This window comes from Babylonia areolata, chromosome 12 (assembly GCF_041734735.1).
Source record: "Babylonia areolata isolate BAREFJ2019XMU chromosome 12, ASM4173473v1, whole genome shotgun sequence".
Taxonomy (NCBI): Eukaryota; Metazoa; Mollusca; class Gastropoda; order Neogastropoda; family Buccinidae; genus Babylonia; species Babylonia areolata.
In genome coordinates this window covers 5,328,899-5,400,987 of record NC_134887.1, presented here as the reverse complement: position 1 = coordinate 5,400,987, position 72,089 = coordinate 5,328,899, and the positions used below count along the sequence as shown (strand labels likewise).

At 41.2% G+C, this 72,089-nt stretch overlaps 1 protein-coding gene across 1 annotated transcript; it reads right to left on the bottom strand.

Moving 5' to 3' along the window:
* Nucleotides 1–31,424: 31,424 nt before the first annotated feature.
* Nucleotides 31,425–55,999, bottom strand: LOC143288257 (potassium voltage-gated channel protein Shaw-like). Its single transcript, XM_076596605.1, has 8 exons — nucleotides 55,809–55,999; nucleotides 54,335–54,563; nucleotides 53,569–53,787; nucleotides 51,757–51,963; nucleotides 45,778–45,812; nucleotides 42,843–43,047; nucleotides 37,807–37,959; nucleotides 31,425–31,952 (listed from the first exon to the last, which is right to left on the bottom strand). The coding sequence occupies exons 1-8, from the start codon at nucleotides 55,997–55,999 to the stop codon at nucleotides 31,425–31,427; spliced, it is 1,767 nt and encodes a 588-aa protein (XP_076452720.1).
* Nucleotides 56,000–72,089: the final 16,090 nt, after the last annotated feature.

Below are 72,089 nucleotides of genomic sequence, written 5' to 3'. Positions count from 1 at the left end.
ACCTGCTGAGGCCGTCCTACACGTGGCAGTATCTGCACATGTGGGACTGTGAGCTTCGGTAGGCGAGAGAGTGGGTAAGGGACTGCACAACTCCTCCTCACAAAAAAATGTCACCTGTGCTGGTCAGGCAACCAGGCTAATGTCGGTACGACGAGCTAGCCCTTCAACGCCCAGCTTTCCTAAGCCCTGAGGCGATGAAGTGGTAACGGGGACAGGCAAAGGATGCTGCTGGCAGTTCCTAGTCACGACTCTGCATGCAGGCGGCTGTGGGGTGATGGTCGTCCACCGTAGACTGGGGCAGATGCAGCGCCCGTGCCCCCCCACAGTGTCAGAGCAGCCCTTTTTAGGGACAGCACTGCTCTCCCCACATAGGAAAGAGGAGATAAAAGGATCCCTAAACAAAGCCTGCCTCGCCTTGTACCTAGTAGGGAATCACACCTACTTGGACATCCAACACTAGCAGTCGAAAACAACAGAAGGAAAGAACCAGGAGTCATGCCCTGACTCTGGGTGCCTGGAATGTTTGCACCCTTTTAGACAGAGATGACAGACCAGAAAGATCACCTTTTAATGGAATGGCTTCTGGGTAACGAGTAGCATAATCTACAATTACCAGAATGTTCCTGTTTCCACGATCAGTGACGGGTATGAGCGGACCAATCAGATCAATATCAAGTCTCTGAAATGGCTCTTCCATCAAAGGCATCTTTCCCAGTGGTACTTTGTGAACCCTACCCTTGAGAAAAACTCTCTGGCAACAATCGCATGATGCATAGTACCGTCTGGCACCTGAAGAGAGTCTTGGCCAATAAAATCCTTGCCACTGTCTTTCCTGGGTGCGTTTTACACCAAGATGTCCTGTTGTAGCCACATCGTGAGCAAGTTTCAATACTTCCCGTCTTTGCTGTTCTGGAACAACAATCTGATTGTACCTGCCTTCAGACCCATCATAAACCCATTGAAGAAGTCCTTTTTTCTACAAAAACTGGACCGTCCCTTTCTTTCCAGATGGTCTGACTTCAGCTCGGTTGGCAAGACTTCGAATGGTGGCCAAGGAAGGATCATTTTCTGTGCTAATTGCAGTTCAGCTCGAGAGTCAATCTCACCCTGTCCTTGGACTTCAGACGGTGCAACCAACTTTTCTCCACTCTTCTTCTGTTTCCTTGGTTGCACAGGGGCACAGATAGTGGGATCGGCATAGACGGACAACTGATGACACCAGCCTATTTCTCCCATCAGTTGGTTTCCAGTGATGACATTTGCAGCATCCTCCAGCATACATACAGACTGTGCTTTTGCCTGATAAAAGGGTGAGTTCAGGTTAACCAACACGACTGGACAAGAACTTTTTACCATGGTTATTTGTTTTCTGCCCGCTAGAGTGCTCTCAGGTTTTTCATTGACAACCAGTGTGGTAGCTATATTGTCACGTAAAGCGACTGGCCATCCAGTTTGACTGTCACACACGATTTGAAAGGCTGTGCAGAACCAGGAGGGCACAATACTGGTACAGAAGTAGAGGCCTGTACTACCGAGTTTGACGTCGTCACCAACTGCAAGAATCAATTGATTACGTAATGTGAAGAAAGCCGAATCCCAACGGCTTCATTCTAAATATTCAGTCGAAGCTTACCCATGTCAACATTTTTATGTTATGAAAACGCCTCTATTTGGAAAGACTTTTTCAGCATGTATCGCGAACATAAAATCACAGATATTTTTAACATTTTCATATCATTCTTTGTGATTCTTATGCATTCGATGAATGAACACTAATCAAAGCTCAGCTTTCAATGTTTCTATATATTTCTTCGTGAGGTGTTCCTGGTTGAATTTGCTTTTTAACCAGCACTTCACTTTGTCAACGTTAGTCTTTCACCTATCACCAGTGAACGTGTCGAATTTTTTTCAATGGTTACAGTATGAATGTTTATATTAACACTGTGTTTCAGGTTGTTGTTTCTTTGTTTTGTTGTGTGTGTGTGTGTGTGTGTGAAACTTTAACATATTCATTTTCATTTTGAATGCTTAGTCTGTCAACACCAATTTTTGGCTTAGAATAGGGAAATATCTGTTCTTTTCATAATTTCTTATTGTAATGACAATGCACTTCTGATAAGTGCACGAAAATTATAATAATGAACAACAACAACAAAAAGCCAAGACAGATCAACAATCAGATTACTGTCTCATTTTTATTTCTCAATTTCAGTTTTGCACTTTCGCATTATATACTTACATAACAGTAAGTTTTATCATTTTTATTTCAAACAGGATTTTTTTTTTTCGGGACAGGGGGCTTGGGGGGTTGTTTCGTTTAACATGAAATATCGCATGCGGGGTGAAATTTTGCTTAGTAATGGGACGTTATTCTGAATATATTGCTACTCTTCTAAAGTATTATATCTTTAGTTGTAACTCTGGGCTTAAGAAAGGCTTTTGTGTTTTACACTCAGTCTGAATGTCTTACATTATCTACATTTTCCGAAGTTGTTTTTTTAATTTCTTTTTCAGGTGGAAAATTAGTGTAGTCCTGCTAATAAATAATTTAAAGTAAGCATATGTGATTTCTTGCTGTAACATATTTGAAGGAGATGATAGAGGCGGTCAGTTTTATTTCAGATGATGATTTGTGCTTCGGCCTCATCATAAAATGTATGTTCATGAATGGCCATGAAAATCAACTGTCTTCTTGCATTTTGCCTCGTAGTTGCGTTAGAGACGACAATTAGCAAGAGTAAGATTGCACTGTATGTGCACATTTGAAGAGTTGGTTTTGTTGTTGTTGTTGTTTTTGTTTGTTTTGTTTTTTTCTCTCCACAGTGTCAGTTGTCGTTCAGAGCAAGACGTTTGCATTCATTTGGAGAAATACATACTTGTGTTTTCACGGATAGTGATTCCGACAATGAATTGTCATTTCATTGGAGTTTATGCCTAAGATATCGTGCTGAGAGAGGTTGGAACATGCTTGGATCGTACAGTCAGTAACTTTAGTAGTGTGAACACCTCAGGTCACTCTGATTTGATTAACGGAGAATAGATGCCCAGTCCGCCAAACATTATTTGTCAAAAGAAAAGGACTTACCCAGAGTAATTATCGTGCACATTACGCAAACAAATATGTCTTGAGATTGTTTTATAGAATGTCGTGATATAGACTCTAACACGTCTATGTTCTGATCGTAAATCAACGAAATCCTGAACGAAGTGGGCTGCTTGATGTAGGATTGTTGTTTCAAATATGCAACCTTTGGTTTGACAAAACCTTGTTTGCGATGTCCAGATCCCACCCAGAGTTCAGTGTGTTTGAGATAAAATCGGAAGACAAGGTTTATAATGCGAGGGTCATCCACTTCACAGATACGTCTTTGGGAGTGTTGTTCAAATTCCCTGACCAATTTTGCAAATATCTATCTCTCTCGTTGGGTTGACTCAGGGATACATGAAAAGAAGCTTACAGTACTGACTTGAAGTGACTCAGCATCAGTGCAGGGGATTCTCTGGTATGTGGCCTTATGGTGACGTACCATTGATTGCTTTATGTGATCTGCCACTGCTTGGACCATGGCAGGTGAACTTTGGTGTAAAATTGTATGAGGGAGAGGGGAAAGAGGGGACTCAGAATGAGGGCGGTGTGGGAGTAATGCCACTGAATCATCTTGGGTGATTTCAGAGAAAAGAAAAGAAAGAAAGAAAAAGAAGAGAAAAAAAAAGGTCAGTGATTATTTTGCCATGTAACTGTACAACACAATGCCCTCCTGTCCACAGACTGTGTACCTCTGCTTTAAGACCAGCCTGAAGGACCTGCTGCTGATGTTCACTTGCGCCATCACTTTCGCCCTGCTCTTCGCCACCCTGGCCTACATGTCCGAAATGCTCTGTGGCCTCCAAACCTTCAACTCCATCTTTCATGCCACGTGGTGGTCCATCATCACCATGACAACGGTGGGTTACGGCGATGTCCACCCGAGATGCTTGTCGGGGAAGTTGGTGGGGTCACTGTGCGCGCTGTCCGGGGTTGTGGTCATTGCCCTCCCCATAGCTGTCATCGCCAACAACTTCTACGTTTACCACAGCAACATATGCATGTTTCAATACAACACAGGACAGGGGCTCTTTCTTGAAGGAGAAGCAACAGTTCAGCATCTCCCATGATGCCTGGCCAACCACACTGACGGGGACAAAAACGATGACAGTGACGCAGACCGTAAGACATAGGCCTTAGCCCCTTAGAAGGGGGTAAACATGGAATTGACAATGACCTGAGTACCCGAGTGAGCAGGAAATCATACTTTCAGATGACCGGTGACAGGGAAAGAAAAAAGGGACGTCTCATATCAAGCCAAATTCAAGTTGTGTGTTTCTTCTACTTACGCTTCAAGTGTGTGAGGAGAATTGGAGCACCGCACAGACCGGTTCACCAGATTCCTCTAAGTCTTGATTGTGTCAAATCCTGGGTCTCTGCAAATAGTGTTCCTGTCGATTTGAAAGATTTGGAACGTCATTTTATGTCGTCTTGTGTTGGCACTTCTTCAAGGAGGAGGCCCTGTCGAATCTACAATGTTGTCAGGTCCATCGGATTTTTTTGTTTTCACCTCCATCTCACTCCCTCAACAGTTCCCTGATGGATTGTTTCAGCAAGGCAATTGAATCTTCTTTCGTGGCCATACCAGCCTAACTTTCTACTGGCATGAACATTTTTTTTCGTGCACACTGTGTCAGATTTTCATCAAATTTTGGAATGCTCTTTTTTTTTTTTTAACTCAGTATGCTCGTAGAATGGTGATCCCCCAGGGGCAACATAACATACAGTTGGCATCACATGTCTGTCAACAACAAAAACACGTTCATTTATATCCCTTTCACTTGATGTTCAGTATTTTACTGATTTTGAATATTTTTCCTAGCCATCAATACAACACCCCCAAAGTTTCTCCCATGATGAAATCTAATAGCTAGAGCAACAAGTTTTAAATAATGTATGAAAATGCCAAAATCATCAAATGCTGATTCAAGAAATGTTTCAGTAAGACAATTGAAATCTAATGAACTGACTTAATCAATAAAACATATATCATTCAGTTTACCGTACAGGCTCTCCAATCTTAATTTTAAAAAGTCCATTCATTTGATGGTCAGGTCTGTCCCATGTTGTTGGGTTTTTTTTGTTTTTTTTTTCTGTCACTGATACCATGTGGTAGCTTGCTGGGCTGCTCTTCGGGAAAAACAAAACGAAACAAACAACAACAACAACAACAAAAAAAAAAAATCCGTCAAGCCCAGCTTGTCTGTTTCCTGCAGAACCAGTGGGCCCTGAACGTGCATGGCTGCTGTGTTGTGTGACGTCACGGGGCGTCCCTCTCGTGACTCGCTGCTGTTGACGATGGCCTTGACGCTGGGAGGCTCTGATGTCAACACGCCAGGGGCTGGCCCTGTCAGCCAGTTCATGTCAATGTCGGTCACCTGGTGACACATATGACGTCATCAGGAGGGGACCCTTCACTGTCGTTGGTTGTGTCTCGTCGGCCTTGACTCTCGAGTCCATCATTCTCCATGCACTCGGCGTGTCGTATACTGCAGGAGTAGTCTACAACCCCCACTGATGCAGCTTGGGCGTACGTCCTGGGATCCGGGGGCAGAGGAGCAACCACTAATTTCCTGTTACTGCTATAAGTAGTCCTGTCAGCCAGTTCATGTCGATGTCGGCCACCTGGTGACATGTATGTGACGTCATCAGGAGGGCACCCTTCACTGTGGTTTGTTCTCAGCACGCTTCCTTAAGAAGTCCCCACCTGTAATAATTATCAGGTTTTTTTTCTCCATCAAGCAAATTTCTCATCGGTCATCTGGTCAGCTTGTGTATGTCATTGTGCGGAAAGAGGGTCCCTCGAGTCATGAAGTCGTAAGAAGTACAAAATTCCATTTTTTCCATTGTAATTCATTGTGACACAACCTTCCCTCCACACTAACATCATTGGTTTCTCTGTCACGTTCGTTTGTTGGAGCTTAACACTGGGTGATGGTGGTATTGATACGTTAACCTTTCATTCCAGCCTTAAAATCGGAAGGTGTTCAATACAAAAAATAACTGGAGTGCCACGAGTTGGTTGTGAGAATAGTTGCTACAGTACGGTTGTTGTTTTCAGTGGTATCAACTGAAGTTTTGTTCACAGACATGCTTCTTGTTCTGTTGGCTATTGAACCGTCCATCAGAGTTAGTGGAGACTCAGTGTCTTCAGCCATTTCCCCTTCTTTAGCCAGAAGTGGAGATGACGTCCGAGCTTGCCAGCCAATATTCAAACATTTTTCCGTTGGATGGATCGTGTCTTTTGTGTACTCATTGTTGCTGGCATTAATATTTTCATGTGACAGAAAAGAGACACTTCCATGGACTTGCAGTGCAGAGAAGTTATACGCAGTGAACAGTTCCTTCTTCCCTTTTACATCAGGTGCTGTGAGTGAACCTGCTTTGCTGACGACCACTGGACGTATGGTCCACTGTTTTTTTGTTTTTTTTTCTGTTTGCAGTAAGACTTACATACCCCATGTCTTTGACAGGATCGACTAACGATTCACTGCTAGGTTTTTCGTCTTTACTTTTTTAAGTCATTCATGCATGCAGCATTAATGATAACAGTGTCACGTTGAGACATTTTATCAAATAGTTCCGAAATTTTCATACAATCTTTAGTTGTGTAAATGTTCATGGCGTTGGCTTGAAAACCTTAAGAGCTACACTTTTTTTTTTCTTTTTTTTCTTCCTTTTTTTTTACAGCCAACAAAATTTACCATATCCATGAAAAATGAATAAATGAATGACTAAACTTTTTTTTTCGTAGGGGTAATCAATTAAGCATACATGCATTCTATATCCAGCCCTAGAAAACCAAAAAACACAAGAAAGGAAGTTTAAAAGAAAAAAAATTAAAGATTAAAAAAGAGAGAAAGAATCTCATTATGATACACTGCATATCAGGATAAAGACTAAATAGAAGTAATTTGGGAACTAATAGAGACATGTACAGACATGTGTTCAGTTAATACACGGCAGGAAAATGTAATTGAAGATTTATATTATTCGTCAAAATGTCATGGTATAATATTCGGAATCCGTGTGTGTGTGTTAAAAACGGTGGAAAGTCGATTCCACAACCAGCTTCCAGAATTCAGAAGACTTGATTCATATGAAGTAATTAGTAAAGAGAACAAAAGATGGTTCTTGCTGAGAATGATCATTTGTATTTGGACAGAATTTCAATGACACAGGAAACGATTGGTGAGCGCCCAATGGCAACCGTCAATCGGCTCTACCCAGGTAGGCAGCCTGTTGTATAAATAACTCCATGTTTGTAAAGCATCACTCAATCAATCAATTTTGTGTACTTTCCAAAACGTTCCAGTCTGCCTCAGAGCCACCTGGTTTGGGGGTGTGGGGGTAGGGTGGGGGTGTCATTAATCTGTGCTGCGTTAGTTTTCGCACCCAGTGCAGTTTTTCGTTATTTGATGATGCATCCAGTTCGGGAACGGTGTACAAGTTATTCGTTTACTTTCAATTTCACTTGTCTTATTATAATATTACCTTACGGAATGTTTTCCCTTTACATGTTGATTGAAATGTACATGCTAATGATGTCCGTGTTTCATTTGTTATTATTTGACTTGTGGAACACGTTTAACGGAATGTTTTCCGTTTATTTGACTGTGTGCGTATGGTGATCAGGTAAACGTATGCAGGGTTACTCGTTTACATATTTTCATTTCCATTGATTATTTGCTGACGAATATCTAAATGAGCCGAAAGAAAATGAAATGTTTCAGTTGCTAAAAGCAGTCAGTAAAGTCGCTTTAACTGAATTGAATTGATTCTGTTCCTGGATGATTAACACAGTCATGCGTTGGTTGTAGATCTAGGGCTATTTGATTTGTGTAACTGGTTTCTTACATTCCTTTAGTATATGTACATATTTTGTGCTATGATGTTGCCATTTTTGATAACTGTGGTGTTGTTGATTAAAATGGATGGTGTCAGACTGTGTTTGGGTTGTCTTCTTATTGCAGATCTAACTTCCCATGCTGGAGATTTTGCTTTGGCCCCACTCACTTCCATATTTATTGTGTTGCCAACTGCGTTTCCATGTTTTTTTTGTGTGTGTTTTTTTTTTTTTTTTGTTGTTGTTGTTGTTGTTGTTGTTTTGTCTTTGAGCAGGGATTTGAAAGATAACAAATCTGATTGTAGATCTAACATGGCACTTGACTTGGGGTGGCGTGATGTATTGTTCTTTAAGAGCTGGGTGTGGGTTTAACCAACAGCAAAGTGAGAGTTGTATTATCAATGGTTTCTCCAGTAAATGGGAAATCATTTACAGGTTAGTCTTTTGGGAAGGATTATGACTCTGAAACCAGGAGGCAAAATTGCACTGGCTCTTAGTGCTGCAGCCTTGGGGGCTAGCTGGCCTTTGGGAATCATCCCAACGCCAACTGCCCTAAAACCCTCTTGGCCGAGAGAGTGGGGATGTAACTTGGGCAAGACACTCTCCACTATAATCAAATTCTAGCCCAACAGCAGTTGCCTCCTCCGCTGTTCTGATGGTCATAGTGGTCAACTGACTATCATATATATGTGGGTTTAAAATGTTTCATAAATGTTCTTGGTAACCATTTTGTACCTCCAAATTGGAAGTTTGTATGCAGTTTCAGTTTCAGTAGCTCAAGGAGGCGTCACTGCGTTCTGACAAATCCATATACGCTACACCACATCTGCCAAGCAGATGCCTGACCAGCAGCATAACCCAACGCGCTTAGTCAGGCCTTGAGAAAAAAAGTAAATAAATAATAGATAAATACATTTTAAAAAAAAGAACTACTACTACTAATAATAATAATATGTATAAAGTCATGTTGATGAAGTCAACTATAAGCGTACAAAAAAAAAAATAAAATAAAATAAAATAAAATAAATAAATAATGATAATAACAATTTTTAAAAGATAAAATAAATAATGATAAGAATAATAAATAAATCAATCAATTTTTAAAAAAAGACAATGATGATAAATGAGCAAAAAAAATGTAAAGAATGCAGACACACATTCACACACATATCCATAACAGATATGCACCAAACATGCAGTTTCACAGACATGAAAGCACAGTCAAATACACATAAACATACATGAGCCCCAACACACACACACACACACACACACACACACACACACACATTACTCTGCACCCCCTCTACCCCCCTCCTCCACACACTCATTTCTAGGTTATCGCAGCTTCCACGGCACACACACACACACACACACAGGCGCACTAACTTGTACAAGCACACACACATACACCCATATCCCACACCCAGAAACACATATATACAAAGCTATATATATGCACACCTGCATGTTCCAATATTCCGTTGCTTCCACAGTGTAGGCATGCATACACACACATAACTCATCCTCTACCCCCCCCCCCCCCCCCCCCCCCCCCCCCCCCCCCCCCCCCACGCACGTGCACAGAACTCTCCTGACACTTGTGTACACTTACACTTTCGCGTGTGCACAAACGCACACAACCACACAGACCCACACATACACACAAACATACACACACGCACAGAGGCTGCCACTGATTGGCCGCAAGAGGGATGGGAAAAGATCTCTGATGCCAAGAACGTGACGTCTAGTGTGTTGCTCAGTCTATTGTCTTTGGAAAAGCCCACAAACACTGTTCCGTTTCGAAGAAATTTGCGCAATGTTGGTTTGGAAATGATGGCGATATTTCTTTGTTTTGCAAAGCAAAGCCTTTATTTCTTTGAGGCGATCGATGGTGTGATGGCCTTGTACCTGTTCTTTTTGATATTCTTTGACTTTTCTGAGGATCTCCGATTTTCCTAGATGTAGGCCGCTCGCTGTTGTTGCGTTTCCAGCAAGTCTGTCAGCTCGCTCATTTCCCTTAACACCTGCATGTCCCAGGCAGTATGACCATGTAAGTTTGTTTTTTTTTTGTCTGAAAGTTGCGCATTGCCTTATGCCACTCTGGGCTTTCCATTCCATTTTCAATTTTCTGTATGAGGTTCATTGAGTCGGTTAAAATCATGGCATGCTGGTTTCCGGGCATATGGATAGATGATAGCCACTGGAGGGCATGTGTCACAGCTTCAACTTCCATTGTTAGGCTGGAGGTTGTGACTTTGTAGGCAGCATTCTCTTCCCTAATTGTTTTTCCATTTTGTTTCGCAGTGAATCCCAAACCGGATTGATCTTTGGTGACTAAGCCATCTGTGTATATGATTTTGTCCTCTTCTTTACTGTTTTCTTCTATGAGTAACTTCACTTCCGCATCAGTTTTGCCCTCTGGCCATTCCCGACAATGTCATCCTAGAGTGGGTGAAATGGCTGTGTTGAATAGATGGTTGAGGTTTTCGGGGTTTTTCTTGCATTCTTTTGTTTCTTTCAGGTCTTGTAGTCGGCATACTAGCTTGATTATGTCTTCTGCTTGCCCCATCCATGATCTTCCTCGTCGTAGACGGCTGCCTTTTGGTTCTTTGTGTCATGCAGTGGGTTTAGAGGGTTTTCTAATGCTTTGAAGTAGGTCTTAACCTGTTCTAACTTGTTTCTGGTCTGCACTGAAGGAAGGTCAAGCAGGTATCGCATGGTTTCCGTGGGCGTGTCTTTTGTTGTTCCAAGGATCAGCCTCATAGCTTCATTTTGAACTATTTTTTTCTAATTTTTGGATGTTGCTTTGGGATCGTGTTGTTAGCCCAAGTCCGTAATCGATCACGCTGAGGACGAGTGATTGGTATAGCAGGAAGAGGTGGCATTGTTCAATACCTTTGGTTGCCATTGCTTTTAAGACTGAAAGGCCCTTTTTGCATTTGAGAACAGTATTTTCCGTATGTTTTCTGAAGGTCAGCATCCTGTCGAAGTGTATTCCTAGGTAGCGTAGGCATTCGGTTTTCTCAATCTGAATCCCGTCGAATGACACAGGTGGTGGTGATTTGCTCGCGGTTCTGTTATTGAGGGTGCACAGCAACGTTTGGGCTTTCGCTGGATTGATGGAAGATCCTGTGTCTTTGCACCATTGAGCAATATTGTTTAGTTGTTTCTGGACGGCTTTAGTTCTTTCCTGAGCATCTTTCGAAGTTTTGAAGACCAGGCCATCATCCGCAAGAGTAAGCACCCGAGCTATTCCATTGTTGTTTAAGTCTGCAAGGTCCTTCGTGTAGACGTTGTAGAGGACAGGAGAGAGCGGAGACCCTTGTGGCAGTCCGATGGATAGTTTAGAAGGTGCAGACATCCGATCTCCGAGGCGTAGGACGACGGTTCTTTCCTGAAGCGCTGCTGCTATCCATCTTGTCAGTATCAAACTTACTCCATACCTTAGTAGCAGTTCCATGAGGTGCGCAAACTGGACTTTATTGTAGGCATCTTCAAGGTCGATTGCTACTGCTAGTTTTTCTTCTTTTCTTTGAAATCCTTCATATACCTCATATGCAAAAGCAGCTGCATTTTCCCATGTGGACTTGCCTATTCTGTAACACAGCAAACGACAGCAGTTTCGCACTGTGGAGTGCTCTTCGGGCACAGTACCAACTCCTGACTGCTGACCAGAGAGAAACACTGACACTGAAACAAAGAGAAATTCTTCACAGCTCAGTAAGGAGCTATCTTTTGTTAAGAATATGTCTGTCAAAACCTATATGAGCAGGAATTTGAAGCGGTAAAAATGAAACTCATGAAGGTATCAGTCGAAGTACACAGCAATGTCTTCTCTTGCGGGAAGACTTACAGTTTTGTTCAGCTACTCAAGGGGCGTCATTTCGTTCAGACAAATCCATATACACTAAACCACTGCTAAACAGGTGCCTGACCAGCAGCCTAACCCAACACGTTTAGTCATGCATTGAGGGGAAAATACACTGATGGCTCATAGTGGCTTGACAGTGATAGCTTTCTTAGACTTCTGGTGCTGGAACTGCAATAGAAGACGCTATATGTGTAATGACGAGCTGGTATGGCGACCAACGCCATTAACAGTGTTTGACAAATGGTACAGCAAATAATTCGTGTGCATTCTGAATGTCTACTTTACATCTTTCTGTTAATATTTATTGGAAATTGATGGTCATCCTTTCCATTAAAGTGTGAATATAATAAAATGTTCAATCATTTGAGTGTGTGTGTGTTTATGTAGATGTGTATGTATGTGAGTGTTTGTGCGCACCTCAGTACATGTATTTGTGCGTGCATGCTTGTGTATGTGTGTGTATTGTAGTGTGTGTGGCACAATTCCGAGCGTGGTGTCATTTCCGAGCAATGCTCGCTGCTTTTTCAAATTTGATGATGAAATGATATGATATGGACCAAGCTCTAAGCACTTGACAAACACGGGGTCGTTTGCCCAACAGGCTGTCTACCTGGTTAGAGCTGACTAATGGCTGCCACTGGGCGCTCACCATTTGTTTCCTGTGTCATTCAATCAGATTTCAGGCACGCACACATATAGGTTTAGAAAGATAAATAATATTTTACGTCCATGAACGCTTTCATTGTTTACTCTCCCATGTTGACAGCTACACTGCGTTTTCAGGGGTATGCATGGTGTGTATGTTCTTCTTTCCATAAATCACCAAATACTGAATCTTTAACGTGCATAGTTGATCTTCTGCATGCATATATGGACGAAGGGGTGGGAGATCGGAAAAATCTCCACCCTTTATCCACTAGGTGCCGTCATCGAGATTCGAACCTGGGACCCTCAGATTGAGAGTCCAACCCTGGGCTGTAGACGTCATTTGGACGCTACGCTTGGAAGATCCCATTCCACCGGAAGAGGGAGGAAGGTACCAGCTTTCATCACCGCAGACATTGTAGATCCATCCTATGCAAATTTGCATTTTGGAAACATCCATTGAACCTTTTTCTTTTTCCAAAGACACACCACACAATGATATAAGACTCCAAATAGTTGTGTTGTTTAAACTGTGTCAGTGACACACGTACATCTTTGCAGCATTTAGGGCACGTTTTCATGTGTTTCACGAGTGTCAAAACCTCTAACTTTTTCTTGTGTGCTGACACAATCTGTCTGTCTTTCCTTCTCTCTCTCTGTGAAAACAATCAGCTTTATTTGACATACACGTAAACCCGTACACACACTGATATAGACACATACACACGTATGTTCACGCGCGCTCACGTACACACACACACACACAAATACACACCTCCAGTCCTTACCCAAAATTATCAGAAGATTCCCGCGGTAATCCATTGTTTTGTATCCAGGTCTTCCACAACAGTTGAATTGCTTTCTAGAAAGCATTGTATTGAAATATTGTGATTCTTTTTGCCTGGTTCAGTGAAAAAAAGAAACCTCATTTGAATGAAGCAGTTTTTTTCTCCTGTTTTATGTATCGTATCCTTCACGAGTTCTATTCCACTGGCTACCCATTTTTGAAAACATAGCACATTGCCTTATCATTATATAATACCATTCTCAAACAACATCTGATTGTGAAAATTATCCGTGTTCACTTCTTCTCTTGTCATTACATCTTTACTGTTTAGATACGTTGTAACTGCATCAGACAAAAAATCGCACTCTCCTTCTTATAATTCTGTTTGCTTCGCTCTGCTCTACAGTTTACCGTAACGATTTTACGGTGATTTGGTATTTTGGTTAGATGCCATCTGGGTATTGTCCTCCAGTCTTTTTTCCCTTGCATGATATAATTTTCCAGCCCATTGTGAGTGCATGCATCTTTCAGTTTCTACCATATTTACTATATTCATCTTTCCTTCCTTATAATCATTTTCCATTGTTTTTCTTTTCACTTTCTCTAAAGCTCTATGGATTTTATGTTTCCTCTGCCAAACAGATATGTAGAATATGGTGTTGATCTGTTTCAAAGCTTTTTTTCCGGAATGCCAGTAGAATACAAGACGTATGTAAGGTGACTTAACAAGGAAGGTTTTATGAGAAGAATTTTTCTGTGAAAGCTAGGTGTCTCTTGCTCCATCGTACTATCAATATCTATAGTTTATCCTATTTCTCGTGGGGGGGGGGGCGGGGGGGGGGGGGTTCTGTGTGTTTTACCATTCTGTCTTTCTGGAAATACATACCCTTTTTTTTGTCAATCAACACAAATGGGAGATTCTCTTCAGTGACATGTCTGCCCATTTTCATTGCTTTCGCTTTTTGCGCATTATATGATTTCAGCCCAGAAAATTGCTCAAATGACTGATGTATTTCTATGAAAGCAAGCATGTCCTGTATATTTTTCAGAAAAAAAATGTATCATCTGCTTATTGTTTAATCTTTGAATATATATTTCTTACCATCCATTGTTTGAGTTTTGATCCCCAAGTATTGCACTGTTCCTAATCTTGACTGCTAGAGTGAGTGCGGACTAGTCGCCTGACATGCAGGCTCTTTTGCTCTCTCAAAGTTTTAGTGATTGTTTTATTCCCTGCGTTTTAAATCGTGTTTATATCTGTCAGACTACTTGGTGATTGACATATCTTTAATGTGGTGGTTTTATCCTGTTCCATGTGCTTTTAAACTGTTCGTTTAAACATTTTTGCTCTGGGGCTTCAGTTTCCTATCGCCGTCCGCCATTGCTGGAAGATGGCCAACACGCACGGCGTTCAGTGCAAAACATCAACACACTGCACGCGCCTCGCCATGCAAGTACAATCGGCACCATTTGCTTACACTGGGACAGCACACACACACTCTTTTATCTCAGGATGTGATACGACGTCTCAAAGACTTGAACATTAGCTGCAACCTTCCCCGTAAAAAACGATCTTGTCGGGGGAGATGACGGAAAAGAAAAATACGTGTCGTTCAAGGCAGAACCAATATTTCAAATCCCGAACCACACATGATTCATAAGGTGAGAGTAAACTCTTTTGATCTTATTCATAGAATCCCCGTGAAGAATCCACAGTCAACTGACTCACCCTCTCACCCGTCATATCTAAAACTGATGTGTGTGAACGTTCAGTCATGCAGACAGTAGCCACTTTTATTCACGATGTGATTGTTGACCATGCTTTTGACATCGCATTACTGACTGAGACCTGGTTGTATGAGCTTACGCCGCAAGGGTACAAACTGAAATCATCCCCTAGACAAGTTAGGAAGGGAGGCGGTATTGCAACCATTATGAGAAGCCATATTCAGGATATCTGTACATTCAAACCCCTCGATTATACATCATTTGAGGGTGTAGCATTAAGGGTTGAGTGCAATAGCTCAGTGTGCCATATTATTTGCGTTTATAGACCCCTCACCATGTCGACACAATAAATGTAACACACAGACTTTTATTACTGAGTTTTCAAATTTCCTGGATAAATACAACCTAGAAGCAGGAGACTTAGTTTTAACTCGCGATTTTAACCTTCATTATGAACAGACCAGCAGTTCAGATACACTATGGTTGGCGTACTCTACTTCATGACCAAAGGTTAAAACTGCTAATATGTGAACCAACCCACAAACATGGTCACACTCTCGACTGGCTTGTGGTTCGAGAGAACATTCACACACGCCCCCAGTTTAAGGTCATGGACTTGGCTCTTGCTGATCACATGGCAGTCCTTTATGACATCCCTTTTAAAAGACTGAAGCGACCAAAACGTTTCGTTACATCACGGAACACAAAGATGATCAACCTTCAAGTATTCCAGGCTGACATCAAATCCTTCATGGATGGAATTGACTCAAGCCCATCTCCTCTGACAACATACAACACTGACCTCCGTCAGATACTGGACAAGCATGCCCCGCTCTCCACTCGCCTTGTTACTGACCGTCCCTCTGCTCCCTGGATGACTGATGAACTGAGGGCCGCCAAGCGTCGAGAACGACAGGCCGAGCACGTCTGGCGCTCCAACAAACTGACTGTCTCCAGACAGATTTATGCGAAGGAGCGTAATAAACTGAATGACATGCAGACAGCTGCAAAGTGTCAACATTTCAGCGCCTCTATCAGTCTGTTCCATGTCCAAACAGCTCTATGCTGTATCAAACCAGCTCAATGGCAAAAGTAGAGGACTGTTGCTGCCAAAAAAACATTCCTCCTCAGGATCTCCCTAACGCTTTTAGTAATTATTTTAATGACAAAATTAACACACCAGAGGACCGATTTGATTATTTTAAAGGAAATTTAATGACATGTTTTAGACCTGTCTCTGAAAAAGCTGTAAGAGATTTTATTCTTAAATCTCCAAGTAAGAACTGTGACCTTGACCCATTGCCCACTAACCTTTTGAAATTATGTATTGATGACCTTCTCCCTTTGATCACCTGAATTCTTAATCATTCTCTCGAGTCAGGCATTGTTGATGATTGTCTTAAATTGGCTATTGTCAGCCCTCTTTTCAAAAATCACAATTCGGACACAAATCAGCTAAAGAACTATAGACCTGTCTTCAATCTTTCTTTCATTTCTAAAATCATTGAAAAAGTTGTGTTACATCAGCTCCAGGAACTTCTCCATGAAAATGGCCTGCTTGAAACTTGTCAGTCCGCTTATCGGAAAAGCCATAGCACAGAAACTGCCCTTCTTTCGGTCACAGATAGTCTCCTCTCAAACACAGACAAAAGACTTACATCTGTTGTGGCAATTTCAGATCTGTCAGCGGTATTTCATACAAATTCTTATCAATCGTGTTAGCACTGCTACTGCTCTAAAATGTTTGGGGTTTTTTATCTTTCAAATCGTCAACTCAAGGTTAAAGTAAAACATAGCACCTCTAAAGTCATTCCTCTTGTGTCTGGTGTCCCTCGGGGTTCAGTCTTAGGGCCTATCGTGTTCACTTTGTACACTCAGCCTTTGTCTGACATCTTCAAAATGCACTCATCTGGTTACCATAAATATGCAGATGACACAGAATTACAAAAAAGCCACTCCACCATCTGATTTTAAAACAGTCATTACTGAATTGGAAGCTTGTGTAATTGATGTAAAAACACGGATGGACAAAAACAAGCTAAAACTCAATGAAGACAAAACTGAACTCTTAGCTGTTGGAGACCTAACTCGTCTTAAGGCAGCAGAAAAGGACCCAGTTACGATTGGCCCTGCTTCAGTTTCATTTCAAACATCAGCCAAATACCTGGGTGAATATCTCGATCAAACCTTGACTATGAACGAACAAATTTCATTCTTGTGTCACTCGTGTAATTTTCATCTCCGAAGGCTAGCCTCAGTCAGACCCTACATAACAGAGAAAAATATGGCTCAGTTGGTTTCCTTCTTGTCCTGTCCAGACTGGATTACTGCAATTCCATTCTTGCAGGTTTACCATCTTCCTCCATCAACAGATTACAGAACATTCAGAACAAAGCTGCACGACTGGTTCTTGCCAAAAAGAAACCTGATCATGTTACACCTCTGCTGAATCGGTTACACTAGCTTCCGATTTAGTCCCGCATTCACTATAAGTTAGTAACACTCGCCTTCAAACATTTTGACAAGTCTCTTCCACTGTATCTCTCCTCTGTATTGGAAACATATGAACCGCACAGAACATTAAGATCCAGTTCTGAAAAGCAACTTAAAGTTCCAAGGAATAATTTCAAATGCCCTGGAAATAGGTCCTTCAGAGCTCAGGTTCCCCAAGTGTGGAAATCTCTACCTTCATCTCTTAGAAATGTCTCTGATCTACATTCCTTTAAGTCAGATCTGAAAACTTACCTTTTCCGTAAGCATTTTTGGTCTGGGCGGAACGGTTAAACCAAGGTATGCCTGTTAGCAAGTATCTTTGTACTAGTATTTTTGTAGTCCTGTTTTAATGCAGTGTGTATTTTATGTAGTTTTGGTCTTAGATGTGATGGCATTTTTTCTATCTGGTTATTTTTTAATGGGCGTGTGTGTGTGTGTGTGTGTGTGTGTGTGTGCGTGCGTGCGTGCGTGTGTGCGTGCGTGCGTGCATGTGTTTGTGAGGGTACAGTGCTCTGGTACGCGTGTGTAAGCGTGTAGGCATGTTAATATGTCCGAACAGAATTCTATGTTAGAAAATCAGAAATATCTTAATGCTTATGCAATTTTGTTTTTAGTGCAGATGATATTTAATGTCAGCGTGTGTGTGTCTGTGTTTGAGTGTGTCTGTGTGTCTGTAAGGGAGGGACATCTCTCTCTCTCTCTCTCTCTCTCTCTCTCTGTATATATATATATATATATATATGTGTGTGTGTGTGTGTGTGTGTGTGTGTGTGTGCGCGCGCGCGCGTGTGTGTGTGCTTATGAGTGTGTGTGTGTGTGTTTGTGTGTGTGTTCTATGAAATGCATTTTGTTTTAATCTAAGCCTTATTTACTTTTGCTTTTATAATCTGATTCATCTCCTGAGTGTGCTTTTTCATTCAAATGAACACATTGGATGTTTTTCATTGTCAGATAGCGGTTGATGTGCTTTTTAAGTCATGTTTATAGTCATCTGGATGATGTAAGGCGCTTTGAGCAGCATTGGTGATGGATATCGCGCCACAGAAAAACGATGTATTATAATTTCCACTGCAAAAACGAATTCAAAGCGAGAAAAAGGGTATCCATGTCTGACTGCAAATCAATGGAGAGCACATGTACCCATTTTTGAAAGATTCGAATCCAAATATTGTTAAAAGTTCGTTCGTTCGTTCGTTGTTTAGTTTAAAATCTTTTCACTGTAAGTGATATTAGACGAGGGTAGGAAAAAAAAAATCGGGTTGGTGAGTGGTGGGGAAGGGGGGGGACGGCGGGGGGGGGGGGGGGGGATTACTGTGTGTGCATGCGAGTAAGTGAAAGTATGTGTGTGTGTGTGTGTGTGTGTGTGTGTGTGTGTGTGTGTGTGTGTTACATATAGAAAATTATTGATTTAAGTTTTGTTAAAAAACAAAACTAAAACAAACAAAAAACAAAAACAACCCCCCACCCCCAAAAAAAACAACAACAAAAAAACAAAAACAAAAACAAAACAAAAAAACGAAACAAACATAACAATATAACCTATTTCTTATGAAAAACTAACAAATATAACAGCGAACCAACTGGATTATTTAACAAGGAGTTGAAAAAGTCATACATTAGCAATGGACTGCTGAAGATCGTCAACACTGAAGATGATTTCAGTTCAGGGATGTGAGACTTTAACATATCGCAAGTTGGTATATGATCGGTTGTTATGTGAACACCACAGATGCAAGAAACGTTACTGACATATTTTGTCCTAAAACAATTATTTTCCATCTGCAGATTAGAGAAATGACTTGCCTCTTATGAAAATCATTATGATAATGTTTTCCCATTAAATCATACATTTTCTGTATATTCTTATGTAACTCCGATTTACCGGCGTGTTTTTCTTCAAACTGAAATTTTGACCATTGGACTTTTTCTACCATGGTGTAACATTCCTGTAGTGAAAGCGAAATATTTCAATCTAACTCCTTCATGGAGCTTCTAGCTTCTTTTTTAGCCAAAATGTCAACTTTTTCATTATCGTAAAAACCGCAATGAGAAGGAATCTAGCAAAAGGTTATGTGACAGCCTTTTAGTAAGAGTTCGTGAATCAAATGGTTAATTTCAATAATGAGTTCATACCTAACCGTTTCTTTTACAAGTTCAATAGCGTGAAGAACTGATTTAGAATCAACAGAAAATAGAATCTGAAAATATAGTTTTCGGAAAGGAATCATGAAATTTAACGCCATTAGAATTGCTATGAGTTCAGCTGTGAAGATGGACTTATTCTCTCCCAGTTGAAATGAGTTTTGAAAGTTAAGGTCTGGAATAACGAAAGCGGCACCAGCTCCATCATTCACAACAGAGCCGTCTGTAAATATCTTTAGGGATATCTTTAGATGATTAAGGTATTTGTCTTCCAAATGGATTCGTACATGCGATGTAAGTAAATTTGTTGTCATCTTTGGTCAGATCAGTGTGATCGATATCAAATTGCGCTCTTTGAAGTTCCTATACAGGTGTAGGTGATACCACAGACCTTTTAGCAAAATGTGGGGTTTTATTCACGCCGGAATTTGTTAAAATACTTGACGTGTATGTTCCCAGTGTGGTATGAGAGGATACAGATCTAGCTCTCTTTGGAAAATCGCGGTCGGATTTGAGAGTTATTTCTGATTCCAAATCATTTTCATCCGTTAAACTTCTCAGTTTCAGTTTCAGTAGCTCAAGGAGGCGTCACTGCATTCGGACAAATCCATATACGCTACACCACATCTGCCAAGCAGATGCCTGACCAGCGGCGTAGCCCAACTCGCTTAGTCAGGCCTTGAGAAAAAAAAAGGTTGATAATAGATAAGCGGACATAAATAAGTAAATAAATACATAAATAGATAGATAAATAAATAATGATTATAATATGAAAAAAAGGTAGTAATAATAATAATAAATAAATAAATAAATAAATAAGACAACTATGATGATAAATAAGCAAATAAATGTAAAACATGAAGACACACATTCACACATACACCCACACATGCATAACAGATATGAGCCAACCCACACATGCATAACAGATATGAGCCAAACATGCAGTTTCACAGATATGAAAGCACAGTCAAATACACATAAACGTACATGAGCCCCAGCACACACACACATATTACCCTGCACCTCCTCTACCCCCCTCCTCCACATACTCATTTCTAGGCTACGTATCGCAGCTTCCACGACACACACACACACACATACAGATGAACACTTACTTGTACAAGCACACACACATACGCCCATATCCCCCACCCCCAACATATATATACAAAGATATATATATATACACACCCGCACGTTCCAATATCCAGTTGCTCCAACAGTGTAGGCATGCATACACTCACATCCTCTACCCCCCCCCTGCCCCCGGCACCCCTACCTCCCCCTCACACACACAAACATACGCACGTGCACAGAACTCTCCTGACACTTGTGTACACTTACACCCTTGCGCATGCACAAACGCACTCAAACACACAGACCCACACATACACACATGCACAGAGGCTGTCACTGATTGGCCGCAAGAAGGATGGGAAAAGATCTCTGATGCCAAGAACGTGGTGTCTAGTGTGTTGCTCAGTCTATTGTATTTGGAAAAGCCCACAGAGACTCTGTTCCGTTTTGAAGAAATTTGCGCAATGTAGGTTTGGAAATGATGTCGATATTTGTTTGATTTGCAAAGCATCGTGCTCTACCTTTCATGTTAGACTTACGGCCGCTCCCTCTCTCTGCTTTTATTTCTTTGAGGCGATTGATGATGTGATGACCTTGTACCTGTTCTTTTTGATATTCTTTGACTTTTCTGAGGATTTCCAATTTTCCTAGATGTAGGCCGCTCGTTGGTGTTGCGTTACCAGCAAGTCTGTCAGCTCGCTCATTTCCCTTAACAACTGCATGTCACGGGCAGTAAAACCATGTGAGTTTTTTAATCTGAAAGTTGCGCATTGCTAGGGTTTCTTCTTTTCTTTGAAATCCTTCATATACCTCATATGCAAAAGCAGCTGCATTTTCCCATGTGGACTTGCCTGTTCTGCAACCCCCTTGATTTGAAGGGAGAATGTGCCTGTGTTCAAGATCCCTTGCAAGTTTCCTGGCTATCATGCGTTCCATGAGCTTTCCAGCAATGTTTTGCATGGTTAGGATCCGGTAGCCGCTTACCTGACGATGGTCCTTTCCTGGTTTTGGTATGGGTTTTAAGAAGCTGTGTGTCCAGTCCTCCGGCACATGTCCATTGTGGAAACTGTTTTGATATAGATTGAAAAGTTTGCTTCTGTCTTCTTCCGATAGCTCCTTGATGTCCGAGTAGCGAACTTTGTCTGGGCCAGGAGCCGATTCTTTCTTGTATTTAGCTGTTGCTTCGTTTAGATCATCTATTGTCAAGTCATCATCAGGTCCAGTCTGCATAAGGGTTTGGTTTAACTCCTCAACATATTTCTTTTTCTCATCTAAGTTTCTTTGATCGCTCTGTTGTATGAAACGTTTGAACAGGGCAGACCCTTTTTCTTCGTTTGTCTTAAGCTTGGTTCCGTCAGTGTCTAACATGTCTGGGGTTGTTGTTGTGCACGTTTTCCCTTCCATGCGACGATAAAATTGCCAGAACTCTGTCAATGTTGTGTCATAACTGAGTGCCTCGCAAAACTGTTTCCACTTGTCATTTTTGGCCTCTCGAGCAATGACTTCAAACTGTTTAGTTTTTTCTTTCATTTTTGTTTCAATATCTTTGTCCGGAGATGGTTTTGTTCTCTCTTTTTGCCAAAGTTTGACAGCCGCATGTTTTTCTATCCAGGCTCTCTGTGTGTCGGTATTCCACCATGGGTGCTGAATAGTTTGCATCCTGTTCGGTGCCGTTCTTTTGTTTCTTCTGCGTCTTAATTTTTCGATGATGGTTGCCTCTTCGGTTTCATACTGAAATGGATCACGCGGTTTCATACAGGGTTTATCTGACAGTTTCTGTAGACTGAAAACTACCGGGAGGTGGTCACAGCCTTGGTGTGGAAGCGTCTCTGCATTCATTTCTGCTCTGAATTTTGGAGATGTTAGAGTGATGTCGATCACACTGTCACTGTCCCCTTGTCTTGTTCCAAGGCGAGTTGGGGATGTGGTTGTTAATGGGCTAATAAGGATTTCCCCTATCATTCCTTCAAGTACGAGTCCTTGTGGATTGGTGTTCCGCTGGTCCCATAACTTCGATCTTGCATTAAGGTCTCCACAGATAATGACTGAGTCTCCAAATTCGTTCTCTATTTCCTCTAAAAAGGCACAATCCTCTTTTGTTGTGCAGGTTCCTGGGTGAACATAGGCATTGATGAGCACGATGCTTTTGTAAATTCCGTCAGGTTTTTCAAGACGCACCCCCACTAGTTCACATGAGTTGCTACACCATTTTTCTAGATTTATGTTGGAAACTTTGTTTTTCGGGTTTTTGTTCAGTATGATTGCTACTCCTCTTCCTTCACTCCTTTGAAAGACTGTGAAATTCTCAAAATGTATTGGTCTGTCTACACTTGTCCTGGTCTCTTGGAGACATAAAATGTCAAAATCATATGCCACTTTCTCAACTGTTGAGATTCTCATTCTCGCGCTGGAACAATTCCAACTGCCGATTCGAAAGAATTTCTTTGACAGCCGCTCTGCTTTTGTCATTCTGCTACCTAAGCACAATCTTTTCCCACCTCTTTCGCCACGCCTGTTTTGGGGTTTTGGATATGTGAATATGTCCTGGCTCCATGGTTCTTTGCATACCATTTTCAAGAAGTTTAATGTATTCCTGGCCTTTGTTAAAATTTCAAAACACCCAGTATATAGAGCGGACCAACATGGCCGACTCTGTTCTTGTGAATTGACTGTAGTGAAAATGAAAGCTTGCGGAAGGGATTTCCGAACACTTTTGGATGTGGTAAATAATTTTGGAAGATGATACTAACATAGAATAATGGAATGATGCAGTATTTTCTGTTCGCCGAATAATTGGTATCGAAGTATAATTATTTATAAATTAAAGGAATCGAGGAGATAACAACAATGCAGACCGTGCTTTACCGAACAGACAGTAGCATCGAGAATAGTCATGCGAAAAAGTTATGTGAACATGAGTGAATCATGAAATTAGTATGGAGGCACAGAACGCATATTGGATAATTATAATATGCAGAAAATTCTGTTTACTCTTCGACGCTAAGCTTATGAGAGCGATTTTAAAACACCCAATATATAGAGCTGACCAGTATGGCTGACTCTTGTATATTGACAGTAGTCTCAATAAAAGCTTGCGGAAAGGATTTCCGAACACTTTTGGATACAGTAAATAATTTTGGAAGATGATACTAACACAGAATAATGGAATGATGCGATATTTTCTGACCAATTCTAACGAATATAAATATTTATTTATAAAATGAAAGAATCTAAGAAATAGCGAAGATGGTGAGCACTGTGACGGGTCCGTAAACAGTAGCTCCAAAAATAAGTACGTGAATAGTAACAGAAGATGGGACTACGATCGAGAACTTTTTTTTTTATTTTTATTTTTTTAACATAATCAAAGTGCATGTCAGGAAAAGCATCCATTGATTAGAAATACTGATTTTGACGTTTACCGCATCATTCCATGATTCGATGATAGTATCATCTTCCAAAATTATTTACCATATCCAAAAGTGTTCGGAAATCCTTTCACAGAGTCAGCCATGTTGGTCCGCTCCCAATGGCAGCTATCAGCCAGCTCTAACCAGGTAGACAGCCTGTTGGACAAACGACCCTGTGTTCATAAAGTGCTTAGAGCTTGGTCCATATCGTATCATTTCATCATCAAATTTGAAAAAGCAGCGAGCATTGCTCGGAAATGACACCACGCTCGGAATTGTGCCTCACACACTACAATACACACACATACACAAGCATGCACGCACAAATACATGTACTGAGGTGCGCGCAAACACTCACATACATACTATCTACATAAACACACACACACACAAATGATGGAACATCTTATTATATTCATATTTTAATGGAAAGGATGACCATCAATTTCCAATAAACATTAGAAAGATGTAAAGTAGACATTCAGAATGCACACGAATTATTTGCTGTACCATTTGTCAAACACTGTCAATGGCGTTGGTCGCCATACCAGCTCGTCATTACACATATAGCGTCTTCTATTGCAGTTCCAGCACCAGAAGTTTAAGAAAGCTATCACTGTCAAGCCACTATGAGCCGTCAGTGTATTTTCCCCTCAATGCATGACTAAACGTGTTGGGTTAGGCTGCTGGTCAGGCACCTGGTTAGCAGTGGTATAGCGTATATGGATTTGTTTGAACGAAGCGACGCCCCTTGAGTAACTGAACTGAACTGTAAGTCTCCCCACAAGAGAAGACCTTGTTGTGTACTTCGACTGATACCTTTCATGAGGTATTTTTCTCTGCTTGGAATGCTTTCCTTAAAAAAATGTAAAGCCTAGATAGCAAAGCCATAAAGCTGGCCCTAAGTGTTCCGTTTCATACGAACACATTACAGTCGTATAGAGCTGCAGGAATACTACCTCTTAATGAATTAAGAAAGCTAGCATTGGCAAAATATGTCATTAGAGCAAATGCTACAGAAAATTCTGTCAAAACTGAGATTAATATACGGTCTGACAAACTTTTTTTCGAAACGAGCGAAACAGAACAGAAATCTAGAAACCATTTCTTCATACGTGTCAGATACTATTAATCAATCAAATGTTGATCCACAAAATGTTGCTCCGATTATGAGCACTTCACCAGTTCCATTATGGGAATTAACGGGAGCAGCTTTTGATATTCAATATTGTGACATTAAGAAAGATGAAAATCCCAATATACTAGCTTCTCGAGTCAAATCACACTTGTCTGAAACATACCCCCACCACTTAAAAATATTTACAGACGGTTCTGTTCCAGAAAACCTGTTTGCTGGTTCTGGATATGCAATTCCTGCTTTGAAAATTGAAAAGTCATATCATATTGGAAAGGGCTTCTCAATTTTTACAGCTGGATTAATTGCCGTCCTTATGGCATTAACATATCTAATTGATCTGCCCCTAAACTTGATTAATGTTTTATTTTGTGTCGATTCAAAATCAGTTCTGCAGTCTATCAAATCAGGTTGTACGAACATTAATTATAACATCATTTTTGAAATAAGATTTTTGATTCACTGTATTCAAATGAGAGGAACTAATATTGAAATGTGCTGGATTCCCTCACACTGTGGACTTTTCGCTAATGAACGTGCAGATCATCTTGCAAAGCTTGGAGCTAAAAACGCTTTAAATGCAATTGAACTTCCTCATCGTTTATCATCATCTGAAATGTGTAATATTGTTGGAAGAAATATGCAAAATTCCATTATGTCTTCAGAAGTTAACACTTCTGCCTTCTTAAACGCTAAAAGAACTCGCAGGGCTGTCAAGAGCATGGCATTTAGGTTATTACCAAATGCTCCATACACAAAATATTGTGAAAATATTGAATGAATTTGCAACGGTTGAGCACGTTTTAACCCGCTGTTTAGTAATGAAACCTTTTTTGCCTCCAGAAATTACGGAACACGTGTTACCAATTTCAAATGTTAACATTTTTTGGAAAAAGTTATATATTTCAAACTGCTGTTCTTTATTAAAGTTAGCTAGCTATGTGTTAAATAGTCCAGTTGGTTGTTTACTCTATTTCCCACAAGAACCTCTTTTCAAATAATAATCTACAGAAGTAGTGCATACAATATTTGATTATTGATATCCCCACATGAACCTCTTTTCAAATAATAATCTACAGAAGTAGTGCATACAATATTTGATTATTGATTTTTTTTTTTTTTTTTTTCCTAACCTCGCTTCCCCCGTCCCGTCTCTCACACACCCCCTTCCAATATTATGTTTTTTCTTTCTCCAATCACTGACACTCACCCTCTCCATTTTAGATTTTGTACTCTATCTTTTCCACATTCTGTTCTCTCTCTCTCTCTGTCTGTCTGTCTCTTCCTTTCTTAGTCCCCTGCCCCTTGCCCCCACCACAACCCCTCCCCTCCACCTCAACCGTCCCCACTTTTCATTCGAATATACAGAAATGTCGACTTCTAACTAATAATAACAATCATTATTATGATAGAAATGATAATATTCCAAATGATAACAATATCATTTATTTTCAGTCTAATATCATCATCTTTGATGAACAGGCTATAAATAAATAAGCAAGCTCCCCACAAGAGAAGACCTTGTTGTGTACTTCGACTGATAACTTTCATGAGTTTCATTTTTACCGCTCCAGTTTACATGTCCGTTTTGACAGACATATTCTTCACAAAAGATAGGTCCTTACTGAGCTGTGGGGACTTTCTCTTTGTTTCAGTATCAGTGTTTCTCTCTGGTCAGCAGTCAGGAGTTGGTACTGTGCCCGAAGAGCACTACACAGTGCGAAACAGCTGTCGTTTGCTGTGCATACAAACTTCCCATTTGGAGGTACAAAATGGCTACCATGAGCATTTATGAAACATTCTAAACCCACTTCCACCTCCTAAAGAACAACACGTCACGCCACCCCAAGGCAAGTGTCATGTTAGATCTACAATCAGATTTGTTATCTTTCAAATCCCTGCTGAAAGACTGGGGGGAAAAAAACAACAACAAAAAAAAACAACAAAAAACATGGAGACGCAGTTGGCAACACAATAAATAGGGAAGTGAGTGGAGCCAAAGCAAAATCTCCAGCATGGGAAGTTAGATCTGCAATAAGAAGCAACAAAACAACCCAAACACAGTCTGACACCATCCATTTTAATCAACAACACCACAGTTATCAAAAATGGCAACATCATAGCACAACATATGTACATATACTAAAGGAATGTAAGAAACCAGTTACACAAATCAATTAGCCCTAGATCTACAACCAATGCATGACTGTGTTAATCATCCAGGAACAGAATCAATTCAATTCAGTTAAAACGACTTTACTGACTGCTTTTAGCAATTGAAACATTTCATTTTCTTTCGGCTCATTGAGATATTCGTCAACAAGTAATCAATGGAAATGAAAATATGTAAATGAGTAACCCTGCACACGTTTACCTGATCACCAAATGCACACCAGTCAAATAAACGGAAAACATTCCGTTAAACGTGTTCCATAAGTCAAATAATAAAAAATGAAACACGGAAAGCTTTAGCATGTACATTTCAATCATCATGTAAAGGGAAAACATTCCGTAAGGTAATATTATAATAAGACAAGTGAAATTGAAAGTAAACGAATAACTTGTACACCCTTCCCGAACTGGATGCATCATCAAATAACGTAAAACTGCACTGGGTGCGAAAACTAACGTGGCACAGATTAATGACACCCCCACCCTACCCCCACACCCCCAAACCAGGTGGCTCTGAGGCAGACTGGAACGTTTTGGAAAGTACACAAAATTGATTGATTGAGTGATGCTTTACAAACATGGAGTCATTTACACAACAGGCTGCCTACCTGGGTAGAACCGATTGACGGCTGCCATTGGGCGCTCATCATTCGTTTCCTGTGTCATTGAAATTATGTCCAAATACAAATGACCATGATCATTCTCAGCAAGAACCATCTTTTGTTCTCTTTACTAATTACTTCATATGAATCAAGTCTTCTGAATTCTGGAAGCTGGTTGTGGAATCGACTTTCCACCGTTTTTAACACGCACACACACGGATTCCGAATATTACACCATACATTTTGACGAATAATATAAATCTCGCTGAAATTGTATTTTCCTGCCATGTATTAATTGAACACGTGTCTGTACATCTCTCTATTAGTTCCCAACTTACTTTTATTTAGTCTTTATCCTGATATGCAGTGTATCATAATGAGTTTCTTTCTCTCATTTTTATTTTTGAAATTTTTGTTTTTAATTTCCTTTCTTCTTTTTTTGGTTTTTGGGTTTTCTAGGGCTGGATATAAAATGCATGTATGCTTAATTCATTACCCCTACGAAAAAAAAGTTCATTCATTCATTTATTCAGTTTTCATGACTATGGTAAATTTTGTTGGCTGTAAAAAAATAAAATAAAATAATTTAAAAAAAAAAAAGCTCTTACGGTTTTCAAGCCAACGCCATGAACACTTACACAACTGAAGATTGCATGAAAATTTCGGAACTATTTGATAAGATGTCTCAACTTGACACTGTTATCATTAATGTTGCATGAATGACTTAGAAAAGTAAAGACAAAAAACCTAGCAGTGAATTGTTACTAGATCAACCTAGCAGTGAATTGTTAGTGGATCCTGTCAAAGACATGGGGTGTGTAAGTCTTATTGCGAACAGAAAACAAAACAAAACAAACAAAATCACAAAAAACAGTAGACCAAAAGTCCAGTGGTCGTCTGCAAAGCTGGTTCACTCACAGCACCTGATGTAAAAGGGAAGAAGGAACTGTTCACTGCGTATAACTTCTCTGCACTGCAAGAACATGGAAGTGTCTCTTTTCTGTCACATGAAAATATTAATGACAGCAACAATGAGTACACAAAAGACACGATCCATCCAACGGAAAAGTGTTTGAATATTGGCTGGCAGGCTCGGACGTCATCTCCACTTCTGGCTAAAGAAGGGGAAATGGCTGAAGACACCGAGTCTCCACTAACTCTGATGGACGGTTCAATAGCCAACAGAACAAGAAGCATGTCTGTGAACAAAACTTCAGTTGATACCACTGAAAACAACAACCGTACTGTAGCAACTATTCTCACAACCAACTCGTGGCACTCCAGTTATTTTTTGTATTGAACACCTTCCGATTTTAAGGCTGGAATGAAAGGGAAACGTATCAATATCACCATCATCCAGTGTTAAGCTCCAACAAACGAAAATGACAGAGAAACCAATGATTTTAGTGTGGAGGGAAGGTTGTGTCACTATGAATGGCAATGGAAAAAGGCTGCTGGAATTTTGTACTCCTTACGACCTCATGACTGGAGGGACTCTCTTTCCGCACAATGACATACACAAGCTGACTAGATGACCCATGACAAATTTGCTTGATGGAGAAAAAACTGGCAATTATTACAGATGGGGACTTCTTAAGGAAGCGTGCTGAGAAAGGTGGTGAAGTAGCTGACGATCTGACACATGCACGATCTAGTGTCATGGCTCAGGTCAGAAGAGAAGGAAAGAAAGCTTATAGCAGTAACAGGAAATTAGTGGTTGCTCCTCTGCCCCCGGATCCCAGGACGTACGCCCAAGCTGCATCAGTGGGGGTTGTAGACTACTCCTGCAGTATACGACACGCCGAGTGCATGGAGAATGATGGACTCGAGAGTCAAGGCCGACGAGACACAACCAACGACAGTGAAGGGTCCCCTCCTGATGACGTCATATGTGTCACCAGGTGACCGACATTGACATGAACTGGCTGACAGGACCAGCCCCTGGCATGATGACATCAGTGTCTCCCAGCGTCAAGGCCATGGTCAACAGCAGCCAGTCACGAGAGGGACGCCCCGTGACGTCACACAACACAGCAGCCACGCACGTTTAGGGCCCACTGGTTCTGCAGGAAACAGACAAGCCGGGCTTGACGGATTTTTTTGTTTGTTTCGTTTTGTTTTTCCCGAAGAACAGCCCAGCAAGCCACCACATGGTATCAGTGACAGAAAAAAAAAAAAAAAAAAAAAAAACATGGGACAGACCTGACCATCAAATGAATGGACTTTTAAAAATTAAGATTGGAGAGCCTGTATGGTAAACTGAATGATATATGTTTTATTGATTAAGTCAGTTCATTAGATTTCAATTGTCTTACTGAAACATTTCTTGAATCAGCATTATGATAATAGTGGCATTTTCACTCTTCATTTAAAACTTGTTGCTCTAGCTATTAGATTTCATCATGGGAGAAACTTTGGGGGTGTTGTATTGATGGCTAGGAAAATATTCAAAATCAGTAAAATACTGAACATCAAGTGAAAGGGATATAAATGAACGTGTTTTTGTTGTTGACAGACATGTGATGCCAACTGCCTGTTATGTTGCCCCTGGGGGATCACCATTCTACGAGCATACTGAGTTTTAAATAAACAGCATTCCAAAATTAGATCTGATACAGTGTGTAGTGATGGCCTAGAGGTAACGCGTCTGCCTAGGAAGCAAGAGAATCTGAGCGCGCTGGTTCGAATCACGGCTCAGCCGCCGATAATTTCTCCCCCTCCACTAGACCTTGAGTGGTGGTCTGGACGCTAGTCATTCGGATGAGATGGTAAACCGAGGTCCCTTGTGCAGCATGCATTTAGCGCACGTAAAAGAACCCACGGCAACAAAAGGGTTCTTCCTGGCAAAATTCTTTAGAAAAATCCACTTCGATAGGAAAAACAAATAAAACTGCACGCAGGAAAAATTACAAACAAAAAAATTGGGTTGTACTATAGTATAGTGACGCGCTCTCCCTGGGGAGAGCAGCCTGAATTTCACAAAGAGAAATCTGTGGTAATAAAATGAAATACAAATACAAATACGAAAAAAATGTTCATGCTGGTAGAAAGTTAGGCTGGTATGGCCACGAAAGAAGATTCAACTGCCTTGCTGAAACAATCCATCAGGGAACTGTTGTGGGAGGGAGACGGAGGTGAAAACAAAAAAAATCTGATGGACTGACAATACTGTAGATTCGACATGGCCTCCTCCTTGAAGAAGTGCCAACACAAGACGGACATAAAATACGTTCCAAATCTTTCAAATCGACAGGAACACTATTTGCAGAGACCCAGGATTTGACACACAATCAAGACTTAGAGGAATCTGGTGAACCGGTCTGTGCGGTGCTCCAATTTCTCCTCACACACTTGAAGCGTAAGTAGAAGAAACACGCACTTGATTTGGCTTGATATGAGACTGTCCCTTTTTTCTTTCCCAGTCACCGGTCATCTGAAAGTATGATTTCCTGCTCACTCAGGTGATTGTCAATTCCATGTTTACCCCCTTCTAAGGGGCTAACGCCTATGTCTACGCCTACGTCACTGTCATCGTTTTCGTCCCCGTCAGTGTGTTGGCCAGCATCATGAGAGATGCTGAACTGTAGGTTCTCCTTCAAGAAAGAGCCCCTGTCTGTGTTGTATTGAAGCATGCATGTGTTGCTGTGGTAGACGTAGAAGTTGTCGGCGATGACAGCTATGGGGAGGGCAAGGACCACAACCCCGGACAGCGCGCACAGTGACCCCACCAACTTCCCCGCCAAGCATATCGGGTGGACATCACCGTAGCCCACCGTTGTCATGGTGATGATGGACCACCACGTGGCATGAAAGATGGAGTAGAAGGTTTGGAGGCCAGAGAGCATTTCGGACATGTAGGCCAGGGTGGCGAAGAGCAGTGCGAAAGTGATGGCGCAAGTGAACATCAGCAGCAGGTCCTTCAGGCTGGACTTAAAGCAGAGGTACACAATCTGTAGACAAGAGGGCATCGTGTTGTACAGTTACATGGCAAAATAATCACTGACCTTTTTTTATTCTTCTTTTTCTTTCTTTCTTTTCTTTTCTCTGCAATCACCCAAGATGATTCAGTGGCATTACCCCCACACCACCCTCATTCTGAGTCCCCTCTTTCCCCTCTCCGTCATACGATTCTACACCAAAGTTCACCTACCACAGTCCAAGCAGTGGCAGATCACATAAAGCAATCAATGGTACGTCACCATAAGGCCACATACCAGAGAAGCCCCTGCACTGATGCTGAGTCACTTCAAGTCTGTACTGTAATCTTCCTTTCATGTATCCCTGAGTCAACCCGACCAGAGAGATATAGATATTTCCAATATCGGTCAGGGAATTTGAACAACACTCCCAAAGACGCATCAGTGAAATGGATGACCCTCTCATTATAAACCTTGTCTTCCGATTTCATCACAAACACACTCTGGGTGGCATCTGAATATCGCAAACAAGTTTTTGTCAAACCGAATGTTGCATATTTGAAACAACAATCCTATATCAAGCAGCCCACTTCGTTCTGGATTTCGTTGATTTACGATCAGAACATAGACGTGTCAAAGTCTAAAACGTTTCCTGTCTATATCACAATATTCTATAAAACATAATCGCAAGACATATTTGTTAGCGTAATATGCACGATAATTACTCTGAGTGAGTCCTTTTCTTTTGACAAATAATGTTTAGCGGACTGGCCATCTATTCTCCGTTAATCAAATCAGAGTGACCTGAGGTGTGTACACTTCTAGAGTTACTAAATGTACGATCCAAGCATGTTCCAACCTCTTTTAGCACGGTATCTTAGGCATAAACGTCAATGACAGGACAATTCATTGTTGGAATCAATATCCGTGGAAACGCAAGCTGCAAATGTATTTCTCCAAATGAATGCAAACATCTTGCTCTGAACGACAACTGACACTGTGGAGAGAGAAAAAAACAACAACAAAACCAACCCTTCAAATGTACACATGCAGTGCAATCTTACTCCAGCTAATTGTCGTCCTCAAACGCAAATACGAGGCAAAATGCAAGAAGACATGCTGATTTTTATGGCCATTCATGAACATACATGAACATTTTTATGATGAGGCTGATGCACAAATCATCATCTGAATAAAATTGAGCTGCTTCTATTGCCTTTAAATATGTTATTGCAAGAATCACATATGCTTACTCAAAATCATTTATTAGCAGGACTACACTAATTTTCCACCCGAAAAAGAAATAAAAAAAACAACTTTGGAAAATGTAAATATAAGACATTCAGACTGAGTGTAAAACACAAAGCCTTTCCAAAGCCCAGAGTTATAGCTAAAGATATGATACTTGTATACTCTCTGGTTCTCTCAAGATTGGATTACTGCAACTCTCTTTTGGCCGGCCTTCCCAAATATCTGTTAGACAGACTCCAACGAATTCAGAATAACGCTGTCAGACTCATCTGCAGAGCTTCTAAATTTGACCATGTTTCTCCTCTCCTTCAGTCTCTCCGCTGGTTGCCTGTTTCTGATCGAATAGACTACAAGCTATCCACTCTGACCTTTTCTGCAGTCAATGGATCTGGCCCCAAGTATCTTTCTGAACTCCTCCATATATATACCCCGTCTCGCCAGCTCCGTTCTTCCTCTGATACTCGACTTCTCAGGATACCTCACGTCAGAAGTAAGACCTATGGACACAGATCGTTTTCTTTTCAATCGCCGAAGACATGGAACAAGCTCCCTGATAACCTCCGTCATTCTGATTCCCTCGCATCTTTTAAACCTCGTCTCAAAACCCATCTTTTCCCTCAGCAGTAAGTTCAATTGTGGCAGGTCCACTTCCTTTGCGTTAGCTGTGCTGGACTATGTGTACATAACTACATGCATGTATATGAATGTGTATTGTGTGTGCGTGAGTTTATGTAAGTTTGTGCCTGCCTATGTGTCCATATGTGTTAGGGTAGCTGTAAGATACACATGTATTGTTAAAATGTATGTATGCAGTGTGTGTGTGTGTGTGTGTGTGTGTGTGTGTGTGTGTGTGCGTGTGTGTGTGTGTGTGTGCGTGCGTGTGCGTGTGTGTGTGTGTGTGTGTGTGGTCACATTTTGGTGTGTGTATGTAACATAGATGTAATGTTTTATGTTAACAAAGCGTTTTTGAAAAGCACCTAGAGGAGATTTCTGGATAGTGTGCTATATAAGTATCCATTATTATTATTATTATTATTACTTTAGAAGAGTAGTAATATATTCAGAATAAAGTCCCATGCATGCGATATTTCATACTAAACGAACCAACCCCCCCCCCCCCCCCCCCCCCCAAAAAAAAAAAAAAATCCCGTTTGAAATAAAAATGATAAAACGACTGCAACTTACTGTTATGTAAGTATATAATGCGAAAGTGCAAAATTGAAATTGAGAAATAAAAATGAGACAGTAATCTGATTGTTGATCTGTTTTGGCTTTTTGTTCCTGTTCATATTATAATTTTCGTGCAGTTATCAGACGTGCATTGTCATTACAATCAGAAATTATGAAAAGAACAGATATTTCCCTGTTTTAAGCCAAAAATTGGTGTTGACAGACTAAGCATTCAAAATGAAAATGAATATGTTAAAGTTTCACACACACACACACACACACACACACACACACACACACAACGAAACAAAGAAACAACAACCTGAAACAGTGTTAATATAAACATTCATATTGTGACCATTGAAAAAAAATTCGACACGTTCGCTGGTGATAGGCGAAAGACAAAGTGCTGGTTAAAAAGCAAATTCAACCAGGAACACCTCATGAAGAAATACATAGAAACACTGAAAGCTGAGCCTTGATTATTGTTCATTCATCAAATGCTTTAAGAATCACAAAGAATGGTATGAAAATGTTAAAAATAACTGTGATTTTGTATTCGTGATACATGCTAAAAAGTCTTTCCAAATAGAGGTGTTTTCATAACATAAACATGTTGACACCAGGTAAGCTTCGACTGAATAATTAGAATGAAACCGTTGGGATTCGGCTTTCTTCACATTATGTAATCAATTGATTCTTGCAGTTGGTGACGACGTCAAACTCGGTAGTACAGGCCTCTACTTCTGTACCAGTATTGTGCCCTCCTGGTTCTGCACAGCCTTTCAAATCGTGTGTGACAGTCAAACTGGATGGGCAGGAAGTCGTCGCTTTACGTGACAATATAGCTTCCACACTGGTTGTCAATGAAAAAGTAGTAAAACCTGAGAGCACTCTAGCGGGCAGAAAACAAATAACCATGGTAAAAAGTTCTTGGCCAGTTGTGATGGTTAACCTGAACTCACCCTTTTATCAGGGAAAAGCACAGTCTGTATGCTGGAGGATGCTGCAAATGTCATTACTGGAAACCAACTGATGGGAGAAATAGGCTGGTGTCATCAGTTGTCCGTCTATGCCGATCCCACTATCTGTGCCCCTGTGCAAACAAGGAAACAGAAGAAGTGTGGAGAAAAGCTGGTTGCACCGTCTGAAGTCCAAGGACAGGTTGAGATTGACTCTCGAGCTGAACTGCAATTAGCACAGAAAATGATCCTTCCTTGGCCACCATTCGAAGTCTTGCCAACCGAGCTGAAGTCAGACCATCTGGAAAGAAAGGGACGGTCCAGTTTTTGTAGAAAAAAGGACTTCTTCAATGGGTTTATGATGGGTCTGAAGGTAGGTACAGTCAGAGTGTTGTTCCAGAACTGCAAAGACGGGAAGTATTGAAACTTGCTAATGATGTGGCTACAACAGGACATCTTGGTGTAAAACGTACCCAGGAAAGACAGTGGCAAGGATTTTATTGGCCAAGACTTTCTTCAGGTGCCAGACTGTACTATGCATCATGCGACTGTTGCCAGAGTTTTTCTCAGGGGTAGGGTTCACAAAGTACCACTGGGAAAGATGCCTTTGATGGAAGAGCCATTTCAGAGACTTGGTATTGATCTGATTGGTCCGCTCATACCCGTCACTGATCGTGAAAACAGGAACATTCTGGTAATTGTAGATTATGCTACTCGTTACCCAGAAGCCATTTCATTAAAAGGGACTGAAGCTGCGAAGATTGCCGAAGTGCAACTGGAGGTTTGGTCACGTCTGGGATTTCCATTGGCTTGAAAAAACTTGTAAATATTCGCCAAACGTTATGCTCAAGCCTTTGACAAAAGAGCAGTTCAGAGGGAGTTTGCTGTTGGCTCCATTCTACTCCCTTGCAAAACCAGTAAACTTGAGTTGTCATGGAAGGGACTCTTTGAAATTGAAGAGAAGGTTGGAGAAAATGACTACCGCCTGAAGATGGGAAATATGACCCAAATTAAACCATGCAAACCTCCTCAAACAATACATTGAGAGACCACTTCAAACATACCAGGATCAACCAGCTGAAATGGTTAACGTAGTCTTGGTACCAGAGAACACGGAAGACGTTCCTTTGGGTTCTCGAAATGTACCCTTGCTACCATTGGTATCCGAGGAAAACAAACTCAAGTGTCACTGTCACCCAAGCTGACCCGACCTCAAAGAAAAGACACTGAAAAAGTGTGTGACCAATACAAGGACTGTCTTACTGACCTACCTCACAAGACTCACCTGACGCAGTTTCGCCTGGTACTACTAAATGACAAACAAGTGAATGTCAAACAGTACCCTCTGCCTTATTCCCAAAAGGAAACAGTTGACTGTGAAGTTGAAAACATTCTATGAATGGGAGTCATTAAACCAGCGTCCTCCCCTTACAGTGCACCCATTGTCCTCATCAAGAAAAAAGATGGATCCACCAATATCTTTCTGATCTCATTCATCTTTACATTCCCTCATGCCAACTCCGCTCTTCTTCTGAGACCTGTATGCCCACTATTCCTCTGTGCATGCTACCGCCCAGACGTCTCTGACTCTGCCGGCCTGATGCGATTGATGTAGCCCTAAGAAGAGCCGCTCCGATGCAAAACGCCCAGCTCCTGATTGCCGGCAACCTCAATTTCCCCTCTTGGGACTGGGAGAAGATGACATTGAAGCCCCATCCAGCCAATGCCACACTTCACCAAGTGTTCATCGACCTAGTTTATGACACCGGTCTTTAGCACATGGTGCTAGAACTGACCCACCTCTGAGAACAGCCTGGATATTGTGATGACCAACTGCCCTTCCCACATTCCCAGAGTTGAAGTCATCCCTGGCCTGTCTGACCACAGCATTGTGTACTTCGAGTACAAAACAACACCTGACCTGCTGAAGAACTCCCTGTGCCCTATCCTCCTCTACCGGCGTGCCAGCTGGGAGGAAATGAAATGGGAGATGGTCGAGCTCCAGCAGGATTACAAGGACACAGGTGATATCTCCTACCGAAGAACTCTGGATGAAGTTCAAAACAGTCCTGAAGGACAGTATGGCCAGGCACATTCCGAGCAAAACACCCAAGAGAAGGGACTCATACCCATGGATCTCCACCAATACATGCAGGCTGATCAGGAATCGCGACAGAGCACACCGGCTCATGAAGAAGAGTCGCTCAAAAGACCTGCAGAAAGAAGTCAGGGGTCTAAACAGGGAGATCCGAAAACAACTCCACCGTACTTACTGACATTACATAGAGAACCTTTTCTACTTCCTCCAACTTGGACAACAATCCCAGCGCAGGCCATAAATGTTTCTGGACCAACGTGAAACGCCAGCACTCCATGACAACAGAAGTCCCAGCACTCAAGTCCAGTGGACGACTCATCACCAGCCAATTTTTCACTGCTTTCAGTGCTGGTACCAGCTGCCCTTAACCCGTATCAGGAAGCCCATGAATGCCAGTACCACCTACTCCCTCCATGGCCACACCCTCGAGTGCCTCGGGGTCACACTGCAGACCGATCTTTCCTGGGACGAGAATATTGACAAAACCTGTGCGAAAGCCAACAGTGCCCAGGGCTTCCTGTGGCGAAACCTGAAGGTGTGCTCCAAGACGACCAAGGAGCTGGTGTACAAGGACCTTGTTCGGCCAATTGTAGAGTATGCCAGCACTGTTTGGGACCCCTACACCAACACGCAAGCCTCCAGGATTGAAAAAGTCCAGCGAAGAGCAGCCAGGTTTGTCTTAAACTGACACAGGAATGCCTCTGGTGTAACATACTCCATCAGCTCCAGTGGCCTTGACAGGCTTTCCATGCTATATGAAATAAAGCATTGTGAAGCATGTGTGAAATGCACAGCCCTCAAACCTCTGCCCCCAAGCAGCAGAAGAAGCCAACACAGTTAGTGCATTCCCTGCTGTACGGACTGTAGAAACACCACCTTCTTCCCAAGAACGATCAGCGACTGGAACACCATCCCCTTCTCAATCAGTCCAGTCCCCAAACCTGGACATCTTCCTCCAGAGGGTGTCCAAGCAGTAGACTATTCACCCCTGCCCCCCACCCCCACCCCCAAAACTTGATACGGCGCTTTGCAGGTCTGGTGCACTAGTAGGGTGCCCACTAGCTTGCTGGTGGGACAAAGCCTAACAGCTGTGGTGCAGCTCTGCATACAGCTTTATACTGCAAATTAGTATAACCCCCCCACCCCCCCTACCCCCCTCCTCCATTCTACCAACAATCTCTCTCTTTCTTTCTCTCTCTCTTCGTCTGATACCAATGCGGTACACAGCTTCTCCAAATGTCAGTAACTGCCAAGGTTGGCAGCCGGACATTACTGGAAGAAGAAGAAGACAGTAAATGGGGCATCCTATTTGGTGATGGATCCTTGTAGGGCTTCAGCATCCTAGGAACTTTGGCCTCTTGCTACAGGAGGATATTCAAAGTCTGTTTGAGGTATTTTGAATATTTATTTTTGATTTTCTTGTTTGGTCGGAGTTCCAGTTACCCTGTTTCTCTCCTTGTGAATGAGCGGAATTTTGTAGGAATAGTGTACTGTATCCATGTGGAGAGTGTGTGTGTGGGTCAAGAAGTTAATGTGGATATTAAATTAATGTAAATTCATTTCTCTGTTTTATCTTTGTCAGCTGCCTTTAATCACTGTGTGAGTGAGCCATGTGATGAACATTGTGTGACAAAGTGAACTACTTACTGATCGTGAAATAACTACTTGAAGGTAAGCTTTCAAATATTATTTAAGAATACTCATAATAGTATCTTTCGTATCGCTTCTGTGCCATAATATGGGAGTAAGTTGAAGGCTATGAACCCCATCATTTCCACGCAGAACACTGAACCAAATGGCTCTTCACTTGCAGTGCAGTTGCTCAGAATATCAGAGTAACTTAACACAGGGGTTATTAGAAACGACGTTTTGAACTTATTTTAACACATCAAATAATATACAGACCCTTGCCGATCAATCTATACTTTACATGAACAGAGAATTGCTCATCAGCAATGGTCACAACTACGTCGCCCATAAATGCAGAGCTTCTCTCACTTCATCAGATCTAAAGATCTGTTGTGTGTGGCTCATTGATGTAGAACGGTTTCATACTGAGTGACAGCAGGAAATTGCTTCCCAGTCAGTGCGTTGTTACCGTACTGTATTAATGATAGTGATGATATTAATGCTAACACACACAGCCACACACACACACACACACACACACACACACAACCTGCAACATAGCTACGGTAATGCTTGGTAAAATATATGTGTTGAGATCATCATAATGAGACACGCATATGTGTCAATGTTGCTAGCCATATGTTGGTCTTAAAGTATGAGACAGGCACAGCATAATGTCTAATGGTTCATATACAAAAGGAGAACAGGTGACACATATTTCCAAATCTGCAACAAAGGAAAACAAATCTTGATCCAGATGCGTTGACAGTATGTTCATGAATCTGTCTGAAACTATCATAAGAATTCACAAGGCAGAAACCAGTCAGAAAATAAGAAGATATTCATAAGCTAACGGCCAATACTCAGACTCATTTAATAGTCATAAAAACCCACATCTCCCCTTTCTTAACGTGCATACTCAAATCACTCTATGTGACCACTTTATGTCATAGTCATAAAACCCACATCTCCCCTTTCTTAACGTGCATACTCAAATCACTCTATGTGAGCACTTTATGTCATTGTCATAAAACCCCAAATCTCCCCTTTCTTAACGTGCATACTCAAATCATTCCATGTGGGCACTTTATGTCATAGACGCAAGGGATTTCTGGTTTTACATTGGACATCAGCAGGTACCATTTATTTCCTTTTCTTTCTTCAAAACATTAATATTCAAGCATTGTGTTCCTTGAGAGTGTTATAAGTAACATCCTACAGTGAATATCATCGCCTGCAATCCGAACTGATAATCCGGCTATCTGTGACTGTATTTTGTGGCACAAATGTGCAGCAGGCAGGATGTCCGAACCAGTTTACGTCACGGCGAGAGCCCTGCCCAACTTCAACGGCATGCCTGACACCACAGACATCTGCCTTGTGACAACAAGGGCATTCGAGTTGCTTTGAAAAAAATCCCCAAAAAAACCTGGGTGCAAAGCGGTGCAAATTCAGATCCCCAGTTACAGTTTGAACTCAGATTGTCGATCTTCCTTTTTTAAGCCAAACTGTGTGTCAAGGGGGAACTTTTTTTGTTTTCTAAAAAATGAAATGAATATGTTAAAGTTGACTACGCACACACAGAAATACACCCCACCCCAACCCCCACACAACAACAGATAACCAAAACAGTGTTACTGAATGGATTGAAGGTATGTGTAAACATGAACACGAGCCAGTAAAGTCTCATTGCATTAAATATTCAAGCAGAAATGCAAGAAAAAACCCGATGAAAATGAAAACTTAAAGCAACTATTAGTACAAAAATGCATTGTGTGAGGATCCTCATTATATATGTTGAGGTGCCTATAATGGTATATGTGTGTATGTTATATATATATATATATATATATATATATATATATATATATATATATGTATATATATATATATATATATATATATATATATATATATATATAAAGACAAAAAAATAAAATAAAAATAATTTTTAAAAAAGAAAGAAAAAATGGCGACAGAGGTGTGGGAAATGAAACTAACAAGGAGGCCCAAGTTCAGATGAGAATGAAATGGGTGGGGTAAGGAGAAAATAACACAAAAGATTCCCTGCATTTTGAAAGAAATCAGGGAGAAACAACGCAATGTCATTAACAACAAGAAAGGCAAGGCCTTCAAGACTCACTAGTGATAACCACTTAAAGTTGTTGTTTTTGTTTTTTTAATGATAAGGAGAAGAAAAAAAAACATTAAAAAATAGTTTGTTGTGTTCTCTATTCGTCATTATAATTACGTAAAGCTTCGCTCTAAAAAAATATTTTATTTTTTTATTTTTTTAATTTTTTTTAAAGTCCTGAAAGCAGATTGGTCCCATGGATGTTCGGGTCGAGAATGACTGGTTTTAAGCACGAGGCTTATGCGGGTTCGAAAATGATGTTTAAAAATTATCATTAGAGCATGTATTTTTAGCGGAAAAATCGACAATGGTAATCGAAGTGATAACGCCGTTTAAATCATGTCATTTGGTAATTTCGGGCATTTAAGAATTTCTTTCAAATCCGAGGTAAAGGAGACGTTCCTATCACTTCCAACACACCGCAATATGCGTCCGTTTGTTTGGTTGTTGTTGTTGTTTGTTTTTGTTGAGTTTTTGTTGTTGTTGTTTTTGTTTTGATTTTGTTGTTTTTTATTTATTTATAGATCTACAAAAATCACTGTCCGACAACTCTTTACTGAGAAACTACGACGCTGTCCAGTCAATTTCTCTTTTCTGTTCATTCATCAAGTATCGACTTTACACATTCATATGCAGTAAATACGTCCATGCTTCTTTGAAAAATTCTTTTAGTTTGGCGGTAAAGGAGACGTTGCCATCGCGTCAGGCTTTGCAAAATGTTTTGTCAAGATCCGCACAGACCATGCAGTGTAGCAAGGATGACCTTAACTCAGTGAAATGGTCGATTCTTTTATGTTCGTTAATTCAGTGTCTGCTTTAGAATATTCAAATGCAGTAAACACGTTAATAATGTTGTTAGTGTCACTGCATGTATTCTGCCCAGAATTTGTATTTTGAGAGAAACTGGCAAAGTTAAAGTTTAACACACACACACACACACACACACACACACACACACACACACACACACACACACCGAACATAACATTATAACATAACTGACTTTGTTTACACAAGTGAGTCAAAAATTGATAATCAATCTACAGACAACCCAACAGAAACAAAGGTTTTCAATTCAACCACACACACACACACACACACATATATATATATGTGTGTGTGTGTGTGTGTGTGTGTGTGTGGTCGAGGGAATGAGGTGAGGTGCCTATAATGGTATATGAATGTTTATTATGAATAAAAATGAATTATGCTTAATTGATGATGCTATTACACCTGCTATTTACAACACACGCAAAAATCTTTTTTCGAGTATTTGATAGTTTGGATATGTATATACTAGATTCATACCAGTTTAGCGTCTTCTGTCTATGCCAGCAGTTTTGTTTTTTCGCCGTTTCGGGTTGTTTTGTATTTGTTTGTATTATTCTAGAGTGATGTCGTTTTAACTTTTCTGTACAAGGTCATCTTTAGGGGCCGCACAGTCAAGCTGGCAAGCACAGGGGAGACAGTTGTGTGGAGGGAAGGAGTGGGGAGGGTGGTAGTGGGCAGAGTGATTATGAAAATGAAGCCGCTGTCGTGTATTACTTGCTTGTATGTATTTTGCTTTATATATGTAGCTTTTTGATATCTTTGGTCGAACCTTTCTCACATTGTGTGTGTGTGGAGAATACCAGCAACAAAATCTAAATGCTGACAACAAGGACAGTGACAGGACTCACCTTCAAATCAGGGAACACATTGCCCAGATAGAGGATTCGCAGGACGCGGACTGCCGACAGGGCGTACATAATCACAGTCACCGACTTCTCCGCATGGCTTACTTCTTCCGTTTCCTTTGAGTAGACCAACTTCTCCATCACGAAATGCAGTATGGTCTTGGTAAATATCACCATCTCCAACCAGTTCCGTGGCTGCTTGAAAAACCTGGTTGACATTCAAAATAGAAATAAGACGAAAAGGAAAACATGTGATTGTGGTGGTGATAGTGTTACTTTTGTTGTTGTTGGAAGTGGTGGTGGTTGTGGTTGGTGTGTGTATTTTTTTGTTGGGAAAGGAGCAGAGACCAAGGAGGGAGGGAAGGAGAGACGAAACAAAACGAAACGAAACGAAATTTTATCTCACGAAGGTAAAGGAGTATGCACAAAGTACTTGTTTACATCCGGCCTTCTGGGCAAGAATGATCATTAAGAAAAAAAAGAAAAGAAAAGAAAAAGCAAGAGTCAATTCACAACACCAACATTCAAATTACATAAGAATGTGCAAACATAAGTACAGAACTTACGTACAAGACAATATCGCAATAGATGAATAACAACAAGGCCAATGGGGACGGGGGTGGTGGAGAGCAGAAGGAAGAATGGATAAGGGGAAAAGTAAAAAAGGTAGGGGAGGCTGACTGAACAGAGAGATATTGTGAGAGACAGTGGAGACAGACATAGAGAAAGACTGACTGGGGAGGAGAGAGGCGTGTATATAATGACGACTTATACATGTTTGTTGTTTATAATTGATGTGTCACATAATCACGTTTTTCAATAAATGTGCACAATGTATGTTTTTAAAGTTAGGGATGCTTTTTACATTGTTTATATTGAGGAAGGATAATATTTCACTCCATAAACAGCCCCCTGAATAAGACAGACTAGATTCAAAAAGGTCCATCCTCGGAAGTGGTACCATAACTTTATGAACATGACGATGAGTGTTGGTTACAAATTTATTCTTTAGTGAGGGGGAAGCAAATCCAAACATGATTTTGAACATAAATAGACATTTGTTGTATAGAAGTTTTGTTTTCAGTGGGAGGATATCGAGAGCTATATAATCAGATATAGTCAATGAAGATTTTAAAAGAATCAGTTTTACAGGCTTCATAATACTGTCACTCACCGAATCCCACACTGTCGAAGCATAGTTAACTCTCTCCATACGAACGGCGAAAGAGACGACGTTAAAGGCGTTTCAGCCCAATTACCATCATCAAAATATTGCAAGAGGAAGGCTCTTATACTGGAGAGGTGAACGTTGACAAAGAATACCACAATTCTGACGACGGAAGCTAAAGGTTGGGTCATTCAGACACCCACTGGACAGCCGAGGGGTCTGTGTAGAGGAGAAGAGAGGACTGGCCGTACTGAGTGAGTTAAAGTGTGATTCTATATAAGCAGACAAATAGTTTTTGACAGCCAAGGTCCAAAAAGTGTTTAATTTTCGAAAGTTGATTGGTTGTTGTTCTTTTTATATACCTCTTTGCACAACAGAGAAATATGATACGACCATGACAAATTATTATCGATAGTGATGCCAATAATTTTATGGTGGCCAACTTCTTCAAACTTGTCGCCTTTGAAGAAAATAGGCGAACAGTTTATGGACATATTTTGAGAGAGAGAGAGAGAGAGAGAGAGAGAGAGAGAGTCAAGGACTTAAAGAGTTTAATGTTAGACCTCGGGCCTGTAAACATTTGACAGACCATTTTCTCAGTTTTAGGTTTATTGTTTTGGATAATGTTTTATGACCTGCCGTTTTCCCCCTGGCACTGAAGGGGTTTTAAAGAACTGCTAAATCAATGTATTTCTGATGAATTTTTCTTTAGCCTCTATTCATTTATTAAAATTGGCAGCTCTTTTTTTTCGGCAACATAAGGTTTAACAAGACAAAAATGTAGGCTATAAAAATCATAATCTACGAAACGAAGAAGACATGGAGGTGGACACATCATTTGACAACTAGCACAGCTCAACGTGAGCACGTGAAAACGGAGAGTTACGGCCCTGATGAGACATGCACAACCCTGACACGAATACCTTGACCTTCACAAAGAGACATGTGTGAACAGAACCCACTTAAAAATGTCGCCATTTTGCTTGCGACGTGCCTTGCTTCAAGACGTACATCGTGTGGATCAATTAAAGCAAAAAGACTTTCGAATACACATTGGTCTTTTGACCAATTTCTACAGGTAAGGAAAACTTGTGTTCTCTCCCCTATTCATGTGTAGTTATTTGTTATTATCGTTACCATTGTTTTTTGTTGTTTTTTTGTTTTTTGTTGTTGTTTTCTTTTGGGGGGTTCTTTTGTTTAATAAAATACTTTTTTCTTTGTGCTCTGCATGTGGCTTTCTTCATTGACTAATAAAATGAAATAAAATAAAATAATGATAATCATACTAATCATACTAATAATGATAGTAATATTGATGGTAACAAAGCGAAATATTCAAATAGAAAAGAACACATTGTGTCATAAAGAAAAAAGAGATATGAATAGTCCCATTCATGCTTCTTTTGTGTGTGGCTATCTAATGATGGACATTTGTTGCGTACTTTAATATTCTGCATGTGCATAGATATGTCTGGATTTCTTTATTCATTAGTGTGCTTTGTATGTGACAGTTTCACCCAATTCTTTCTCAAAAGATAATGGTGATGATGATGATAATAATAATAATAATAATCAAAATACCAATAATAATAATAATAATGATAATAATAAGTATTCAGAGGAGGAAGAGGAGCAGAAGAGGAATGATAATGATATTAATTAGATGCATATTTTTTCTTCTTCTTTTTTTATTGCTGCCCCATCATCTGCACCATTTCAGTGGCATTACTCCCACGCCGCTCATTTAGATTCCCCTATACACAGCCACACCCGCGTTCGTCCGTCACGGTTCCAGCTTCAGCAGTCTGCAGGGAACCATCGATGTTAGGTCACCAGGAGGCCACACACCAGAAGAGACTCTGCACTGCTGCTGAGTCACTTCGGTGGTGTTCAGTGGTGCCTGTTCTTATTCAACGAACTTAGGACACCACCTACTAAGCCCCCTACTAACGACTTAGTTGCAGAGCCAGACTGAGTGAGCGTCCCTCCCAGTGTGGAGACCGCCACCCGTACCTCCAACAACAGCCCCCCATGAATCTGCCGACACTGATGACACTGACAGGACTCACCCCAAGCACAGAAGTGGAGGGGTATCGAAACTGAGGTCACCATGAGAGCAGGGCATGAAAGGCCACAGACTTTGAGACTGTTTTGTTTATATTGATGATGATGAAAGAGGAGGAGGAGGACGATGATGATGTTGCTATGGAGGTCCATTTTGGTTTCGGACTGCGTGACAGGGCTGTACTCTGCACTTCCTGTCATAATGATATCCCGGCGTTAACCAGGCCCGAGAGATACAGACACTTGCAGTGCTGGTCAGGCAATTTGAGCAACACACCCAAATACGCATACTTGAAAAGGATGATACTCAACTGTGTGGTCCCAGTCTCCCCATTTAAGCCCACAGCACACTCGACTCTGGGTAGGAGCCGGCCTCAGGCCGAAAAACCCACCTCCGCTGGGATTCAAACCCGCGTCCTCTCAGCCGTCAGTCCACGACGCTAACCACTTCACCACGGCAGCTGGTAGATGCATAATTATTGCTGTTACGACCTTAGTCAACAACGTAATTGCAGTTTTCTTGTCAAACCCCAGTCTTGATGGAACATGAAGCAAAGCCTATCCTGGCAAATGTCACCCACCCATCTTGGAAGAGGCGGGTGTTCCCAACAGTCGTCACCAGTATTCCTGGAGTGGAGAAGAGAGGAACACAGTCAGACACCCAAAGGAAGGCCCTGGCCATGGAGTACATCTGCAACCAGTACCCCCTGGACGACTGGACCCATGTCTTTACAGATGGCTCTGCCACAGAAGCAACGAGGGATGGTGGAGCTGGAATCTTCCTCCGCTACAAAGACGGAGATGAAGAAATTGCAATCCCAACGGGAAAATACTCCACCAACTTCCGAGCTGAGAGAAAGGCCCTCTGTAAGGCAGCCGCAACAGTCTCGAAGAACTCCACAAGAACAACAGGGCAGGTGGTGGTGTTCTCAGACGCTCTTTCCGTGCTCCAAGCCCTCAAGAACTCCCGCTGCAAAGAACAGAACCATCACACTTTAGCCCTTGTTGCCCTGAGTGCCAGAGTGGAGAAAGTGGTGATACAATGGGTACCAGCACACTGTGGCATCAGCCAACGAAAAAGTGGACATTCTGGCAAAAGACGGTGCACAGACGGAGCAGGCCAACAAACTGGTGTCATACAATGAAATCAAGACAATCATCAAGGCACAGCAAGGAATAAAGTGGCACCTCCAGCATCCCAAATATAACCCAGAAGACAGATACCATTTGCTGAAACGACGGGAACAGGTCAAGATCGTCCGCCTGAGGACTGGACACAACCACCTGCTCCACCACATGCACACACAATTTAGCATTGGACAGAGTGGAGAATGCCCTTGTGGTGAGGGACCAATTACAACCGACCACATCCTTCAAGACTGTACGACACATGCAGCATCTGGGAGGAAGTACTGGCCAACACCAACAGCAGTGGAAGCCATGCTGTACGGCACCCTGGAGGAGCTGCAATGGGCGGCAGCCTTCATCAAGGACACCAGGCTGCTCATCTAACGGGAGGCGAACAAGGAAGAAGAAGAAGCAGTTTTCACATACATTTAGATATGTGCCATGTATACGCAAAGCATTGTCAATGTCGTCAAACATTATGTTTATTCTGTACCTCTGCAAACTGTATTTTTCGACGTGAGACTTGCTGTTCAAAAATTACCGTATCCTTGTAACACGAGTGTGTATACACCAAAATAACTGAACTAGTAAATCGTCACTCTCAAACACTACTCTCAGTTCTGGTGTACCAATCCTGCGGTGTCTTACAAAGGGATGTACATCTGACAGTGTTGCACGCACGGTGCGTATGTATGTGTGCAGACGCATGAGCACACTCGTGTGCGAGTGAAGGCGTATGGTTGGCATGCACACACAGTTCCAGCGTCGGCAGTCCACTGGGAACCATCGATGTTAGGTCGCCAGGAGGCCACACACCAGAGGAGACCCTGCACTGCTAATGAGTCACTTCGGTGGTGTTCATTTTTGCCTGTTCTGATTTAATGTACTTAGGACACCACCTATTAAACCCCCTACTAACGACAATAATGGCTTAGTCGCGGAGCCAGACTGAGCGAGCGTCCCTCCCAGAGTGGAGGCCGCCACCACGTCCCTCAAACAACAGCCACCCATGAATCTGCCGACACTGAAGACATTGACAGGACTCACCCCAAGCAAGGAAGTGGAGGGGTATCGAAATTGAGGTCACCATGAGAGCAGGGCATGAAAGGCCACAGACTTACTGAGACTGTTTTGTTTATATTGATGATGATAAAGGAGGAGGATGCTTGATTCTCTGAACAATCTGCGTGTCGTCAGCATGGTCAGACAGCCTCTCCTTACTAAAGAAAAGAAAACATTGGAAAATACTCCACCCAGAATGGTGGGGATTGCAAAAAGGTCAGGGTAAGACGTGGTGACCTTTGTGGACCATTCTATAAAAGCTCAAGACACCTGATGTGAACTAATTCACTGCTCCTGCACAGCGGTGTGCAGAGAAAGGTGCAAATTCTGCAAGACCAAATTAAAGTGCACATGCTTGTTTACATATGGCAGAGACTGTCACAAAGACTAAACATTGCCCAGTTGGAAAGAGACAACCAAACTAGTCGAGAAGGGATTTTCAGCAACTTTGTGACACCAGCTTGATGTTTTAGTTTTTCAGTCAAGCTGAAACTATCAAAATTGTTTATTTGGTTTCCCAGAGTGCACATTATGTACTTTGTGACTCTTGTAACCATACATCCGATGACATGCAAGTGGGATTTTCATCTCAAGAAAACGTCCCTCACCCCTACACCCAAACTCACATTACCCCTCCTTTTCCATTGCCCTCTGATGTCTCATGAAAGTGATGAATAAATGAACGCCCACTAACCCCACCAAAATACTTATTCAGAGCCATAAGTCTCTGCTTCATATCTCCTTCGCAATTTCTGTGATGTGGCCTGGTGTCCCAATGGTAGATGCAAGCTGGCAGCAACCGGTCTGGTGCTGTGATTGGAATGGACTGGTCACTTTTGTAACTTTTGTTATGAGATTGTGCCAGCCTATTATATATCTGATCAAGTATGTTGTTGGATCTGTTGTTTATAGTCAAAGTCAGTTACGAGAGCACTGTCTGAAAGAAGAGGACTTTGGCTGAAGGGTAAAAGCAGATTTACATATTTTTAAACTTCTGAGGACTGTGAGTTGAACATTCATTTTTTGTGCTTTTTAGTATCATAGCAAATATGATTTGAAACTTGAACTATCTTACTGTATTTCCCACATTACAATACATCTGTTTTGGTAGTCACAATAGCATGAACTTACAAAATATATGTTGTTGTTCAGGCATTAGAAATCCCCCACGCCTAATTATGGATTGGCTGGTCAAGGCATCTTTCTGTGACCTTATTACAGATTATTTTAATTAATGTCCTGACGTGCGGCTGGTAGACTTTAACAACACAGATCAGTTAGATTCCAGGTAATCCGAGCGTTTATGAATATAGTGATTACAGATCTAGTGCATCAAAGTATTTGTGTGAATGGTCACAAGTAGTGCGGTAAATAAACACACTGCTCAGAACGATAGTCACAATAATGTACTCAGTGCGTGTAGTGACCTAATTTCAAGACTAAATTTAGCCATTTGAAGAAAGTGCTGGTAGGTCTATGTGCCTCAAAATGTTCAGATAGCAGAATAGTACATGCATGCAGCACATGTTTTCATTCAGTTGTCTCTGCCTACAAATTTTATTTTTGTCTTCAAAACATTTTGAGTTACGGGTTTGCCGGTCCAGGTCATCTGGTTATATTATGATCAAATTATATGTTAAGTGCTAACTCTATTCAACAAAGTGTCCGAAACGAATAATATACATAACACAACACACTGTTTGAAAATCAAAAGTGATCCTCGAAGGAAAGACCACATTTAGAACTACAGTTACAGTCGGTTCGTGAGGGGTGGCCTAATTTAGTAGCTATTTGTAGCAAAACGAGGAAAGTTTCAAGATGTCTATTGCCTAAATACGTTTAGATAGACTCATAGTTCATGTGTGCAACAGGTAGTGCTTTCACTTGACAACCCAACTGTTGCGATTCGTTGAGAATTGTTGAGAACGGCTTCGCAGATGGTTTTCGAAGACGCCATATTTGTTCACTTCACATTGCGTCAAATTTATGAACACATATATAGGTCCTTCCATAATTTTTTGGGAGTCACACACACACCACAGAATGAAACAATATCAATAAAATTATTCCAAAGAAAGCCTGAACGTTCAATAAAAATTGAATTTTTTTCTAACTTTGAGTCGGAAACTTGGCAAAATTCGAAGAATCGAATGGACCTGGCAAAAGTCGCAACTAACAGAGGGTAGCCAGTAAAACCGTTGAAAAAAGACTACATTTGTACGCTGTCTTGATTCAGAAGGTCTGGGGGAGATGATTAATGCCTGTTCACTGCTCATTTCCATATATTACTTCGCAGACCGGAATTTCCCCGTCTTTGTTGCTTTCAGCATGCACCTGAAATAGGACAAAAGAGTGCAGTATTTTTGTACATGGTTTTGACAGGTATGCACCTGAAAACATTGAAAATACTACAGTTCCTGGGTGTTTTGTGCAAAGATACTTACCGACAGCAAAGATAAGACTTTTTATAAAAATCCCGATCTTGATGATTTTGACCCTAACCACTTGTTTTTGTGTACATCTAAGAATCACTGGATGCTACTTTAGCTGGATTTCGCGTGCTGCGAAATATATATATATATATATATATATATATATATATATATATATATATATATATATATCACTATTCTCCCCAAGCTTTTAACGTTGAAATGCTTGCCTTTACCCAAGTAATTTTTACCAATGTGATGACGCGAGAGGGTATGGTTACAATAATGCTCATAAAAGCTTTAATTAAATATGACTGATTTTGATAAAATTTGGCATTCTTATTAAAAAAAAATAATAACTGTACTTTAGTACTGAAGCCTTTAAGTGCAGGAAATCTATATCTAGTCATTACAAATGATTTTTAGAATAAAAGAAAACAGGGGGAAAAACCCAACACATAAAACATGCTTTTTTGCACAATATATCACAACAGATCTAAAGAAAACATGAAGTCTGAATCATTAGCCACTTTTTCACCTTCCTCTGCACTCAGTTTGACGAAATTACCACTATTTTCCTCCTACTTTGTATTCCGATTCATCATTCTTCTCATGAGTCCTTACATTGACAGCCAAGTCCAAAGTCAATTTTCGTTAAAAACCCATCTATGTTTGGCTCCAAAATCACACACAAGAAACACGAATTTCCCTTTGTTCGATCTCTTCCGGTTTGGTTTGAATAAGAGTTTCTTCCCTTTAATCGAAACCAAAAGTGACGGTGACCATACGAACGACAAAACTACGTCCGCAAGCGACAAACGCAGATCTGCACGGACGTACGTTTGACGTCCGCAGGCAGAAATGTGACACACACACACACACACACATCGCCTTTACTGAACCTAACACGGACTAAACCAACAAAGTCCCCTTACTTTTTCTTCATTGGACAGGTCACGAGCCTCAGCATAAAATCTAAAATGAAGAAAGCGATGGTGATGTAGCGGAGAATTAGCTGCCACGTGTCAGGAAACGTGACAACCATATAGTGCACTGGGGATACCTCGTTGTAGGTTTCAGTCAGAGTCGTGTTATGGGCATCCAGGTACCTTCTGAACTTGTCTGTGGGCACCCGGAAATAAGGATCCGTCTCGACGATGAAGTTAAAGATGGACATGAAGACGAAGATGAAGAAGATGAAGCTCCAGATCTGTATGTGACGAGAAAAGAGCTGAGAGAAGTAGGTCAGCGGGTACTGTTGAACGGTGGCCTGGTGGTAATGTGCCCGACTTAGACCCATAAATCGACTGTGATTTTAATCACCCCCCCTGCTTCCTTCACTAGATCTTGAGTCATGGTCTGGATGCTAGTCATTTGGATGATAAACTGAGGTCCTGTGTGTAACATGCACTCAGCGCAGGTGAAGAAACCCATGGCAACAAAAGGGTTGTTCCTGGCAAACAGAAAAATTCACTTTGACAATAAAAACAAATACACATTCAGACCAAAACAAACAAACATATGGTGGTGATGTGCAAAAACGACATCCCAGGAAGTGGCCTGAATTTTACACAAAGAAATATATCATGACAAAAAGTGCTGTGTCCTTGGGAATGCACTTTACTGTGATTTTTCTCACTCCACCAAGAGGTGAATGGGCAGCTGAGTTTGGTTTGAGAGAGTTACAACAGTGGAAGGAGTGGATTGGGTCCTGCCTTTCTTTGCTGAGCTCCAACAACATCTGGATGAATTCAGTGCTTCAATGGCTGTAAAACGTTAGGGACTTTCAACCTATTTAACTACAATTACTCCTTCTACTGCTGCTACTACTATTACTACTACTACGACTGCTACTACTGCCACGACTACTGCTACTACTACTAATGTTGGAAAAAAATTTTAAATGCTATTGAGAAGATGGAAGATATCAAATGGCAAAATCCATATGAAGGAGATGGTGTCTTGTGGTATATGTCAACAACTTTGGGAAGAGAAGGAAAATGGTTTGCTGTTAACATCTGCTGGAAGAGAGGGAAAGGGTTTAAACCGTGAACATGAGGAGGAGGGGAAGTGGTAGTCGATAGAGAAGAGTGAAGGGGTTAAGTGTTTGTGGTGCTGGTGTTGATATTTAAGGAAAGAGAAGGGAATGTGTAAAAGAATCAATAATGCAAAAGAAGAGGGTATGACTGATAGGGAGTATGTGGGATTTTAAATGTCAACATCTGTGAAAAAATTACGGACATGTGAAGTTAGAGACTTAATTTAACTCACTCTCTACTGAGTATTGTCATGGCAGTATTCTTGTGCTCATCACTCGCTTGCTGAGGACTCCTACAGGGCTTGTGACCTTCAAAAATTTATATGCCTGATGCAGCTTTGAAGAGACCATGCAGACTGGATCCCGTCTTGCCTTATTAGCATAACTTAACTTCAGACGAACAACGGTTATTGGACAATCTCTCTCAGTTACTGAGGTTTCGATCTGTTTCTTTTTTTTCTTTTCTTTTTTTTCTTTTTTTTATTGCAACTTTGACTGATGGCATACACATGTGCCAGTGGTGTAACAAGATCTAAAACGTTTTCTTTCAAACAAATTGGTAAGTCATGCTGTTGGGTTACGTGATTGGAAGAGATGGTTCTGATTTGAAAACGAATTTTTGAAGAGCAGCTGTTTCTGTCCATAGGGACATATATATGTTTACATAGAGAGACAAAAAGCGAGAGACAGAGGCAGACAGATATACAGAAACAGAGACAGATTGGGAGGCAGATGCAACTGAAGAGACAGATACAGAGAAACGGACAGAGAAAATATTCCTCATATCCCCCCAATATTAAACACACACACACATGCCCACCACCCTTATACCCATACCTTAGAAGCTAGCGAGTCGAAGGAAAGTTGCAGCATGTTCCACAACCTCAGTCTCCAGCTCGTGGCTCCCTTGACCACAGCCTCTGGGAAAGAGGTCTGAAAGAGCTTGTGCATCTCAGCCATGGCATCCTTCTGGTTTTGGTGCTCTTTGAATTTCTTCCAGCAGCAGGCGCTCATCAGCTCGACTGGAATCTCCCAAAACTCCAACTCCTCCTCCACCTACAGTTAAAGCCGACATGTTTTATTTTACCATAAAATGTTGTAACTAATGTTTCTATGCCTGTAATTGGTGGTTTTTTTGGTTTGGTTTTGTTTTGTTTTGTTTTTGTTTTGTTTTTTGCCTTACTTGCTTGACCTTACTTTTATGTGTTTTTTGTTGTTTTGTTGTTGTTGTTTTTTAATAACAAATTGGTATTGCTTCTATTGAGTTCACCACCTTATATGTTTATTATGCTGTGCACATGTGTGTACAAGAAACTATCATTGGGTGCGTGTGATCATAATAAAATTATGAGGCTTGCGCATGAGCGTGTGTGTGTGCACTCACACATATTCGCATGTGTGTGTGTGTGTGTGTGGTTTGAATACTGGCAAGATGCTGTATTTATCAGGCTTACTTTACTATGACTTCATTTTGTGTAATTTTGTCATGCATACTGTATGCCAAATGCTACTGTTCTGCTTATATGGCTGTATGTATCATAGTTCACCACAACTAATTTGATTTACTGAAATAATACATTCATTCTGCTTCTGATTCTATTACCAGGCTGCTGCAGATGTTCGATGGCAGATGGAGCTCCCCCTTACGGTACAGGTCCAGAACACTGTTCATCATCTTGGGGTTCCTATCGAAGAAGAACTTCTCCATTCCGCTGTTCTTGCGTAGCTGGCCCTTCTCCTGGATCAGTCTGCCGAGTCGGGTGTTGGGTAGCTTCATCAGGGTGTCCCTGGTGGTTCGGAACTTCTTGCCACCCACATCCAGTATGATGGAACTGGCCGGCACAAAAGTCCAAAGACTTAGTAAATACAAGTATTTGGGAACGATTACTGAAGTTGAACTCAGTTTTACATCCATACATACAAATCCAAAAGAAATGCCAGTCCCGCATCTACTGCTTACAGAAACTCAGGAATATTCAGGTCTCCTGGGTTTTAACCGCTGCTTCATTTGCACTTTCTCTACGATGCGATGGCACAGAAGTTAAAACGTGAAGAACAACAATCTACTGAGCAAATTTGTAAATGTGTCCAGCAATATAGTTGATGTCAAATCAGAACTTCTAGATCAGCTGTACAAATGGTAGGTGAAAAAAAAATCAACACAGATCATAAGCAATGATAGTTATGCTTTTCTCAAAGTAGTAAGAACTCATACCTTCAATAAACGATATTGATTTTACAAATAAAAAATTCTTGAAAACCAAAACACTTTATTAGCACAGTCAATTTTAGTTCTTAAGTAACTTATTAATCTTGGCACGCACCTGTCTTTATAATAATTCATTAATTTTGTCTTTGTGTCTCTCTTTCCGTGTGTGTGTGTGTGTGTGTGTGTGTGCAGGCATGCATGGATGCCTATGTGAATTATATTCATTGTATTGATTTCAAATACTGTTGAAATACTGTTGTTGCCTGGTTCTGATCTTATATGTCTTCGTTTTAATGATACTTATATAGTATGATATTTATGTCTGTTCTCTTACTGTGAATAGTGCATGTTGTTTTGCAGTTATTGTTTGAGAGATCATATTAACTTTGTATTTATACATTTATGTCTTCATACTAAATGACTGTGAAAGTAGTGTGATTACTGCACGTTTATAGTTGTAATTATTGTATGATATTTTGCATTTCATCATTTTATGTCTTCTGTGTATTTATATTGATTGACTGTGATTCTCGTGTAACTAGTTTTTGTGCACCACAAATGAATATTTTTTTTATTGGGATAAAGTATTCTGTAATCTAAGTAAAGAGAAAGAGGGGGTTGAGTAAGAGATGAAGAGAAGAAGAAGAGAAACAATAACAATATTAACAAAAACAATGCAGTAGCAGCAGCAACGCCATCATTTTCAGCATCATGATCATCACCATTACCACCAAACAGCAACAATGATAATAGCAACAAATTGATCACACATTTCCCAACAAGACACTCAATTAAAACTGACAGACAGGAGGATGGTACAGATCATAAACCTTTAAAAACACCCACTGAACCCTGTCTCAGCACTTACAGGTGATCTGGAGGATTGACCTCGGAGGAAAGGAGTGGCTCTGGGACTTGATCTATCAATTTTCTCTCCGCTTTCTGCTGTGCCTTTTTGGCCGAATCCTGCTGAGGTTTGTCTGGTGAAAGCTGACCACGAGACATCCGTCCCGTGTTTGCGTGTGGTTCTGCAGGTGCGTCGACGGGTTTAGTAGCCATGGGGTAGGTGTTACCTTTGGTAGCTGGGTCAGACGGAAATCCCCGTCTTTCTTGTCTTTTTCTGTCTTTTCCCTCTTTCTTCTTCTATTTTATTTCTGGTTTCCTGTAATGGACATGAGAAATGCAAAATAAGTCTCTGTGTGCGACTCGAAAAGGGGAAAATCCTTTTGAGACATTCTTTCCTTTTGGTATTGCGTGATTGTTATACAGATTTTCCTTTTTATGAGGGAAGGATGAAAACAAGGCAAATGTGCTTTTTCTTTTTTACCACAAAAGTTCTTTCGTTCTCTCTCTCTCTCTCTCTCTCTCTCTCCAAATATCTCAGATCAAAGGGTCACTTAGAAAAGGTGGCTAAGCGTGAGTGGAAATGCATTTTATCCTCTAACCCTGTTATGTTACACTTTTTTTTCTCATTTTCCTTCTTTTTGGTTTCAGCTGTCTGTGTTTGTTAAAGATTTCAAACTATGAATATGTCAGTCCCATTTGAAGTTTTCCCAAAGAACTGGTATGATTCCCTGTCTTTTCTCCGCTATGCTAGCTCCAGTTTTCGCAGCCCTATCTGCCCATACGTCGTACAGATTGTTTCCCCTCAAGGCATGACTAAACGTTTGGGATACGCTGCTGGTCAGGCATCTGCTTAGCTGAATCGCAGACATGCTGTAGCTTACATGCATTTGTCCGAACGCAGTGACGCCTCCTTGAGTTACTGAACTCAGATAAATGGAGAACACTGAGATGTTTAAGAAACCCAGCAAAAGTAAATAATTATCTCTAATCTTAACATGAAAATATGTGTAATGTGATTTTTTTCATGAATTATAATGATCTTGGACTGTCTTTTGCGTCTGACGAATTAAAAGTGTGATCACTGGAATTTTGTATTAACGCATCATAAGACCTGCAGGAAAATTGAGATACACTGGGGAATCAATAATATGATTACCAGACAAAAGAACACCTATCAGTTTAGTTGTGAATATTCATATCATATCAATATGAAGGAGTGTCAGGTCAGGGGCATTGCCCTTGCTACTGGTACCATGTAACCCAGTACTACCTGCCGCATGTGAAGTCTCCCAACGGCGGACCAGGCGGAGGAGGAAACCTTTCCCAACGGCTGTGAAGGCGGAGGAGGATGACCAAAGGGTAGGGAGAGCTCTTATCCTTGACTGGAAATCCTCGGAAGACGGAAGAAAAAACCTGCACCTGCCGAGGCCGTTCTACACGTGGCAGTACCTGCACCTGTGGGACTGTGAGCGTTGGTAGGTGAGAGACTGGGGAAAAGACTGCACAACTCCTCTTCACTAAAAAAAAGTCACCTGTGCTAGTCAGGCAACCAGGCTAATGTCCGAATGACGAGCTAGCCCTTCAACACCCAACTTTCCCAAGCTTTGGAGAAGTGATAATGGGGACAGGCAGAGGATGCTGCTGGCAGTTCCTAGTCACACAGGCGACTGTGGGGTGATGGTCATCCGCTGTCGACTGGGGCAAATGCGGCGGCCGTATCCTCCCACAGCGTCAGAGCAGCCCTTCTTAGGGACAGCAATGCTCTTCCCACGTGGAGAAGAGGAGATAAAGGGATCCCTAAACAAAGCCTTCCTCGCCTAGCACCTAGTAGGAAACCGCACCTACTTGGACATTCAACACTATCGGTCGAAAACAACAGAAGAAAAGAACCAGGAGTCATGCCCTGACTGTGGGTGCCTGGAATGTTCGCACCCTTTTAGACAGAGACGACAGACCAGAAAGGCGCACAGCGCTCATTGCTAGAATGCTTGATCTCTACCAGGTGGACATAGCAGCCCTGAGTGAAACCAGTTTTGCCTGTGAAACCCAGCTGGAGGAAGTTGGAGGGGGCTACACCTACTGCACTGGGAAGCCAGATGGCACCCCGAAAACGTCCGTGGGCTTTGCCATACAAAACAAAATTGCACGACAGCTTGACAGTCTGCCACGTGGAATAAACGATAGGATGATGACCCTGCGTCTGAAGCTGTCCGAGGATCGCTTCTCCACAGTCATCAGCTGCTATGCCCCAACGATGACCAACCCCAATGACATCAAAGAATCTTTCTACGAGGAGCTCAGCCGCACCATTTCAGTGGTAGTCAGAAAGGACAGTCTGATCATCCTTGGGGATTTCAATGCCCGCGTCGGTGTGGACTTCTCCTCGTGGCCAAAAGTCCTAGGACAGCACGGCACTGGCAAGTGCAACTCCAACGGACTGCTTTTGCTCTCGCTCTGCGCGCACCATGGACTGGCCATCACCAACACCCTCTTCCAAGAAGTGGACAAGTACAAGAACACATGGATGCACCCCCGCTAAAAGCAATGCCACATGCTGGACTATGTGATTGTTCGGCAGAGGGACAGAGGTGATGTTTCCATTACACGCTGCATGAGAGGAGCAGTCTGTTGGTCGGACCATCGCCTGGTACGCAGCAAGATGAACATCAGACTTGTACGCAAGCTCCAGCCAGCCAGGCAGAAACCCCCTGGGAAGCTGAACCAACTCCCTATCACCAAGGACGTCATGCAGCAGCAAATCCAAGCAGCTCTCCAAGAAATTCCTGCATCGACTGATGTAGAAGAGGCATGGAGCACCTTTAGAGATGCTGTGTACACAGCAGCAGCTTACACACTCGGCTTTGAACAGAGGAGCCACAAAGACTGGTTTGACGAGAACGACTCTGGAATCTCCAAGCACCTGAACACACTGCATGTACGACATCAGGATCACATTTCCGATAGACTGCCAGAGGAAGGAGAACCAGTTCTTGCAAACCAAGCAACTCGTACAGAAGAGGCTGCATGAGATGATCACCTGGTGGGAGAGAAATTCCGAAGAGCTTCAGTCCGCTGCTGATGCTCACGACATGAAGATCTTCTATGATGGTCTCCAAGCTGTGTATGGTCCAAGAGTCACAGGATCAACCCCTATCCGAGCCTTGGACCAGACCACCTTTCTGACAGACAAGAAAGATATCCTTGCCCGCTGGGCAGAGCACTTCAACACCCTCCTCAACAGGGAATCGTCCATATCTGACGAGGTAATTGCAGCCCTCTCACAGCTACCAGTTAATGATTCGCTAGCTGCCACTCCCACTAAAGCCGAGACCCAGAAGGCCCTGAAGCTGACAACGTTAGGAAAAGCACCAGGAGTGGATGGAATCCAGGCCGACATTTATAGGTATGGAGGCGAGGTGCTGACAGACAACCTGACCACCCTGTTCCAGTCTATCTGGGAGAGAGGGGAGGTTCCCCAGGATTTCAAGGATGCTTCAATTGTCCACATTTACAGACGAGAGACAAAACATCCTGTGATGACCACCGTGGAATCTCTCTCCTCTGCATCGCTGGCAAGATCTTTGCCTGCATCACACTGAACAGACTGGTTGACCATGTCTCCAACACAGTCATCTCTGACGCACAGTGCAGCTTCCACTCAGGCAGGGGAACATGTGACGTGGTGTTTTCCGTATGCCAGATGAAAGAGAAGTGCCGTGAGCAGAACAAGGAGCTCCACATGGTCTTTGTAGACCTGAATAAGGCCTTCGACAAGGTGAACTGCCATGATCTGTGGAAGATCCTCCTAAATTTCGGCAGCCGAGAGAGCCTAATCCAGCTGATTGCGTCATTCCACAATGGCATGCAGGCGAGAGTACAGGAAAATACTGACATGTCGGATCTGTTCCCTGTGGTAAATGGAGTGAAGCAGGGCTGCGTCCAGGCACCCACACTGCTCTCCATTCTCTTCTCTGCCATGCTGACTGACGCCTTCCAAGACTGTGACAGGGGCATCTACATTCAGTTTTGCACAGATGGCAAACTTTTCAACTTGCGGCGACTTCACGCCAGGTCCAGGGTGTTTGAAGCATTGTTGAGAGAGTTCCTCATCGCTGATGACTGAGCTCTTGCTGCACGCACCCATGAGGACATGCAGTTCAATATGGACAGGTTCTCAACCTCCTGCAGGCGCTTTGGACTCACCATCAGCCTCAGCAAGACCGAGTCCATTTACCAACCGGCTAGCTCACAGAACGCCAGTGCCTCTCCCCCACCTACAATCAAGATCGATGACACAGAGATCAAGTCAGTCGACAAGTTATGCTACCTGAGCAGCACCCTATGCAGCAATGGAGCCCTTGATCCAGAAGTAACGCTGCGCATCAGCAAGGCCAGCTTCGCCTTTGGCAGGCTCAACAATAGGCTGTGGAAAAACAAAGGCATCAGGCTCAGCACCAAAATCAAAACCTACAGAGCTGTTGTGCTGACCACCTTGTTGTACTGCTGTGAAACATGGACGACGTATCACCGTCACATTCAACAACTTGAGCAGTTTCACCAGAGATGCCTACAAAAGATCCTCAGCATAAAGTGGCAAGACAGGATCTCCAACCTCCAGGTCCTAGAGTGGAGCGGCCTGCTCAGCATCAAAAGCCTGCTGATCCAGTGCCAGCTACGCTGAACAGGACACGTTGTCCACATGACAGACAGCAGGATCCCGAAGATGCTTTTGTATGGCCAGCTGAAGGAAGGCCACTGTGAACTTGGAAGACCCTGCAAGCGCTTCAAGAACACCTTGAAGACAAACCTCAAAGCCTGTGACATAGACATCGCTTCCTGGAAAACTGATGCCCTTGACTGCTCTCACTGGAGGATGCTGTGCTCTAGTGACGTTTGAAAACAAGAGAATGGTGGCCATTAACTCACTCCATGCCAAGAGTTTTTGCCCTTGCGAATCCCTGAAAACCCAGGGTTTGTATAGGATGGCAAAAAAAATTCTCAAAAAAAACAAACACCCAGAGAACTGAAATTTAGTATGTGTATTCAGTGAATGTTGTTCCATATTTGTGCAAAAAAATAAATTATTTACTCACCATCTTGTTGTTGATCACGGTATTCATTTTTTGTGTATTTTCTAGCATTTTTGCACCCATCAGAAAGGTATACCAAGTGTCCTTGAACAGCTTAAAAATGTTACACATCACATCCTAACACTATTTGAGGAACTGAAGACCTAGTGCATGCAATGAAGTATGAACAGATGGTGGAGAAAGTTGAAAATCATGCACACAAAAGAAAATATTGTCTCTACATAAAAAAGGGAGTTCACTGCACACAAAAACCTGATGTATTATCACTGACAATAGTCTTGTCTGGAGTGATAAAGCTCATGGGCACAGCTTCACACACAGTGGAACTCCACATTTTGGACACCAGTTGGCAGTTTGGTGTTTTGGTGTGCTGTGGCGCTTGAACAGGTCTTCACAGACCTTGCACTTGCAGTAGCTGGTCACTCATATCCACTCCAGCCATGTTGGTGATGTAGTCTTGTACTGCAGCTGGCTTCTGTCTTTCAGGACAGTGTCGTGTTGTCACACTGACCATGGTAGTTGGCAGCATGACTGTTGTCAGCACATGAACTGGTTTTTTGTCCTGCCACTTCAGCACAGCAACATGCCCTGCAACCATACACACAAACAAATGATCATGCAGGTCTGACTTTCTTCTTATTGTTGTTTAAATTATTTGCTTGCTTATTCCCTTGTTTATTCTAAATATTTATGTGAATGGAAGCATAATGTGGTAAGGTTTTTTTTACATGTAGTCAAAGAAAACCACTTTAGATTTTTTTTTTTTTTTTTTTTTTTTTTTTTTTTACAATATTACAAACAATAATGACAGTATCATCAGTATTAGTACTATTACTGTCATTTCTACAGCACCTTGTTCTACAAATGAACAAGTAAAACAGAAAATAAGTAAACATATGCATGCAATCACACACACACACACACACACACACACACACACACACAGTTGTACACCTGAGCATGTGACACTGTTTTCTTTCACACACACACACACACACATATATATATATGTATTATATATATATATAATACATACAGACTCACCATTTTCAGTCCAATCACTGGTAAAAACACCAGCAAAGTCGTCTGTTTCCTCAGTGATTTCGTTGTCAGTGTTGGTCAGCTGGCACATGGTCAGGACTCGCTTTCCTCTCCACTGTAAACACCCTCTTCAGCGGCCGAATCTATTTCTAGTTCATCGGGATATGGTTCAAAATCACTGTCCGATAAACCAACATTATCTCCTTCAACATCGGAGCCTTCAGTTTGGATCATTTCCAAAGTAGCTTCAACGCTGTGTTGCGTTTGACGTGTCGAACACTTCGACGCGACGCCATCTTGTCAAACAACTTGCAGAGCTGACCGAGGGTATGACTCGTTGTCGTCTGCTAATGAGCGTGTCACTGCACACACGCTGTGTGTGTGAATGAAAAGTTGGCCAGAGATAACTTAAGAATCAGTTCTGCTTTTTAGTTTCGTATCCGACACGTCACTCCAACAGCGCGAGCTACACGTAAACTTTACATTTATTGTTATTAAATTAAATTTGTTATTTATCCGTCCAGTCTATTAATCTGTCTACATTAACTTGTAACTTTAACCTGTCTATGTCAGAGTCTGCTTCCTCATAGATCTTTGTGTCATCAGCAAAGATTTTCACTAAACAGTCAAGAATATCAGGCATATCATTATACACAAAAAGAGTGGGCCCCAAGACACTGCCCTGAGGAACACCACTAACTTTGAAAGGACATGACGACTGAGACACTACTGATACATATTGTGTTCTTTCATACAAGAAGTCTTTTATCCATTCCAACAAATTACCACCAATACCATACCCTTGCAATTTTACAACTAACCTATTGTGAGGAACTTTGTAGAAGGCTTTGTGTAAATCCAGATAAATTGCATCTATTGGTTTATTGTTTTCAAGGGATATGAACCAGTCATGTAAAGTGCTCAGTAACTGAGTCACACAGGATCTACCTATGGTAATGCCAAACTGATAATCTATTGATCTATTTTGCTCCAGTATAACATGATCTTTCTGTTTTTAGATCTGGTATAATGAAACTGGACCTGCTAGGTGATTTTTCTAGAAGTGAACCGTACGTTAAACATTGCTTTCGTTTTCAAGGTGAAATCGACCACCAGGTGCCATACGATTTGGATTTTCATCCTTTTTCAATGTCAGTATGACTTACATTGAAATATTCTTTTGTCATCCCCGATATGGGGCAAGGACTTACCGTCTTTTCTGTATCGAAATTATCTACGAGTGCAATCAAAACAACTGAAGAAAAGTCAGTGGGTAGAGAAAATAAAAGGCCTAACAGCAAGTCTGGACTACCTCGGAACGCCAGCCTGTGGATACAGCAGACGTAATATGACGTCACATTGAAGCTCAAAATAAAAGAAATCGGACTTTCCTCCCGTCAGTATTTCTACACAACTATATACTACACAGCCTTGATAACTCCCCCTTACGCCTGTAGTATTACTGTCATTATCTTCTTCTTTTTTTTTTAAGTCAATGAAATTTAGTCCAATCGTTCATAAAGGATATTCCAAAGTTTTTCACTTCCGCTGAAAAAATAAAACAAGAGAGGCAACTCCTTCAAGACTCGCTTCTGATACACACTTAACCATCAAAGGAATCATCATGAGGAACATACACACACAACCCCCCCCCCCCCCCCCCGAAAAAAAGGGGGGGTGGGGGTGGGGTTGGTATGGGGGTCCGGGGTTGGGTGGGTTCGTTAAAAAAATGTGTTCTGTATTAAACATTAAGCTTTCAACAACCACAAAATAGATTTTTTTAAACCAAGAAAAAAAACCGCAACACGAAGCCATTTGCTCTAGATCTGGTAGAGCTACCACTGGAAACTGAGAGCTAGGTGCCGTCGATTCATTCGAATTAATTCAGTATCCACATTAGAATATTCATATGCTGTAAACACGTTGATGGTGCAGTTAGTGTAATTTTATGAGTTCTGTCCAGAATTTGTGCATTTCCTTTCTTTTAATCGTGAACAAGGAAAACGATCTCATGCCGTCTTTAAATCTAAACATGGGAAGAGCCCAATTGTAGATTTCTGTATCTGTTGTTTCAACGAAATAAACCGTTCACTATCCGAAAATGTGGCTTAACCTGGAAGATTTTCAACCTATTATTGGAATAACTGTAAAGACTGTTTTTTTCTACTATGTCTAATCCAAAACTGGTATTGGCAGACAAAGTATTTCCAGAAAAAAAATTAGTTATGGTTTCACACACACACACACACACACACACACGAACACGGGAACATAACATAGACCCACTTTGTTAAAAAAATAAATAAATAAATAAATAAAATTTTAAAAAATCTTAACTGAATCTGAATCTAAATCAATATATCATTTTTGTGCCAAGAATTTTGATGATAATACAGTGTTGCAATAAAGTTTCTTGTAAGGAAACTGAAAATGAAGAAAAGGGTGAGTTGGGAAAATAGATTTGAAGAAATATAAAAGCGCAACATGAAGCCCTTTGCTCTAGATCTGGCAGAGCTACCCTGGAAACTGAGAGGTGCCGTTGATTCATTCTAATTAATTCAGTATCCACTTTGAAATATTCATTTTCAGTAAACACGTTGATTTGTGCAGATAGTGTAATTGTACGTGTTCTGTCCAGAATGTGTGCTTTCCTTTCTTTTGATTCCGAACAAGAAAAACGATGCCATGCTGTCTTCAAATCTAAACATACGTTCCGGCAACTGGGAAGAACCCAATTGTAATTTTTTTGATTTGGAGTTTCAGCGAAATATACCGTTCACTATCCGGAAATACGACTTAATCCAGAGGAGTTACAACCTGTTATTGTAATAACTGTAAAAATTGTTTTTTCTGTTGTGTCTAATCCAAATTTGGTTTTGCCAGACTAAAGTATTTTCAGAGAAAATGAATTAGTTATTGTTAACCACACACACACACACACACACACACACGAACACTGGGTAATAACACTGACCAATTTTGTTTACACAAGTGAGTAAAAAACCGGCATGTATCTGAATCTAAATCTGAATCAATATATTGTGCCATCAATTTGATGATTATACAGCGTTGACATAAAGTTCGCTTATGAGGAAACTAGAAATGAATCAAATCAAATAGAGTTAGTAGAAACACAGGAAAAGAGAAAGAAAGAGAATCCCACCTTTTCACGTCTCCAATTAGGCCAATACGGAAACCGTAACAGTCTCCGGGGACAAACCCTAAACCGGCACAGCCCCAACATTCGTAAACCGTACACTCATTCCAAAGCAAAAAAGTGGTCATGAAGATACCAAAAAAACGCCCCGCCAAAGACCTTAGAGCTCCAGGCAAAACGCGAGCTCTTCTTCTTCTTCCCTGTTCCCTGGCCATGCTAGATTTTCAGTCCAGTCAGGACAGCGAAGACTGGTCCCCACAGTTTGTACTGGAGCTCCATGCCTGGCGTCTCAGAGCGTGAAAGGTGGGGTAGGACTGCAGGATAAGGGAGGGGGTCTGTTGGCCTGTGCCACAAGGGCACTGGTCAGTATGTGATATCTTCAGAGGGTAGAGATAGGAGAGGAGCTGCCATATTAAAAAAAAATGGCTCCAAACAAGACCCAAGTAACTATAGGCCAGTCAGCCTCACCTTTGTTATATGCAAGGTACTAGAGTCAATTGTGAGGGATGTTATTGTAACATATTTTAATGACTTTAAACTTTTTGCAGACTGTCAACATGGCTTTCGAAATTAGAAAAACGAAACAAACAAAAAAATCCGTCAAGCCCAGCTTGTCTTTTTCCTGCAGAACCAGTGGGCGCTGAACGTGCATGGCTGCTGTGTTGTGTGACGTCACGGGGCGTCCCTCTCGTGACTCGCTGCTGTTGACCATGGCCTTGACGCTGGGAGGCACTGATGTCAACACGCCAGGGGCTGGTCCTGTCAGCCAGTTCATGTTGATGTCGGTCACCTGGTGACACGTATGTGACGTCATCAGGAGGGCACCCTTCACTGTCATTGGTTGTGTCTCGTCGGCCTTGACTCTTGAGTCCATCATTCTCCATGCACTCCGCGTGTTGTATACTGCAGGAGTAGTCTACAACACCCACTGATGCAGCTTGGGCGTACGTCCTGGGATCCGGGGGCAGAGGAGCAACCACTAATTTCCTGTTACTGCTATAAGCAGTCCTGTCAACCAGTTCATGTTGATGTCAGTCACCTGGTGACATGTATGTGACGTCATCAGGAGGGCACCCTTCACTGTGGTTTGTTCTCAGCACGCTTCCTAAAGAAGTCCCCACCTGTAATAATTGTCAGTTTTTTTTCTCCATTAAGCAAATTTCTCATCGGTCATCTAGTCAGCTTGTGTATGTCATTGTGCGGAAAGAGGGTCCCTCGAGTCATGAAGTCGTAAGAAGTACAAAATTCCATTTTTTCCATTGTAATTCATAGTGACACAACCTTCCCTCCACACTAACATCTTTGGTTTCTCTGTCATTTTCGTTAGTTGGAGCTTAACACTGGATGATGGTGGTATTGATACGTTTCCCTTTCATTCCAGCCTTAAAATCGGAAGGGGTTCAATACAAAAAATAACTGGAGTGCCAGGTGTTGGTTGTGAGAATAGTTGCTACAGTACGGTTGTTGTTTTCAGTGGTATCAACTGAAGTTTTGTTCGCAGACATGCTTCTTGGTCTGTTGGCTATTGAACCATCCATCAGAGTCAGTGGAGACTCACTGTCTTCAGCAATTTCCCCTTCTTTAGTCAGAAGTGGAGATGACGTCCGAGCTTGCCAGCCAATATTCAAACACTTTTCCCTTGGATGGATCGTGTCTTTTGTGTACTTATTGTTGCTGTGAGTGAACCTGCTTTGCTGACGACCACTGGACTTTTAGTCTACTGTTTTTTTGTGTTTTTGTTTGTTTTCTTTTGTTTTCTGTTTGCAATAAGACTTACACACCCCATGTCTTTCACAGGATCCACTAAGGATTCACTGCTAGGTTGATCTACTAACAATTCACTGCTAGGTTTTTTGTCTTTACTTTTCTAAGTCATTCATGCAACATTAATGATAAGTGTCAAGTTGAGACTTTTTATCAAATAGTTCCGAAATTTTCATGCAATCTTCAGTTGTGTAAGTGTTCATGGCATTGGCTTGAAAACCGTAAGAGCTTTTTTTGAATTAATTTTTATTTTTATTTTTTTTACAGCCAACAATATTTACCATAGTCATGAAAACTGAATAAATGAATGAATGAACTTTTTTTTCGTAGGGGTAATGAATTAAGCATACATGCATTTTATATCCAGCCCTAGAAAACAAAAACAAAAACAAAAAAAAACAGAAGAAAGGAAATTAAAAACAAAAATTTCAAAAATAAAAATGAGAGAAAAAAACTCATTATGATACACTGCATATCAGGAGAAAGACTAAATAAAATTAAGTTGGGAACTAATAGAGAGATGTACAGACATGTGTTTAGTTAATACACAGCAGGAAAATATAATTGAAGATTTATATTATTCGTCAAAATGTCATGGTATAATATTCGGAATCCGTGTGTGTGTGTGCGTGTTAAAAATGGTGGAAAGTCGACTCCACAACCAGCTTCCAGAATTCAGAAGACTTGATTCATATGAAGTAATTATTAAAGAGAACAAAAGATGGCTCTTGCTGAGAATGATCATGGTCATTTGTATTTGGACAGAACTTCAATGACACAGGAAACGAATGATGAGCGCCCAATGGCAAACGTCAATCGGCTCTACCCAGGTAGGCAGCCTGTTGTGTAAATGACTCCATGTTTGTAAAGCATTACTCAATCAATCAATTTTTTGTACTTTCCAAAACGTTCCTGTCTGCCTCGGAGCCACCTGGTTTGGGGGTGTGGGGGTAGGGTGGGGGTGTCATTAATCTGTGCCGCGTTAGTTTTCGCACCCAGTGCAGTTTTACGTTATTTGATGATGCATCCAGTTCGGGAAGGGTGTACAAGTTATTCGTTTACTTTCAATTTCACTTGTCTTATTATAATATTACCTTACGGAATGTTTTCCCTTAACATGATGATTGAAATGTACATGCTAAAGCTTTCCGTGTTTCATTTGCTATTATTTGACTTGTGGAACATGTTTAACGGAATGTTTTCCGTTTATTTGACTGGTGTGCATTTGGTGATCAGGTAAACGTATGCAGGGTTACTCATTTACATATTTTCATTTCCATTGATTATTTGTTGACGAATATCTAAATGAGCCGAAAGAAAATGAAATGTTTCAATTGCTGAAAGCAGTCAGTAAAGTCGTTTTAACTGAACTGAATTGATTCTGTTCCTGGATGATTAACACAGTCATGCATTGGTTGTAGATCTAGGGCTAATTGATTTGTGTAACTGGTTTCTTACATTCCTTTAGCATATGTACATATGTTTTGCTATGATGTTGCCATTTTTGATAACTGTGGTGTTGTTGATTAAAATGGATGGTGTCAGAATGTGTTTGGGTTGTTTTATTGCTTCTTATTGCAGATCTAACTTCCCATGCTGGAGGTTTTGCTTTGGCCCCGCCCACTTCCCTATTTATTGTGTTGACAACTGCATTTCCATGTGGTTTGGGTTGTTTGTTTTTTTTGTTTTTGTTTTTTTGTTGTTGTTGTTTTTTAAATCTATCACAGAGTCTTTGAGCAGGGATTTGAAAGATAACAAATCTGATTGTAGATCTAACGTGGCACTTGCCTTTGGGGTGGCGTGACCGTTCGTGTGTGTGTGTGTGTGTGGTAAACCATAACTAATTCTTTTTTGGGGGAAATATATACTTTATCTGGCAATGCCAAATCTGGAATGGACACTGTTGAAAAAGCAATCTTTACAGTTATTCCAATAATAGGTCGCATTCCGGATAGTGAAAGGTAAATTTCGTTGAAAAAAACAGATCCTGAAATCTACAATTGGGCTCTTCCCAGTTGCCGGAACGTATGTTTGGATTTGAAGACGGCATGAGATCGTTTTTCTTGTTCACGATTAAAAGAAAGGAAATGCACAAATTCTGGACAGAACACATAAAATTACACTAACTGGACCATCAACGTGTTTACTGCATATGAATATTCTAAAGTGGATACTGAATTAATTCGAATGAATCGACGGCACCTAGCTCTCAGCTTCCAGTGGTAGCTGTGCCAGATCTAAAGGAAATGGCTTCGTGTTTTCTTGGTTAAAAAAAAATCTATTCTGTTGTTGTTGAAAGCTTAATAATGTTTAATACAGAACACATTTTTAAAACGAAACCCCCACTGACCGCCCCCTACCCAAACCTTTGTGTGTGTGTGTGTGTGTGTGTGTGTGTGTTCCTCATGATGATTCCTTTGATGGTTAAAGTGTGTATTAGAAGTGATTCTTGAAGGAGTTGCCTCTCTTGTTTTATTTTGTCAGCCATGATCTTGCTGGCTTGCTCCGGGCGGGTCCGTGTCTTTCATATCGTTAATCCCGAAGTGAAAAACTTCGGAATATCCTTTATGAAGGACTGGACTAAATTTCACTGACTTAAAAAAAGATAACGACAGTAATACGACATGCCTAAGGGGGAGTTATCAAGGCTGTCTAGAATAGAGTTGTGTAGAAATACTGACGGGAGGAAAGTCTGATTTCTTTTAATTAGAACTTCACTTGTGACGTCATATTACGTCTGTTGTATCGACACGCTGGCGTTCCGAGTTACTCCAGACTTGCTGTTAGGCCTTTTATTTGCTCTACCCGCTGACTTTTCTTCAGTTGTTTTGATTGCACTCGTAGATAATTTCGATACATAAAAGACGGTAAGTCCTTGCCCCATATAGGGGATGACAAAAGACTATTTCAGTGTAAGTCATACTGACATTGAAAAAGGATGAAAATCCAAATCGTATGGCAAATGGCGGTCGATTTCACCTTGAAAACGAAAGCAATGTTTAACGTATGGCTCACTTCTAGAAAAACCACCTAGCAGGTTCAGTTTCATTATACCAGATCTAAAAACAGAAAGATCATGTTATACTGGAACAAAATAGATCAATAGATTATCAGCTTGCCTTTACCATTGGTAGATCCTGTGTGACTCAGTTACTGAGCACTTTACATGACTGGTTCATATCCCTTGAAAACAATAAGATGCAATTTATCTGGATTTACACAAAGCCTTCGACAAACTTCCTCACAGTAGGTTAACTGTAAAATTGCAAGGGCGTGGTATTGGTGGTAATTTGTTGGAATGGATAAAAGACTTCTTGTATGAAAGAACACAGTATGTATCAGTAGGGTCTGAGTCGTCATGTCCTGTCAAAGTTGGTAGTGGTGTTCCTCAGGGTAGTGACTTGGGGCCCACTCTCTTTGTGTATTATATAAATGATATGCCTGATATTCTTGACTGTTTAGTGAAATTCTTTGCTGATAATACAAAGATCTATGAGGAAGCAGACTCTGACATAGATAGGTTGAAGTTACAAGCTAAGATAGATTAATAGACTGGACGGATAAATGGCAAATTAAATTTAATAACAATAAATGAAAAGTTTTATGTGTAGGAAAGAATAATCCACATTAAAGGTATTACATGGACTGTACTAAACTGCAGGAAACTTCATCTGAAAGAGATCTTGGCGTTATTGTTGACCCCAACCTTTCTTTTCATACTCATAAAAAAGTCAATAGACTGACTGGAATGTTTGTTGGGAATATACAGTATAAAAGTAAGAACATATTGATACCTTTATTTAAGTCAATAGTTAGGCCAGTCTTGGAATATGGGAATACTGTCTGGAACACAGGATTAGTTAAGCATACAGACATTATTGAAAATGTACAAAGAAGATTTACGAAAAGAATTATTGGCTTTACTGATTACCGAGTTTAGAATATAGAAAACTGTGCGGTGATATAATACAGATATATAAAATGACTCATGGCTTTAATGACAGTAAAACTATATATTCTTTGTTCACCTTAAACGACAACAATGTTACAAGAGGACATTCCTACAAACTGTTAAAAGTTTCTGTTATAACCTGCAGATTTAAACATTTTTGTATTAACAGACTAACAAATATTTGAATAATTTGCCACAAGATGTCTCCGCAGGAACAACGAATACTTTAAAAAATCGTGTTGACACTTACTTTCAAAAATTAAAATACAAAACTTATTTAATTATTCTTTAATAAGCTTTGCGCACAATTAGATTATAAAAATATCTTTATACATTTATGGGGGCTCTCACTTCCCCCAATTTCAAGCAGGCAAAAGGCCTTACAGGCCTAAAGGCCTTCATATTGATATGATATGAATATTCACAGGTAAACTCATAGGCGTTCTTATGTCTTTTAATCATATTATTGATCGCCCAGTGTTTCTCAATTTTCATGCAAGTCTTATTTTGCGTTAATGCAAAATCCCAATGATCACACTTTAAATTCGTCAGACGCAAAAGAAAGTCCAAGATCATAATTCATGAATAAATCACATTACACATATTTTCATGTTAAGATTAGAGATATTTACTTTTGCTGGGTTTCTTAAACATCTCAGTGTTCTCCATTTATTTGAGTTCAGTAACTCAAGGAGGCGTCACTGTGTTCGGACAAACGCATGTAGGCTACAGCACGTCTGCGATTCAGCTAAGCAGATGCCTGACCAGCAGCCTATCCCAAACGTTTAGTCAGGCCTTGAGGGGAAAAAATCTGTAAGACGTGTGGGCAGATAGGGCTGCGAAAAAAAAGGACTCATTTATCCCACTGGAGCTAGCATAGTGGAGCAAAGACAGGGAATCATACCAGTACATTGGGAAAACTTCAAATGGAACTGACATATTCATAGTTTGAAATCTTTAACAAACACAGACAGCTGGAACCAAAAAGAAGGAAAAGGAGAAAAAGTGTAACATAACAGGGTTAGAGGATAAAACACATTTCCACTCACGTTTATCCACCTTTTCAAAGTGACCCTTTGATCTGATATGTTTGGAGAGAGAGAGAGGGGGGAACCGAAATAACTTTTGTGGTAAACAACAACAACAACAACAACAACAACAAAAGCACATTTGCCTTGTTTTCATCCTTCCCTCATAAAAAAGGAAAATCTGTATAACAATCACGCAATACCAAAAGGAAAGAATGTCTCAAAAAGATTTTCCCCTTTTCGAGTCACACACAGAGACTTATTTTGCATT

Coding starts and splice junctions, on each gene's coding strand:
- LOC143288257 (XM_076596605.1), bottom strand. CDS start 55,999: ATGGCTACTAAACCCGTCGACGCACCTGCAGAACCACACGCAAACACG. Junction 51,964..53,568: donor TCGACTCGCTAGCTTCTAAG/GTATGGGTATAA, acceptor CATTACCACCAG/GCCACCGTTCAACAGTACCC. Junction 37,960..42,842: donor ATGTGTTCCCTGATTTGAAG/GTGAGTCCTGTC, acceptor CTTGTACACCAG/CTCCTTGGTCGTCTTGGAGC.